The sequence below is a fragment of the Gymnodraco acuticeps genome, unplaced genomic scaffold (assembly GCF_902827175.1).
Source record: "Gymnodraco acuticeps unplaced genomic scaffold, fGymAcu1.1, whole genome shotgun sequence".
Taxonomy (NCBI): domain Eukaryota; kingdom Metazoa; phylum Chordata; class Actinopteri; order Perciformes; family Bathydraconidae; genus Gymnodraco; species Gymnodraco acuticeps.
In genome coordinates this window covers 802,543-874,631 of record NW_022989815.1, presented here as the reverse complement: position 1 = coordinate 874,631, position 72,089 = coordinate 802,543, and the positions used below count along the sequence as shown (strand labels likewise).

The 72,089-nt window shown below is 43.0% G+C and overlaps 3 protein-coding genes across 7 annotated transcripts; all 3 read right to left on the bottom strand.

Moving 5' to 3' along the window:
- Positions 1-36,199: 36,199 nt before the first annotated feature.
- smek1 (SMEK homolog 1, suppressor of mek1 (Dictyostelium)) lies at positions 36,200-49,486 on the bottom strand. 4 transcript variants are annotated; one of them, XM_034231188.1, is made up of 15 exons: positions 48,411-49,486; positions 47,755-47,810; positions 47,560-47,658; positions 46,808-47,425; positions 45,695-45,772; positions 45,482-45,598; positions 43,805-43,921; positions 43,563-43,694; positions 41,202-41,322; positions 40,930-41,088; positions 40,629-40,798; positions 40,082-40,224; positions 38,932-39,122; positions 38,493-38,704; positions 36,200-37,350 (listed from the first exon to the last, which is right to left on the bottom strand). In XM_034231188.1, the coding sequence occupies exons 1-15, from the start codon at positions 48,550-48,552 to the stop codon at positions 37,222-37,224; spliced, it is 2,484 nt and encodes an 827-aa protein (XP_034087079.1). In that variant the 5' UTR covers positions 48,553-49,486; the 3' UTR covers positions 36,200-37,221. The 4 variants fall into 4 exon arrangements, with proteins under 4 accessions (XP_034087079.1, XP_034087087.1, XP_034087095.1 ...); XM_034231196.1 differs by having other exon boundaries at positions 40,082-40,221; XM_034231204.1 differs by having other exon boundaries at positions 40,082-40,212.
- A 281-nt stretch (positions 49,487-49,767) lies between these two features.
- LOC117556036 (enhancer of rudimentary homolog) lies at positions 49,768-51,968 on the bottom strand. Its single transcript, XM_034231178.1, has 4 exons — positions 51,817-51,968; positions 51,285-51,372; positions 50,607-50,727; positions 49,768-50,511 (listed from the first exon to the last, which is right to left on the bottom strand). The coding sequence occupies exons 1-4, from the start codon at positions 51,817-51,819 to the stop codon at positions 50,409-50,411; spliced, it is 315 nt and encodes a 104-aa protein (XP_034087069.1). The 5' UTR covers positions 51,820-51,968; the 3' UTR covers positions 49,768-50,408.
- A 405-nt stretch (positions 51,969-52,373) lies between these two features.
- Positions 52,374-58,902, bottom strand: paplnb (papilin b, proteoglycan-like sulfated glycoprotein). 2 transcript variants are annotated; one of them, XM_034231715.1, is made up of 13 exons: positions 58,047-58,902; positions 57,200-57,279; positions 56,742-56,851; positions 56,410-56,470; positions 56,214-56,316; positions 55,895-56,025; positions 55,420-55,728; positions 54,601-54,777; positions 54,364-54,514; positions 54,200-54,280; positions 53,501-53,648; positions 53,325-53,403; positions 52,374-52,965 (listed from the first exon to the last, which is right to left on the bottom strand). In XM_034231715.1, exons 2-13 carry the CDS (start codon positions 57,254-57,256, stop codon positions 52,690-52,692), a joined length of 1,683 nt encoding a protein of 560 aa, XP_034087606.1. In that variant the 5' UTR covers positions 57,257-57,279; positions 58,047-58,902; the 3' UTR covers positions 52,374-52,689. The 2 variants fall into 2 exon arrangements, with proteins under 2 accessions (XP_034087606.1, XP_034087596.1); XM_034231705.1 differs by having other exon boundaries at positions 57,200-58,902.
- Positions 58,903-72,089: the final 13,187 nt, after the last annotated feature.

Sequence of the window (72,089 nt, the reverse complement as noted above, 5' to 3'; positions counted from 1 at the left end):
CTCCCTCTTTCTCCTTTTTTCCTCCTTCCTGTTGCTCTCTCTCCCTCTACTGCTTGTTTTTCTTGTTCACCCTCTGTCCACATTTTGTCACTTGTGGTTTATGATACCGGTTTGCCAGGCAATACTGAATTGGTGCCTCCAGTTAAAAGAAAAAAAGAAAATGATGATACACAGTCAAGCCCTGAGGCAAAAACTAAGCCATCTTGTCAATTACTCTACGTCACTTTTCATCAACTGTGTTTGAGACGAAACGTGTTCAAACAGCTCTGAGAAGGAATGGAAAGTAATGATAGATTAAGAGAAAGAGCGACTCTGTATTGACAGCGAGGGGCCACAGTGCTGAGCAGGTATTCAGATGTTTGATTTAATTAGTGTCATCGGCTTTGAACATATATTTCCCACAAACCAGTGCGAGGAGCTTGGAGAGCCTTGCGTTTATTTGAACAACTGTGTGAACATTCTTTTGCCATTTTTACAGCATTTGTTCCATTGCACAGCGTGTCGGGAAGCATCCAATTCTCCAGAACAAATATTAAGTGTTTGTTATTGACAGATGAACCAGATCAAAGTGTGGATATGTGTGGAAAACATGCATAACATAAACTGCAGCAAGTGATGTGTTTAAACATTGATAAACCTGTTACTTACATTACATTCATTTGGTCTAAATATACAAAGATATTGTTTTGCCCCATTAACAATCCAAAACTTAAATGAACGATAAAATGATCTGCAACCATGTGAAAAGCTATAACCAGCTAATTGTTGGCAGTTCTGCTTGATAAATGTTGAACTGACTTGAACTGAACTATTTAAAAAGTAGATTTTTCAAAGATGCAGATAGATATACACTATAACTTATAAATGAATGGTCAATGTTGTGTCCAGGTAGCACAGCAACTGTTATAGATGTTCTATATGCAAACTATTTGACTTTTTTTCCAATTATTTATTCCTCTTACAATAATGATTCCTTAATTAAAATATGTCCAAAGACAGTTAAAATGCCGATCATGGTTCCAAAGACCCATCTTCACACACTCCATTCATAATGGTGTACTGATGGCGAAAAATCTTCTGTAAACTTAGCAATTGATTTATCTTTCAGCACTATTAAATGACTTTACAACATGAGAGCATATATAGCATTGACTGACACTCCACTGGTGCTTGCCCTAATAGGGCCTTATTAGGATTGTGCTAATGAAGGAGACAGTTTACGGCCGTCTGGAGACGGGGGACCACTGGACAAGGCATCTCTGACCTCACATCCTTCAGTCGTAACCCCTGCTGACTCAGACGGCATCTTCTGCCCGGCGGCCAGATCCTTTGCCTGTGACCTCTGTCATGGCTCAATTCCACGGGCACAGACCTCCCCTCATGTCCCTCCTCTCATCAAACAACTTTTTTTGTTCTCATTGATTACCCAATCGGGCATTAGCAGCACTCCCAGGAAAGCTTTGTGTTTAACGCATCGTTAACTGACCGGGGAAATTAAGGTTATGATGCATCAACAAGTCACTGATGAGCTTTACTTCCCTCCGCTGTCTTCTCTTATTTATAATTGTCCCCTCACAACGACGGCTTGGATAGCCATCATGAGTGGAGGACTGAAAAATAAAAAGGAAGGAAGAAGGAATTGGTTTCGTCCCTTATATTCTAAGCACACACATAATGTCCTTGATTCTTTCTGACTTTATAACCCTTGAAAAACTTGCTCTGATTGATGACAGACGTGTCCACTTTGAGCAGATCCCACCCTTGCGTGAGAGCTGTAACCTTGGAGGGCTCTGTAGTGACCGTTGGTTCTGATCCCATTACACACTCATTGATCCTCCTCTGGCTCCAGTTGTGCCGTGTCAGCCATGTTATTGTATTGATTCCAGGTAGAATCAACAGAAGCGCTGACCAGCCATCATTGACTGTCTGGTAGGATAAATACTGGGCAGCGGTGATGCTGTCAGGTGGAGAAAAACTCAATAAAAGGGGGCAATTTCACACCAACACCAATAATATCATTAAGCAATCTTAAGGGGGTTGACAATGTTGGTAACTAAAACGGCGACTTTTTATGGAAAGTGTTCGTTAAATAATTAAGGATGAACATCTTGCATCATAACTCCACCCCCTTTAAAACGTTGCAAAGTTTAAATATACTTTTTATTTTGCGATCTTATTCCTCAAGCATGTTTACAGCCACTAAGTATACCTCAACCTTTAGATCACCCCTGAACTCCTACAGCCTTCCCACCTCTTCTCCTGAACATTCTCTCCTGCGCTCAAGGCAGCTGGCGAGACAACTAAGCTGGAGACTGGCACCCTGAGACAGATTAGAGGCGTGTAATTAGGGATTTCTAATCAACTAATTTACAGCGCAGTGCCTTGCACGCAAAAGACCTATGACCTGACCTAGAAAGCCTCAACATATTCTCTCTGACCTTGACCAGCATTACGTTGGCAGTGAAAAGGGGGGGCAGGGGGCAAAGATGGAATATGTTGGGGGAATTAAATGGCAAAGAATTAAATCAATTTTGGGAGCAGGATATTAGAGAAGAGGCTACAAGAACAAAAACTGGGCAGTACGTTGGGCACTAATGTGGGAAGGCGCTAACACATTAAGAACAAAAGAGGAAGTGGTAATTACTTAGATATGTTGGTAAACTACCGTGGAGGAGTGGGGGGTAGCAAGGCTTGGTTTGGTAATCCTACCAATGACCTGGTTTTATAAGGTCGACTAATGATGTTACGCCAGCTGACTGATTCCGCCGACACGCCCACCACAAACCCCCCCCTCGCTCCCCATTCCTAACCCCATCAGCTGACGACGCGATCCAGCCTCTGCTAAATCAGCTGACGGACGCTAAACCATTGCGGCTCTCAAGCCCCTGACAGCTGACTGTATAGCTCCCTCAACCCCCCTCCCCAACTGCTCACCTCTAATGAGTCATGCAATATTCTGTCGCTCCACCGATTACATATGCCTTACTCACAGCAGGGTTTCTGAAGACAGCAATATTGTTGACAGTAAAGTACAATTTCCCTTATGATCACAGAGTAATCAGCTGCTAGACCTCGACTTGAACCCCACCTTGCCCCACCTTGCCCCCCCCCCCCGAGACACTTAACCACCTTTTTTATCCCCGGCTCAGCCAGGTTCAAATCCGAATGGTCACTTGGCGTATCAGGTCCAGCATTCAATGTAGACATTCTTGCAGTGAAGACAGGATTAAAGAGAGAGAATCTGGGTTAAAGACACTACACAGACCATCTGTTGTTTTGTTTTTTCCCCACCAATGACCACAAGCAACGTTAACCCTCCCCCCTTTTAAATCATTCTTCGTTTCACCAAGATAAACAGGCAGGGTAAATACTGCAGCCGAGATGAGCGAAAGAGGCATGTGAGCTGATTATAGCACAGACAAACACAGACAAACATGACATAGTGACAAACTTTGGGAACATTTAAATAACGTGCATTTAGATCTAAATGCATTAAAGAAACAGTTGTAAGATTCAGCATATTTATCTCTCCACACCAGACAGAAGAATAATAGAGTTTGTGGCTAATGATGTTTTATCTCTTTTTCCTTCTCTCCCTTTCTGTACCCCTTTGTCTTTATCTGTCTTCAGTATATCTCAGTCTGTTTCTGTTTCCCAGGCTCCTAAAGCTGATAACCCAGTTTAGTGATTTCCACACAGCACAACACTGGACACACAACACTGGACACACACTCCTTACCCAGACACATGCATACAAATACACATATGCACACACTTAAGTACCATTTCTCTCCCTCTTCACACACTGACTTCATAACAACAAATACAGAGACACTTCTGGGGAAGACAGTAACGCTTCAAAGAGTCATTTAAACATACACTGCATGATATTTTTAAGAATCATTATTCCCTACCAGCATTTACATTTAATGCTAAATAATTCATCAGATTAGGATAAAACCCTCACAACTTTTGAATCACATTAACCAGTAATCGATGTAAGAATACCCTGATTAACACATCAGATGTCCATTTATTGGACTTATGTGCATGTAAACACATCATCTCATTTCACTTTATGCATGGACCACGTCGGTCAAACAGTATACCAGATGCAAAGCAGTGTTTCTATATATAACAGCAATGCAAGTGGTGGTGGAAAAATGTATCTCCTTAAATGTCAACATGTTTTTTTCCCGCAAAACTCTTTTTTCCACCCGTTTAGCCAAAGAAGCCAAAGTACTTAAAATAAGAATGATGTCTAAACACAAGAAACATTAAGAAAAAAAGAATAAAATGAAAATCGGCATTAAATTATATAGTTTAAATCAGATATTGTGATTAATAAAGTCAACGGTATTACAAATGTTAACCGATATTTGATGCTGGATTTGGTGCTTGACAGTTTTCAATACAGATATACTGTATTTCAATAATAATAATAATATCAATTTATATAGCGCCTTTCACGAAACCCAAGGACGCTTTACAATGGGAAGTAACACAACAAAAAGTAATAATAATCATACAGATACATAGGTTGAAGAAAACAAAACAGGAACAGGTTGCTGAGTACTGTATATTAGTTGAGGCCAAAGGCCTGAGTGAACAGATGGTGTTTGAGGTGTTTTTTGAAGGTGTCCAGAGTGTCTGCATTCCTGATTGCAGAGGGGAGAGAATTCCAGAGGGTGGGGGCTGCGATACTGAAGGCTCTGTTGCCAAATGTTTTCAGCTTGGAGCGCTGGATGGAGAGCAGCCCTTTGTCAGAGGACCGCAGGTGACGAGAGGGGGTGTAGGGCTGAAGGAGGTCAGAGATGTATGGAGGGGCTAGGGAGTGGAGAGATTTGTAAGTTAGCAGGAGGAGTTTGTACTGGATGCGTGACTTGACCGGGAGCCAGTGAAGGTGGATGAGGGTAGGGGTGATGTGTTGCCAGGGCTTAGTGCGGGTGAGGAGCCTGGCTGCAGAGTTCTGGACGTACTGGAGCCTGTCCACTGCTGGTGACCCCGAACAGAACTCCATTGCAGTAGTCCAGATGAGAGGAGATGAAGGTATGAATTAATGTTTCTGCAACGGGGTCGGGGAGAGAGGGCCGGAGTCTGGAGATGTTTCGTAGGTGAAAGAAAGCAGTTTTGACAGTAGACCTGATGTGGGAGTTGAAGGTGAGGCTAGAGTCCAGAGTGACGCCCAGGCTGCGAACCTCAGGGGAAGGGTGGATGGAGCCGCCATCGAAGGTGAGGAGCAGATCTCCAACCTTCCGGAGCAGTGTTTTTGGGGCCACAACCATGAGCTCTGTTTTGTTATTGTTGAGTTTAAGTAGATTTTTTGACATCCAGGCTTGGATGTCGCGGAGGCAGTTGACAAGTGACAGTGGGGGTAGCTGGGATGATGGATTGGTACTGATGTAGAGTTGGGTGTCGTCGGCATAGGAGTGGAAGTTGAGACCATGTCGGCGGATGATTTCACCGAGGGGGAGCATTAGATGTCGAAATATGGAGGTACCCAGATAGGACATTTATCACATGTATACACACTCCTTTATTAACCAACTATTACAGTGTATGATGAAAATATGCCCTTTCGGCTGTGGAAAAAGTGTATTCCCTATTGATAAGCCATGTTGCGTTATTGTCAAAGTTACACGTTGCATGTTGCAAACTAAGGAATACTAAAACTATGAACACTTTTTTCAAGAGCAATTGCTTCACTTGGAAGCATAAATCTGCTCTGACTGTAGGGATTGCAGTGCAATATACTGAGGACAACTCATTTCACAATATTCTTATTTTTTCACCTAGTGTGGATGCAAAAAGGACTATTTTTAAATGTAGGTGAAAGGTACAAATTCCCCCAAACAAAATCCACATTTCCCTCATCTCAAGATAATAATGTCAATGCAGGCAAGACAAGTATTTTAGAGGACTTGGCAATGTAATGTATAAATTGCTTGCATCTGTGTTGGGAGTATAAAAATGAATGTGTGTGCATATGGTCTTCCACAACAGAGCAATGTGGCCCTTTAGCAAACCCTACCATGTGTGTCTTCAGGGACCCTGGACCCAACAAAGAGGCAATCTTATACCACTGACAAAAAAAACAGAGGGAATGAAGGAGTGAGAGAAAGGAAGAAAGGATAAATCAAGCCCAAAGAGAGACAAAGGCAACTGGCCAAGGGGGCCCGAAGTGTCATCTTGCCTCCACTTGGGGTGAAAAGAAGGGAGGGGGAAAAAAAAAAGGAAGTCTAAAGTTTACCAGAGGAAAGTTCTCTTTCTTTTCCTGGACAGCTGAGTGTCTTATTATGGGATTAGATTTAACCAGTGCCCCTCTAGGAATGTGGAACAGAGGGATGGTGGTAATGGGTGGAAGAGTTTTGGGGGATGATGTGGGTCGGCCGCTGAGGCGTAGGGGTGGGCCTGGGTGTGGGGCGGGGTGCCGTTAGGTAGTGGTAGGCCGGGTCAGGGAGGCAGTATGCGGGAGGGCTTGGCAGCGTGCCCAGGGTGGGGGGAAGCCACAGCACTGGGGCCCTTGTGTGGACCCTTGCCAACAGTGCAATTACCCCTCATTCTGAACAGCTGGCACATAATGGGTATTCAGGCACTTGTAGTCCTTTCGATAGGACATGGAGCTCCCAGGTCGTCGTCCCTCGCGTGTCTCAATACAACCAGAGATCGCCCCACCAAGGTGCTGATGAGGATGCCAACATGCCGATACACACACAATAAGGCGTTCTGATGGATAACACCAGTTGAAAACTTTATTTAAAAAGACCCGGTTGCTACTTTGGAAGTGTGAACGCAAACTAAAAAGGCACACATAGGTGCAAACACAATACAAGCGCAGACACACACAAATGCATCAAAGTGCAAGGGTAGGCCTCGTCTGTGTTTGATCCACAGTAATACGCCAGCAGGCTGGGACCCGCGAGTTGAGAGTGGGGGAATTTTGTGTTTATAAGTTCAGTCTGTTTGAAACTCAGTCCAAGTTTATAATCCACCCACTGTGTGGCGGCTTTGTGCTTTCCCTCAAAGCGCTCACACAATGTAAACACAGCATTTAAAAAGGGTAGATCTTCTCTTTTTTTTAATCTTAGGTCTAAAACAAAGGAAGCACAGGAAATGGACTTGGTCTTGAAGACGAAAATAAACAAGACGGCCTGTCAGTCAAGCTCGCTGTGATGTCACAAGATGTGGGGCCGCGGGGTTCAGCGCGTGTGCACGGGCTGCCGGTATTGGACGTTGGGAGCACATGGCGAGGGCATGTGGGTCGATGATAATGATTGATGCCGTGGTGTTGGAGCGGTGAATCAGCTCCTGGGCAGCCTCGCCGCAACGACTCCAAGACGCGTTGTGACTTACAGAAAGCCTCATCCTCAATTCCTCCCTCAGAGGATCATACACAGGACATGTGCCGACCATCAAAGAGGCTGTGTAGGTTGAGAAGATCATATCAATACTATTGTGCGCACGCATGTACACACACACACACACATTACGCCTATACAACTGTGTGGGGCATAAAACAGATGAGAGCCTTATGCTGAACATTATAAAACACTCTGGCCATCTGAGAGAGTTTAACTGGCGTGTTCCACTTCACTTAAGGAGCAGCAAACAAGGGGATCTCTATGTGCTGCTAAGTCAACACAGACCTTCCTTTTCCTGCTCTTTAAATGTGATAAAATATTTGTTTGTAGTATATCTATCTGCATTTCATTAAAGTTGCTTTATATATCTCTATATCACTAGTCTAATAAACCTATCACACATTCTCATACAGGATGAACATGTGTTAATCGTTTTTTTCTTTGACAAATGTTTATACAGGGAAGGGTTTATTTGGCAAACATACTGGCCAACCGTTGAGAAGCACTTCTGCATCACCTGGAGATTAAGTGCCTAAGAAAGTCCCTTAAAGCCTGTGGCAGTTAGGAGGGAAACTTCTCCTTCGCTGGACAAATTGTCTCAGTTTGACCAAGGATTCAACTTGTGATGCCCACCCATGGACTTAAAAAGCAAATAGTACAAGGAACTACAATCAGGAACTCAAAAGGGAAGTTCGTTTACTGCATCTACGGTGCACAAACAGCGATGGCTTTGTTCAACATACACGTAATGTTGTGCAACGATAAGTGTTGAATAGGGACAAACAGTTAATGCCCATAACATTAGGTCTTATTAGCAGCTTGAGGGCTTTTTGAATAAATGACATTTGGAACTAAAACAATTACTGTGGGTCATTATTAATCATCAAGTCATTATAAGGTTTCGGCTTTTCAAATGAAGATGTCATGCTGTTCAATATTTATTTTGTCTAATTTCACCTTTTGCAACATAACACTTTCTGTCAGCTCGTGAAAAACACTTAACATTTCCAGGAGTGTTTGACTAGACAGCAATGTTCCGAATTAACATTAGCATTTTGGGGGATATCAGATTGCTCTACCTCACTAGCAAGCAGATGGGGTAGGAACAGCCCTGGAACAAAAGCTGGAGCAAAGTTCATGCTTTTCAAAGTAGAAAAAGTTCCTGGGGTCGAAAGACATGGCTTTGATTCAACGAAAAATAACTAATAAGTGACTGTGATGATGTCACAGAAGGTGTATATTTAAGCAATAGCTCACGACAGGCCGTGGTATATGCTCATTATATCACAGCTAAGGGGCGTGGTTCGGCCCGACACGAAGCCCAACTGTATACTGTTTTTCTCAGACGCGGAAGGATACTGACTTGTTGTGAAAAGTAACTTACTATTCTACCCGTGGTATACGCTCAGTATATCACGGCTAAGAACCAATCAGATTGCTTGATTTGACTTGTCCGTTTTATAAAGAAGAGCAACATGACATGGGTTATCTTTCAAACACATGCAATTAGAACAGTTTAATGAATCTAAATGGCACTATCACATCAGCAGTTGTTTATATTCAAATATCCCCAGCATTTCTCCGAGCATCCTTCCAGTGCAGACAGCTTGTGGTGCAGTGCTGAGGTTTGAGACTAACAGGCGTATTAGATGAGACCATGCCAACAACATCAGCTCACGGCTGACTATAATGTGATTAAACGCACTCAACATAAGGCGCCGCCTGCCTGGGAGCAAAACCATGACTTCCACGCTCATGGGAGGATTAAATAGATGCAAAGGCCATTTGTGAGTGTGTTTGTGTGATAAAGAGGGAAAGCAAGGGTGCCAGTATAAAAAGGCCCTCATTTTGACTGTTTTTCTTTACTGAACACTATTATTTTCCTACTCTCCCATCGTCTATTGTCTTCTCATGTCTCTCTGCCTTTCTCTCGCTTTTCCTTCCATATCAGGTGGCCGGGCCTCAGCATCTGCCCTGTTGGCAGAACCCCACATGTAGCAGCCAACAGAGGCTCAGCAGCCTGCCGATGTCAAAAAGAACCTCTTTCATCTAATCATGCTTCATTCAGCAACTCCACTTTTTGGTCTGGACTTTACTCTGAGCGCGCCTTTGTGTGCACTCGTGTGTGCGTTTACCTTGTGCATGTATTTTCTATGGGTGTATGTTTCCCCTAAGGGTGGTCTTGAGTTAAGACATACACCTGTTGTGAGCAGTAAAGGAGCATGGGCGACCTGTCTGGGTCAGAAAAGACGAGTTTAGAGAGAGCAGCTGCCAGGATGACAGAAACCAGTCTTTATAAAAGCAGCAGGAGCAGAAGTGATCATTGTTAACATTTAAAAAATACATTTAAATCTAGACCAGCACTTTTTTTCTTTAATTGCCAGAGTGTCCTTTAGTCGGTTTCTCTAAAACCTATGAAACTAAAATGTCACCTTTGTAATGTTAATGAAAGTGACATTACTGAAAGCCTTGTGATTCGGATCCAAAAGGAAATGGGTTCTTCATCGGCCCATGCCAGGCCTCTCTACCAAATGTAATGAAAACCGGGCCAGCAAACAAAGAAAGCATTTCGAAAATGTAACCTCCTCGAGGAGGTAGAGACAGACCTTCTTCAGAAGACAAATGTTCAATTGGTTAAAACTAACAGACATCAAGATGTGAACTAATATTTTGTCCAGTTACAAAACGTACAAAATGTAACCTAAACAAAAATACCCCAAAACATCTGTCTACATCCAGTAGTAGGCACACAAGGTTGTGTGAATCAAACTTCATTAACATTGGCAGAGGTTTGCAACGTTTAAGTGCCTTTGCTTTTTATGATTTAATTGAAAATTCAGAGTAAAGAGACCAGAATGAAACAAAGATGCAGCCAGAACAATGTAATTACATGGGATTAGTGCCAGGTTTGTCTGAGCCATCAGAATGCTTCAATTAGGGCAATATTTACATAAATCAATAATGAGTCAGGATAAAAAAAATGACTTATTTAAATTGTCATAGCTCAAGGACGTCTTCGCTCTCTTAGGTCATGGGGACTGGCAGATAAGGCCGACCTATGTGTGCACCCCCACCACATCATGCACCAAAACAGCTGCTCCTGTTCACACACTTCCTCAATGTCCTTGGAGTAAGAAATCAGCCTCTAAAAACAAAGCCACAGTGCTCTTTAAACACTCAACGTGACACAAACACAGACTGACCCCGGGAGCCGATTGACTAAAAATCTAACCACCCAGAGACGTCCACCCGGGGGTCAGCCGGCCGCACCTGACTGTGGCTCTCAGTGTCTGGGGACATTTATGACGTCTGGGTCCCTGAGCAGGGGTGGCTGCCATGACTTACAGCACTAATCTAAAAGGGTTATTCAACCCCTTGGAGCTTACAACCGTATAGGCTTTGATGTCGTATATTGTTATCGCATCTGACCGCATTCCATGGCTCCCAGACGTGATTGGATTGTGTTATTCGCTGCACATCTGTGTGTTTGCCAGGCAGGATTAATGGCTTGTTGACCGCGCCTCAGTCTGGGTGTTTTTTCCTATTTCCGAGCCCAGTGGATTTCAGATCATGAGAATCTCTGTCAATCAGGCTTGTAATCTATAGCAGTTTATATTTCAGCCTGTCTCAAAGCAAGCTTGGGTTGTAACAGTTCACACCGAGACTATTTCAGAACAGACACCCTGGCCGACTCGTCACCGCTGTCACAGGTCACGGGTTGCTTTCATCACATGTTCAATGTCAACTTGGTTGTGAAATGCCTCAGCTGTCATGACGACGTTTGGTTTTCCACTGGGTCTGTCGGACAATTGTTCACCTCGTTGATGTGCTGCTCTCCGCCTGGTGGCACAGAAACATGGGAACTAATTTCCATACCGCTCCCCAAGGATTTGTAATTAAATGTCATAATTACTTTGGGGATCTCAACTCAGCCCGAAACAGTGGAAAAGTAGGCTACTGTGTGTGTGTGTGTGTGTGGTGTGTGTGTGTGTGTGTGTGTGTGTGTGTGTGTGTGTGTGTGTGTGTGTGGTGTGTGTGTGTGTGTGTGTGGTGTGTGTGTGTGTGTGTGGTGTGTGTGTGTGTGTGTGTGTGTGTGTGTGTGTGTGAGAGACCGTGAGGGTGTGTGATACAACATCTACGCTTATTTTTCAACCGACACCATCTCTGATCCCACTTCCCTTTTTCTCTCATCCTTTTTTGGCTTCCTCTTGCGTCACCCCTCTTTCTCCCCGACCCATAAAGTCACTGACCTTGAGGAGTTCCACTACTTTACCATTTCCCTGGTGTTTCATTGCACCCCATTGTGCGTACACTCTGCAGGTCAAAGGTCACGGCAGTAGGTCACGGCAGTAGGTCACGGCAGTAGGTCACGGCGCAGTGAAAGTGTCCAGACAGCTCACTTTAAGGCTTTTTATTGGGGAACTCTTGAGTCTTTATGGGGGCTAGTGTCTGAAAATGATACGTATCATTTTGGGATCAAATGGCTTTATTGCCTCTACAGCTTCACAATATCTCCACGCCACTTCCAGAGCATAAAAATGATAAATGAACATGAACATTTAATGAAAGTTTAATAGTAGCACGTTAGGAAGAAAAGGCTTAAATGAATGAAATAACACTCTATCCTTATGACCAGCCCTTGAGGTGTACTTGAGCAAGGCGCTTAAGCTTCAACTGGCCAATAGTGTTGTTTAGTGACTACAGTTGAAGCTGTGTGTAAGCACTATCTGGACGTGAAACATGACGGTGATGGGAAATAGCATGTGTGCTCAGCAAACTCTCCTCAGGACGTAGATATTCTATTACTAACCAGCCTGAATCCCCGGTTGATGTGCAGCTGGCGGAGCGGAGGTGCCAGCGAGAGGAAGAGGAAGTGCTGGCGCAGTCGGGGCTCTACTAGATTTCCCTGTATTGAAGTAGAAAGCAACAGGGAAGTGATATAATCCTCCTCTGGACATCGGCCAACATCTTCCATCCTGCGAACAATACCTCCCCAACACCTTTTCCGCACTGTGCAGCGTGCGCATTGTGTGTATCTGTCGGTGTCTTCCTCTTGTGCCTGCGGATCATAGGGTTATATAAGAGAGATGAGGAATCATTAGGGGGATGGTGGGCAACATTGGAGGGGGGCAACCCCAAGGGACTGGGCTGCATTCCAGCACTTTTTCCTTCCTACCCTAAGTCCCCCCTCCACACCCACACACTCTCACACACACACAGTGACAGAAACTCCCCTGGGCCAGCACGCGACAGGTGCTGACTTAAGAGCCCCTCTCCTTCCTCTTCACACATCCACTCATGCCCCCTTTTACGCCCTGTACTGCCACCAGTCACCCCAGACCGGCTCCACTTCCAGACACACACATGCTTCACACACATACCTGTGCATGGTGTGTGTTTTCATTACCCAACCTCAACACACATCCTTGGCCAGCTGTCAGATTGGTAGATTTATGCTCTCTGCATTGCAGATGTATTTTGCCCAGATATATAAATACCAAACACTCAATTTCAGACACATCACTGTCACCTCCTTTACTTTCTCTGCCTTTCTTCTCTCTTCTTCTCTTGTTACCTTCCGATTGTATTCACACCTCATCTGTCAACATATCAGCCTCTTGTCTGTGTTTTTCTATATTTGTCTCTTTCTTTGTTTTTCCTTCTTCTTCCCTGTCCCATCCCTTTTCTTAAATAATTTTCCCTAATCCCTCAGAGTCCCAGAGCATCCTATTGTGTCTCTCTCTGTCTCCCTCACTTACTTCATCATTCTGTACATTACCTCCTGCTTCTCTCTGCATCAACATTTTCCCTCTCTCCTCTTTCTTTGTCCTTATTTTCTCCGCAGTCTCTCTCCTTCACCTCCCTCCCTCCCTCCATCCTTCTTTCTTCTTTCTTCCCTCTCTCTATATCTCTCTCTCTCCCTCCCTGGTGTCTATTGGTGTTGGCCAGTGCCAGACTGTTGTAGAGCGAAAAGGAAGAGAGAGAGAGAGCAGCAGACTCCAGGCGGTTGGTGTTCCCGCCAGCCGTTACACTTACACACACCCACACACCCACACACACAGACACACAGACACACACACACACACACACACATAGACACACAGACACACACAAGGACAATGTGTCTGGGCTTTAGGGGGGAAAAGGCATGGCTGGGCTGCCACCCTGAGGCGACTGGGGGTATTGCAGCAACAGGGGTCATCGAGGGGAGAATGATGATGAAATACTGGCAGCTTTTCAGTAACGGCTGAGCCCAGCAGCCGGGGCTGGGGGGGGGGGGGGCTGAGCTGCTGTGAGCTCATTGCTGCCACTACTAGCTCACAGCCACAGCAGCTATTATGCAAGGAAGGAAAAGAAGGAAAGGGAGGGAGAGAGGAGAGGGGTGCAATGCGAACAACAGCAGGTTCAGTGAGGATACTCGGTGAGATGATGTACAGAATGTCATCGGCGGCGGCGCCTTAAATCTCCCCGACACGTACACACAGACAGACAAGTTTTTCTTTTTTTACAGCTCCTTTGTCTCCAATAGCGGAGACCCATTTCCTTTCTTTAGACGGCATTCCAGTGAAGACGAGTAAGCTTTTCCTTTCTGCCCTGACCAGTAATCATCACAAAGACAAATGGTGATGTCCTCAGGCACAGCGAGGACCTTTAGTGGATAAATGGCTTTAATTAATCTTGTTGAACATGGCTCCGAGATATGTTAATGGTTGAAATATGATGAGACTATCTTCAGTTAAATAGATATGCAAATGTTCAACTGCGAGGCAAATTCATTCACATTTGTATTGTTTCTTAACATTGAGTGCAAGTTCAAAAGGGGGGCAATTTCTCGAGTGCAGGGGGACTCTTAGGAAAACACAAGGTGACCCAGACACGGTGGATCCCATCATTCAAAAGGCTGTGCTGAAACGGCAGGATTAACATGTTCCTCCGTCGCAGCTTCCCACTCAATATCCATTTTTTAAGCAGTGATGAGAGTGACAGTCAAGGGCGAGCCAACACTGAGGGTTGTGTTTCACAACTGAGGAAGACACTGATGGAGGCTGAATGTTATGCTGAAGGGTTCATGAGGGACGCTTTTTTCTCAAGTTCATCTATGTGTTTCTCTCTCAGGCACTCAGAGGAAAATGCTGGCTCTCAAGTCAATAACTTGACATTCAAGTGTTTTGAAATCAGATCAATAGGAATAAAAGCACAAGGTGATTTCAATCTCAAATAGGATGTATGGAAAATGTATTCGCCCTGACCCTGGAGCTCTTGCACTCCTGTCTTGTTTGCCTTTGTTTGTGCTTACTCTTCATTTCTATCCCACTCCACTTTGCTCTATTACACCCCCCCACTGCACACACACCTGCTCTCAGCATACATTACATGTTAAGGTGACCTTCAGGATACTGAAAGTCACACATGCATCCTTTTATTCCTATGTCCTTATTAACCTTTCTGTAGGCACACAAAGAAATGTAAGTGAGATTTTCCAGTTTCCACCTTTTTGTATTAACCAGATAAATAGCCACAGTTTTACAACAGGCACATTAAAAAGAATAAAGGATGTTAGTTGAACTCTGAATTGTGATTCTGTTTGTTTTCAGCTTTCACATCTTGTTACTTCTCACACAGGTGTCAGGTCGGCTTTGTGTTTATTTTTGTCAGCACCTTCCATAAGCCCTGTCCGCCCAATCAGCACACAGTCCATGAGGAGCATGGGAAAATCAGTGATGAATATGAACCTGAAAGCACCATCAATTAGAAGACAATCAAGTACTGCGAGGACAAAAGGGTAAAGACAAAAAAAGAGAAACATTTTTCTTTTCCCGGCCATCTATGAAGACGGTTTAGATGTGCAAAGTTTCATGGAATTGAGGCCGACAGGCTCCTTGGAGCCCAGTGGGGTACTTATAATTTGTTGGGGGAGTAAGGGAGGGAGGGAGTCGGAGAACAATGGCATTGTCCCTGTTGCACTGGAAGCCCGGGCCGCCGCTACTGCCGGCCTGGCTGCAGATTGTTAGCAGTAATTTGCTTTATGTTGAGTGGAAGCAGGATCAGAGATGAAGTGAGGCATGCGTTAATTCCTCTGCAGGGATCACATGCCCTTATCAGTCCCCAATCACAACTCCATCAGCGGGGGTTACATAACCCTTGGTACATTGTCACGGCGACCACCCAGGGCCAGCCTGCGCCTCTGCCAAGCCGGTGAGATTTCAAGCAACTGGCATCATAAACGGTAATCTTCCAGAAGCAGCGTTCATGCACGATCGGTACAGAGGATCAATATGTAATGCAGGAGCAGACGGGGTCAGACTGCTTCTTGGCCATTTCTTCTGCATTGCTCAGATTACTTAATCGTCCTTCCCGCAGAAGCAACACAACAAGGATTGATTATGCCTGGTTTTGATCAATAGCAGACAAACAATTGTCTCAGCGTGGCGTGAGCAAAGCAAAACCTTAAATCCAACATTCAGCTGGCCAGAGCTCACATGAAATATAAAATGAATTCACACACAGGATCAATAATTGACAGTTTGTCCACTCTGGTCAAGTTAACGGACATCCTCCGGCTTCATTCAGCATGACACCAGTAATGACAGCGGTGAGGGAAGAGGAGACAGAGAGACTGAGAGATGGAGAGAGCAAGAGAGATACAAATTCGACACAGCTAATGCAGCAGGACAGTAGCTTTGTACTAGTCATTGTGCTGTCCAGTGTGTGATAGCTTCCCTCAGGCCTCTGTGCCCTTCGTTGGCGGTAATTTTCTGTTGTCACATTTGGTTTATATCAAGACTGTTACACAGGCCACATCATACAAAAAGACTTCTACAGTTTCCCTATGCTTTCCCGTGGCTCCTGGTCGGAGGCCCAGCAGAGGGGCTCAATGGCTGAGGCGGCCCAGTATGACAGCTCTCCGTTTTTTGGGGAGGGCGGCTTGGTGGGGTCCCGGAGCCTCCGAAGGTTCTCAGCTGTGAGGGGGCCCGAGGACAAGAGGTGGAGGGTCGGTGGAGAGGAAGCGCATTTTTCATTGAAGGGTGTATTGTCACCACCCATCATCTCTCATTGCCCCGTTGAGAGTTGAGGGGCTCGACTCACATTTTTTCTTTTCAATCGCTTTCCCCTGTTCTCCTATATCACAGGAGAACTTCACAGAGTGCCTGAGAATCTGTGTTGTAGTCCTGAAGATAGCACAGTACACACAGCAGCTACTCAAACTCTAATGCTCACATCAACCGTGTCTATTAACCTCATCTTTGAGGAATTGGTCCACTTAGGATTTTTTTGGTCTCCAAACACTCAGCTTTGATCTTCCATTTTCTCCTCAGCCACGATTGATATTTACATTACATTACCAGTGAAACACACACGCATGAGAGACCATATGTGCATATACACACACCCCATCACAGAGTGGTACTGACACCTCCCAGTGGGGTCCTACTGGCAGAAGACATCCTGCATATCAAGACCACAGGGTCGTTATTAGTGCACTATATGGCCAAGAGCAGGCTCCATCACTCAACTAACTGCCGTGAGAGACAGGAAGAGGAGAGATGTGTGTGTGCCAAGGCGCAGAGGGATTAAGAGACCAAGGTGGGGGGGCATGGGGGGTTGAAAAAGAGAGGGATGGTGGGAAAAATTTAAGAGAGGAAGATGTGTGAGATTGAAAACAAAAGAAACAAAGGCAGAGATGGGGCAACAAAGAAAGGTAGGTTGCAAGACAAAGGCACAAAGAGGATTGGGGTTGAGATAGAAAGAGAGAGAGAGAGAGAGAGAGAGAGAGAGAGAGAGAGAGAGAGAGAGAGAGAGAGAGAGAGAGAGAGAGAGAGAGAGAGAGAGAGACAAAGGGAGATGAGACACTACCTATGCAGACTACAGCAGGAAAATTTGTCTGCCCCCCCTCCCCGAGCAGAGAACCAGGCTATTACAGTAATGAGTGCAACCGCCAGGGTGACGTCATGTATCTATAGCATTTCTGCTTTCACTGATGTATGGACAAAGAAGATGAGGAAGAAAAGCAAGGCGGGAGGCAGGGATAAAGAGACGGAGAAAAGCCGGAGAGAGTAAAGGGATGCAGGGGGGATAGGAGGGAGAGGAAGTGTGGTATAAATTAATGAGAAATATATGGGTTAAAGACAAAAGAAAACAGCGATATAAGGAAATCAATTTGCGTAGGCCCCCTCCCTTATTTGACTCGCCTAGCTTTGTTACTTCTGCAGGTGGAAAATTCACTTTATTAGATAACAGCTCTCCCCCCCTCCCTTATCCACTCTCTCTCCCTCATCACACAACAACATTAAATTCCCCTCCACAGTCCAGCTCACAAAAACAATAAAACGCTTATTGCACACATATGCATGTTGGTGGCTACTCCACCTGACATGATTAGGATAATGAACGCCGTGACAAAAGGAGACCACCAATTATCTGCTGCTTCAATCCTAATTGGCTGGAGATTACCATCACTCTCTAATCTGATGCACAATACTCCCGAGCACACAGTTAGAAGGAAATCTTGTACTTGTGCAGAAATGATGTGACAATCAAGCTTATCCTGTATTCATGTATGGAAAGTAATTGAGGCACGCTTGAGCACATTCCCACAGTTCCATGCATTGACGACTGGGAGCTGCCCAGTACTCCCAGTCTTCGTTTATTGGCCACTGAGCAACTCTGAGCAGCTGGTGGTTAAGTGCCTTGTTCAAGGGCACCTTGATGGTACACTGCAAAAAAATGTCACCCTAAAAAAAACAGCTAAATAAAAAGCAATGCAGAGAAAAGTAGTATTGAACAAATCATGCACATGGAGCAAGCAAAAATGTATTGAATTGAAATCAGGCGGCTACTCACACTGTCTGACCTTGACAATTATTTTTAAAAAACACTATATGAGCAATAAATGAATAATGAAAACGTTTTAAACCTGTTAGTGAGGAGCTTCACCACCACATAATGCAAACAACGTTTATCTTAACTATTTATTTTCTCTTAAAAGGTGTCAAGGTTTTAATTGTGACAACAACGCAACGCAAGAAAAAACTAAGTGGAATCATCCTTCATTGAGGTACCATGCGTTTCTTGAATTGCCCTTTTGTCAGTTTAAACCAGATCTTAGAGCACACTGTAATATGTAGGCTACTGCAATCAATTATCTATACTACATCTATACAATTATCTATACTCTGTATTTTAGGACTTCCAAAACATCGGTTTCTGATTTTTGAAAATAACAACATCTTAATTTTGTCCAAATAGATGCGTCTACCATTAAATGTTATGATCAATGTCCGTGTTGGCAGTTGAAACACAAGCTACTTGGCTGAAGTATATCATTGATGTTTCCAGAGCACAGAGACAGAGAGGCTCTTTATTTTCTGCAGGCATGGCAGGGGGCGACCTGAGGAGCTATGAAACAGGGGGCCTCTGGAGTGCGACCACCCCAAAGACAGCCCACTGCCGGGGCTGACACTGTGAGAACTGCACAGGAATTTACCGTGGACAGCGGAAACAGCCGCGCCGCAGGTGGACGGTTCAGAAAGACACACACACACACACACACACACACACACACACACACACACACACACACACACACACACACACACACACACACACACACCACACACACACACACACACACACACACACACACACACACACACACACACACACACACACACACACACACACACACACACACACACACACACACACACACACACACACACACACACACACACACACACACACACACACACACACACACACACACACACACACACACACACACACACACACACACACACACACACACACACACACACACACACACACACACACACACACACACACACACACCTTGGCAGTGAACCCTGCCAAAGCTCACCTCCCTGTAACCTTGGAGGTGGGATTCTAGGAAAATGTAAGCCTTTCCTCACCTTTTGATCCTTAAAATGTCTTGTACTGGGCCACCCTGTCAACACGGTGTCCGATTAACACTTGTATTATCATATTTCTCAAAGAGCAAACATGCACACTAACTATGAGGTCTGAAGTCTGCCTTCCTGTAACTTCCAGCATCTAAACAAGGCATTTCTAAGCTCAGTTCAATGTTTATGTATGAGCGCAATAGTTAATTCCAAGAAGCCTTGTTTCCCGGGGGCATAATTAGTGAGGGATAAACACTTCCTGTTACAAGAAAGTAAGAAAGTATTTCAAATGTAGTGGTATTGGGGCCTTCGTATATGCACAGAGACAGGGCTGTTTACATCATGGTACAGTGGCTTTGTTGAGAGTCCAACAAAACGTCATTTGGCAAAAATGAAACCACGGGAGCCATTATAACATCCAGTTGCTGTCGTCAAAGTAGAGATGGGGGTAAAAGCCGGGGCAGGCCTGTGCTTGATCAGCAGGGCCCCTTTAGCAGGCGTCCAACCAGAGCCTGCTGGTGGTGCATTAAGAACCAACTGGATCTACGGTACCTAAGGGCAGAACCATTCCGTTCCGATCCAGATCAATCAGAGGTGCGCCTGAGAAGAAAGTCTGAACTCTGGTGACCTGGCAGGATAAAACAAAATGCATCCTGGCTCCTACTTCCAGGTATTTCCGGAGTGCACCTTGGGCCTATTTTACAATGAACCCCCATATCGGTTTTCAAACTGAAAGTAAGTGAATTTGTGTGCAAAAGGGCACATGTATGTTGCCCACGTATGTACTATCCGCACATGTGTCGGTAACATGTGTTTCTGATGACTCAATATAGATCTGCATTTCAAATAAAGATAATGGGAAGCAGAGCCAGAGTGAATGAAAGGCAGAGGGGGTGGAGTATGGGTGTATCTATAGGTGGGGAGGGGAGGGGGGGGACATTCCTGGGGCCTGATGTCGGAGGTAAATTAAAAATATCCCCGGCTGCTTGGAGGGGGTCCAAGGCGGCTGACACACGCTGCTCAGTCAGGGAGCTCGCTGCTGATCCAGTAAGCGCTTACTCTCGGCCAATTATGCTTCCTGTGATGTGTGTTCAACACCCCGACTCCCTGCCTTTGCCCCTCTAGCAACACCAGCTAGAGAGAGAAAGCTGTCAAAGAGTCGGGATCAAACCTCCAATCAAACACTGGCTGTCACACACCCAGGTGATGATTAATGGCTTATATTCTCTGACCCAGAGAAGAAAGGAGAACAGCGAGCGAGCTACAGATGGGAGTTTTCAACTCATTACAAAGCACAGTAACATGTGTGGAGAAGACCAGGCATCCTCCGTGTGTTCATTTAGCCGGGCAACTGGTACTAACATGCAATTACCATGTTGAGAGTTGAAAGCTTCTCAGCATTAAGAGTGCAAGGTTGTCAAGGTTTTCCTCGCTTCTGAGCAAATTAACAAATTAGAAACAAGAGGTTTGCTATTCACCTGTGTCTAACTCTCTGGTACAGACGACCAGAGGTTCTCCATTCCCTTCTCACACACACACACTCGCAGTAAAGGTCTCGCCACTGGCGTCCAACCGTGTTCTGCGGTGGAAACCAAACACTGGGCTGTTTTGACTGGATGTGATCCTTGTTTCCGGGCGGAATGCTGCCAGAGGTGGATTGATGGCTCTCACCCAGAGGAGGACGTTTACAGGAAAATCCTCCTGGCTGGAATTCTCCTTCTTTTTTTTTTTATATTGGACTCGAAACAGAGTTGCAGTCATGGCTGAGCCAGGGAAAAGTGTTCCCCAAGTGATAATGAAGGGAATGTTGCTGTGCATATCGCCACACACACACAAACGATTGTACTCCTGTTCTTCTGGGGGCTGTCTTTGACATGATGCAGTCTCTAGCCCCTAACCTTAACTTTCACAACTACATACCTAACTTTAACACTTAACCTAACCTTGACCTGAACCTAATCTTAAAGGATAGTTCTGTTGCGAGCACTGTTTTTTTACTACTACACTCTCTACTAGCAGTTTTGGCAATCATAACTATTCAATATGATGACAGTGTTCAACAAAATAATAGCTTTAGCTCTGCAACACCACTTCAACACAGACAGGTCAAGACACGCAAGTAGTCTGAAGACCATGAAGGTTGTAAGCAAGCTAACAGTAAGCCATTCAGTCTCTAAACTACGTTAGCTGTAGTTGAACCAGTCAATTGTAATGGATGGTGGTTGTTTAATCCGACATCTTTTTAGCAAAATATCAGCAGTAAATTCAATGTTATTACAAATATGAATGATGGCAAAACAAATCGAATTAAGAAAAGTTGAGACAAATGTCCTCACTTTAAAAGGTAATGCCTCACTGGCACACTTCCAATGAATGGTTTGGCTCAAATCTATTCAACTTACTTTTCTATTATTTTCTCTATTTTGTCTTCTACTGCTGTTTGTGCCCAGTCAGTGTAAAGAGGACTCATCAGATCGCTTTAGAGGCAATGTGTGAAACATCATTTTAACCAAAACCAAACAGAAGTTGCCGATGTACACACAAACCCAAATTTACACACACACATTCAAGAACATACTTGTAAACATAATCCTACTCCTTCCTACCCTATTTACTGTACATGCATACATTCAGTATATGCATAGACGTGCACACAAACAACATTTAAAGTATGTGTTGCAGCGTGCTTCCTCGGTGAACCTCTTGTGTATCAGTAATTATGCCCACACACACACACACTAGTTGAATCCATATGGATTATAAAAGCTACCATGCCTCATTCCTCCTCAGCAGCAGGCAGACAGACCAGTTGCTTCCGCAGTGGATCGATAAAAGAGTCAGACGAACACTACACAGAGTAAAGTAGTAGAGGGGAAAATAGAGAAAGACAAGGATGCAGAGGGAGGGAGGGAAGAGGATGGGCAGGATGTGAGGAGGAGATAATGAAAGACTAAGGTTGGATGTGTGAATACATACTCATACAGGCAAGTAATCTGAAAAGGCATACATAAACACTTTAAAATATCACTGAATTGTTTTTGTGAATCCTATATCTTGGATGTGACTTGCTTGTGTTTGTTGTGTCACTGTTGGTGTAATCACATGCTTTGGCAACATATACTGAACAAAAATATAAATGCAACACTTTTGTTTTTGCTCCCATTTTTCATGAGATGAACTCAAAGATCTAAAACATTTTCTATATACCATTTATCTCAAATATTGTTCACAAATCTGAAAAAATCTGTGATAGTGAGCACTTCTCCTTTGCCGAGATAATCCATCCCACCTCACAGGTGTGGCATATCAAGATGCTGATTAGACAGCATGATTATTGCACAGGTGTGCCTTAGGCTGGCCACAATAAAAGGCCATTCTGAAACGTGCAGTTTTGCTTTATTGGGGGGGTCCGAAAACCAGTCAGTATCTGGTGTGACCACCATTTGCCTCACGCAGTGCAACACATCTCCTTCGCATAGAGTGGATCAGGTTGTTGATTGTGGCCTGTGGAATGTTGGTCCACTCCTCTTCAATGGCTGTGCCAAGTTGCTGGATATTGGCAGGAACTGGAACACGCTGTCGTATACGCCGATCCAGAGCATCCCAAACATGCTCAATGGGTGACATGTCCGGTGAGTATGCTGGCCATGCAAGAACTGGGATGTTTTCAGCCTCCAGGAATTGTGTACAGATCCTTGCAACATGGGGCCGTGCATTATCATGCTGCAACATGAGGTGATGGTCGTGGATGAATGGCACAACAATGGGCCTCAGGATCTCGTCACGGTATCTCTGTGCATTCACAATGCCATCAATAAAATGCACCTGTGTTCGTCGTCCATAACATACGCCTGCTGCCCATACCATAACCCCACCACCACCATGGGCCACTCGATTCACAACATTGACATCAGAAAACCGCTCACCCACACGACGCCACACACGCTGTCTGCCATCTGCCCTGAACAGTGAAAACCAGGATTCATCCGTGGAGAAACATCTCCAATGTGCCAGACGCCATCGAATGTGAGCATTTGCCCACTCAAGTCGGTTACGACGACGAACCGGAGTCAGGTCGAGACCCCGATGAGGACGACGAGCATGCAGATGAGCTTCCCTGAGACGGTTTCTGACAGTTTGTGCAGAAATTCTTTGGTTATGCAAACCGATTGTTGCAGCAGCTGTCCGAGTGGCTGGTCTCAGACGATCGTGGAGGTGAACATGCTGGATGTGGAGGTCCTGGGCTGGTGTGGTTACACGTGGTCTGCGGTTGTGAGGCCGGTTGGATGTACTGCCAAATTCTCTGAAACGCCTTTGGAGATGGCTTATGGTAGAGAAATGAACATTCAATTCACGGGCAACAGCTCTGGTGAACATTCCTGCTGTCAGCATGCCAATTGCACGCTCCCTCAAAACTTGCGACATCTGTGGCATTGTGCTGTGGGATAAAACTGAACATTTCAGAGTGGCCTTTTATTGTGGCCAGCCTATAATCTGTGCAATAATCATGCTGTCTAATCAGCATCTTGATATGCCACACCTGTGAGGTGGGATGGATTATCTCAGCAAAGGAGAAGTGCTCACTATCACAGATTTTTTCAGATTTATGAACAATATTTGAAAGAAATGGTTATTTTGTGTATATAGAAAATGTTTTAGATCTTTGAGTTCATCTCATGAAAAATGGGAGCAAAAACATGTACTGTTGATTCAGAGAGATCAAGGGAGGGGCAGGAAATAGAAGAAACGGATGAATTAAGAAGAAGAAGACAGAGAGACGGAGAGAGGAGAGCGGGAGGAAGGGAGAGAGACGGGGAGTGGTGACAGTGATAGAGAGGGAGCAGACTCCTGGGACAGCAGCAGAGGCGAGTCCATCGATCCAGGACAGTGAGCTGGCTCACATTTCACCTCCTCAGCAGTAACACCGGCGCTTTGCCATGGAACTGAGCCCTATATCCCGTCTGGACAGGGTCACCTCCACTCTATATGGGTCCGTCTTTGTGTGTACGTGGGTGTAAGAGAGACAGACACAGGAAAAGAGATCTGAAAAAGAGATATTTGAAGTCTTGCATTTTTTTAAATTGAACTCTTACAAGAAGTGGTGTACTCCACTTTCTTCAAATTATTTTTTTAGATCTTTCAAGGATCTTGATAAGATAAGATAATAAGTACTTTATGATCCCAATTTGGGTAATGTTTGTGTTGCAGCAGCATAAAAAGACATGGCATTGTACAATACAAATTCAAAGAAAAAGACTAGAAATAAACAAGAAAGTAGAAAATATACATATTGAATTACAAATGTAGTTACAAAATATAAAGCAAGTTATTATATATACAGTGGGGCAAAAAAGTATTTAGTCAGCCACTAATTATGCAAGTTCTCCCACTTAAAAAGATGAGAGAGGCCTGTAATTTTCATCCTAGGTATACCTCAACTATGAGAGACAAAATGAGAAAAACAAATCCAGAAAATCACATTGTCTGATTTTTAAAGAATTTATTTGCACATTATGGTGGAAAATAAGTATTTGGTCAATAACAAAAGTTCATCTCAATACTTTGTTACATACCCTTTGTTGGCAATGACAGAGGTCAAACGTTTTCTGTAAGTCTTCACAAGGTTTTCACACACTGTTGCTGGTATTTTGGCCCATTCCTCCATGCAGATCTCCTCTAGAGCAGTGATGTTTTGGGGCTGTCGCTGGGCAACACAGACTTTCAACTCCCTCCAAAGATTTTCTATGGGGTTGAGATCTGGAGACTGGCTAGGCCACTCCAGGACCTTGAAATGCTTCTTACGAAGCCACTCCTTCGTTGCCCGGGCAGTGTGTTTGGGATCATTGTCATGCTGAAAGACCCAGCCACGTTTCATCTTCAATGCCCTTGCTGATGGAAGGAGGTTGTCACTCAAAATCTCACGATACATGGCCCCATTCATTCTTTCCTTTACACGGATCAGTCGTCCTGGTCCCTTTGCAGAAAAACAGCCCCAAAGCATGATGTTTCCACCCCCATGTTTCACAGTAGGTATGGTGTTCTTTGAATGCAACTCAGCATTCTTTCTCCTCCAAACACGTCTAGTTGAGTTTTTACCAAAAAGTTCTATTTTGGTTTCATCTGACCATATGACATTCTCCCAATCCTCTTCTGGATCATCTAAATGCTCTCTAGCAAACTTCAGACGGGCCTGGACATGTACTGGCTTAAGCAGGGGGACACGTCTGGCACTGCAGGACTTGAGTCCCTGGCGGCGTAGTGTGTTACTGATGGTAGCCTTTGTTACTTTGGTCCCAGCTCTCTGCAGGTCATTGACTAGGTCCCCCCGTGTGGTTCTGGGATTTTTGCTCACCGTCCTTGTGATCATTTTGACCCCACGGGGTGAGATCTTGCGTGGAGCCCCAGATCGAGGGAGATTATCAGGTGTCTTGTATGTCTTCCATTTTCTAATAATTGCTCCCACAGGTGATTTCTTCACACCAAGCTGCTTACCTATTGCAGATTCAGTCTTCCCAGCCTGGTGCAGGTCTACAATTTTGTTTCTGGTGTCCTTTGACAGCTCTTTGGTCTTGGCCATAGTGGAGTTTGGAGTGTGACTGTTTGAGGTTGTGGACAGGTATCTGTTATACTGATAACGAGTTCAAACAGGTGCCATTAATACAGTTAACAAGTGGAGAACAGAGGAGGCTCTTAAAGAAGAAGTTACAGGTCTGTGAGACCCAGAAATCTTGTTTGTTTGTAGGTGACCAAATACTTATTTTACCGAGGAATTTACCAATTAATTCATTAAAAATCCTACAATGTGATTTCCTGGATTATTTCCCCCCATTCTGTCTCTCATAGTTGAAGTGTACCTAGGATGAAAATTGCAGGCCTCTCTCATCTTTTTAAGTGGGAGAACGTGCACAATTGGTGGCTGACTAAATACTTTTTTGCCTCACTGTATGTGAGGATAGATATGGTTTAAGAAAAAGCAAGGGAAAAGAAAACTTTAAAACAATAAAACCAAATCCTAGACTTAGTGATATTTCTATTATGATAAGCCATGATGTGATTCACAGCTCATTTACAATGAGGGGTATACCAGCGAAGGAAGTTTTATTGCCCTTCCGCACCACCACATGCTATCTAAACACTTTGTCCAATTTGGGTTGCTCGCTAAGTCACATGCCAGCCTCATCAGGGGGAACTAATAGCCTGAATGAATCGCATCCCTCCATAAGTGGTGGGCCGTAAGGGGGACAGGGCTCTCCTCTCAAAGCCATCCACTGTCATCTGAGACGGGCCGAGCCATGTGACAGACGACCGAGCATGTGGCATCTCGCTGACCCCTGACTCGGAAACCTTTCTCCTATCTACCCCTGCTGGGGCTAACGGATGGCCCAGAACCTCGGCGACCACAGGGGCTCTTTTGTGCCAGTGGTCAATCACATGAGAAAGGGTCGGGCCGGGGTCAGATCAGAAACAGGTGAACTTTGACCCCCTGGTAGGTTGTGGTATTTGGGTAGGGTGTGTAGGAGCATTGATAAGGTTGAGACTCATAGACAGATGACATATGATTGTTAGCAATGATAGTATATGAAAACAGACCGCACAGAGAAGTTAAAACACTGGAGGATATATTTCTTAGAGCTACCATACTGGAAAAAACGAGACATTCATTAGATATTGAGATATTGATATTCTTCTCCATAGATTTTACATTCAAGCTCAGATCCAGTTGCATTTCAGCACTAGTTTGCTTGAGCGACTCCAGGGTACTTTTTCCAGGCGAGATGTTTGAATTTATTCATCAACCACGTGTTTATTTTGGCACGCTGCCATTAACAACTGGCCACTTAGTGTCCAATCTTTTCTGTATTGAGCTGCTAAGAGTTTTTTTCTCTGTGGTACTAACAACTATTTTACAGTATTTCTTGTGTTAACCAAGCTTAATTTAAGACTTAGTAAGACATTTTTACTACAATAAAATGCAATTGGTTTCACGGTCACACTGACCAAACTATGAAAGGTTTTAGTGAAAACCAGAAAGTGAGCATTAAAATATTTGTTTAAAGTTCATGAACTTATTGACATCCATATCATATTTTAGGGTTAGACTCAGTACATTTTGCTGAAATGACATACAACGCACAGGCTACGAAAACCTTTATAAAATTAGATCTTTATAACATCAATGTAAAACTCTGAATACCTTCCTCTTTTTTAAGGAGTTGAAATTAGTGTTTATAGAAGCCATCTTAAATATTTAAAATGTTTATTGAGCTTTAAGGAATGTTTAAACTCTACTGACTGTATTACAATTATGAAAACTGCGACAAAATGAAAAAACAACAGTACAAGATTTTAAAAAACACCTATAAATAATTAGCCAAACTCTGCCACTAACATCAGTCCGCATTTGTTGTTCCATATGACAGGTTATAAGCAAGTTACCAAAGTACATTTATCCTTGCAAATATTTTCATATCTTTCCAGCAGGAGCCTGAGGGCCAGCTGAGGACGTTTTTCTGGACCAGGCCCAAAACCTTTTCAGCACCAGTTGGGTTTATAACCCCACCTGACAAACATGACCACCCAGCAGGCCAGTGACATTTACAGTGAGCCGTTTCAGCCCATTAGCCAGCATCAGATCCTCATGCTGCAGCACCTCGTGAGCGTCATGACCAGCGGGTCCAGGATTTAACTGAACCCCAACACCACCATCACCACCTCCTCTGATTCTGCTGGAACAATAAAAGCCTGGTGCTGTAACAAGAAAAGGAAATGCAGTTCCCCATGGATTCTTCCCCGCTGTTCCTGCTACTATTTCACATACATTCACACCCGATATCAAGGATGATGAAATGACAAAGGGAAACAGTGGCTAACAGCTCACATCCTCTTTATAAGAGGTTGTATTTGTGTTAAAGAAACACACGTCCGACCAGGAAGAGACACATTTAGTTCAACATATGCAAAGTATTTTTGGATATGAGTCATTGATTGATTTATAATAGAAAAAACAACTGGTCCTCAAATAGTTAAAATATACAATAACACATCAAACTTATATTTGAATCCTTGTGACTTTTCTTGGACAGCACTGTAGACAGTTTAATGGGTTCATTTCGTACACTTCACAGCCTGAACTTAAACTGATCCAAGGTCAGAGCTAAAAACCACAAAGGAGCCGTCACACAGGATCACTAAACTCACAGTGCTCTTGTCCCAGGTCGGCGTCAGAGCTCGAGGGACACATCTACAACGTTTCTAAACTAACATCCCCCTGGTCTCAGGTCGGAAATTAAACACAGGGGAAAAGAGGGGTTACGGTATGAGTTCTGCACTTTTCACTGGAAGTTTATTTTTGTTCAGAGCTGTACGACTCACAAGCAATCAAAACATCCTTGTACATATCTGCACATGCACACATAAACAAACTCACACACATTAGTGATTAGCAAGGAAACTCGCTGCGTCGTGCTAACGTCTTATACAATCTCGAATGTTTATTTATACGTTTTTTCCCCCCCTGAGTGGCAGACAAAATACCTTTCAGTGCCATGATCTGTACATACATGTTCCCTTCATATTAGCTCTACAACATGTCCACTGTTCTCTTACAGTAAGCGGAAACACTTTTAAAGGTAATAAGTTTTAAACGGAGTAAGTTTTAAAGAACACTTTAGCCCATTTTTAGGATATATAAGAAAATAAGCCCAAAAGGTCAAATCCCTCTCTCACTTTGACCATCTGGCTGGTCAAATGGATATTAGTCTCAAAGGTCAAGGGAGATCTGGTCCATCGTGACCCTGTCAATATCACTGCTGCACTTATCTGTAATGGAAGACACTTTGTGGGGGCCGATAGTCATGCAGGGGGGTCGCTATGCACAAGTATGAGTATGCATTTGTCTTTGCACATGGGAGCTGTGACTGTTCAAAAGATTGAAGCGTGATATGCGAGGATCACAGCCAGCACTGTGCCCTTCAAACACTCACCGGTCAAGGGTGCGTCGGCCAAATGTGTGTCGGCGTTTGAGTAACACAATAAAAGGACTAAGTAAGTGTGTCGTCTGGCTCTGGGAACTATTACACCCTGAAGTCCTCGACACACTGACTGCGTAATGCGATGTATGCAGGGGTAGCGGAGCCTATAAAAAGCCTTGCTGGATTGAAAGCGGAGCTCCCCTCCCTGTAGGAGCTGTGATAGCGTAGCCCTTCCTGCACTGGAGCCAGATAATAATGAAACGCTGGTGTCAGACAGGAGACAGGGGGAAAGAATCAGGCCTGTGGAACAGAGAGCTAATAATAGAAGCTGAAACTGTGTTATTCCCACCACATGGCTGAGGAACCATCATCACACTTCCACACACACTCACACAGAGGCTCAGACACACACACACACACACACACACACACACACACATACAGACACACACAGGCTTGGCACAAAGTTTGAACAGTAACCTGATCAAGCCACCGCAGAAACCAAAGCAATCAAGAATCAAAGCACATCCAGCATGTGTACAGTATGCGCATGAGCGTGCATGTGCCGCACAAATGTGAGCGTGTGCGGATGTGTGTGTGTGTGTGCAGGGAGTGAGGCGAGAGATAAATGGAAGCAGAGTTTGGTGGAAACCACTTTTCCTTCCATAAAGCGAGGAGCGCATGCCTCTGATGTGCCCTACCAGGGAGGAAAGGGAGGAGAGAGGGCCTTTCATTCAGCATGAGGAGATCTGTCTCTTCTCCTTTAGCCCCTCATTTCCCCCCGTGTCCTCACTCCTAGAGAGCATCTGAAGCCCATTCTCTTCCTCTCCATCACCCGCAAATATATAACAACGTCTCTCCGCGCGACAAGACGAAAGACTTTGTGCTCCTAATTGTACACAGACGTCACAGAGACTAAAGAGGTGAGCGGTATAGGAAGAGGAGGGGAGAAAAAGGAGAGGAGAGGAGAAAGGAGTGAGGCGGTGAGGAGGAGTCAAAGGAAGAGAGAAGAAAAGGAGAAATGAAAGATGTGTTTGTTCAGTACCACAGGCTGACACATCTCTCTTATCTCTTGCCCAGCCAAACCATATGCCCCCAGGCCACAAAAAGGGAGGGAGGGGCGCAGGGGGGATGAGGTGTAAGTGTGTGCGGGGGAGGGTGGGGGTCCATAAAAAGATGTCTTAGCAGGAAACAGAAAAAGTCTTAAAGGAGGCACATGCCATGCGTACAGTAGGTAAAAGTTATTTGAGGTCAGCCAGAAACAGAAATATGAATAGAAATGAAGGCGTGAAGAGCGGACACTGAGCAGATACATGGCGAGGCACTTACTTGAACCGAAGGGGGCTTCTGCCTTGACCCTCTCGCTCTCCCACCGCCTCCCAGACGCCCGTTGACCACACACGCCGCCTGGCACGGAGCGGTCGCCAACGCCACACGACGCAGAGCCGCCGTCAAAGCCTCAGACACTCCAGCAGCAGGAGCCATCAGACTGCATGGAAGGAGCAAATCAAACAGTTCGGATTATACAGACAGGCATTCACTCTCTGGAGTCTGAACACAGATTGTGAATGTCAAACAACATTTTTGACTGCTACTGTATTTGAGTAAAAGTTCTGTTTGGTTAGTTTTGCGTTACCTGCAAGAACCTGACGCCTGCCAAGACATTAACAAATAGCTAGAGGTTTGATTTGTTAAGTTGAATGTACACAGTAGTTTTCTGACTGGGGCCCTGCCTATGTGTGTGTGTATATGACTGGTCCCACATGTTCAACTCCTGCTGAACCATGCGTCCTATTCCCCCGTTTATTGCCTCGAAGTTGATACCTTTAAGGGTTTCATTCATGCTACATTACGTGAGGTAAATTCAATAGCCCAGGCATTATGGTTTGGTCATTCACCTTCTTGCCCTGGGTGATTTTGACATGTTGGATGTCTGCCTCTATTTTTCCCTTCACAGAAGCCATTCTGTTTCCAAGCGCTCTGCTGCACAGACTCATTTCAAAAAACACCTCACGCTCAGGCCAGTATATGCGCCCAGAGGGCTGGTGAAGTTAGTTTTATTTTATTCAGTGTGACTTTTACAGGCTTTTAATAGGCGCAGAAATTATATACGATTGGGATGTAGCAGATAAAATCCCCAATGTGTGAGTCCACATTACTTGAGCACCATTAAAAGGAAATTCCTGGAAAGTCCGCTGCTTCTAGGAATAGATCCAAGAGTGCATGTGTGCTCAATGCAATGTGTGACCAGCTATCTGCAGCTCATGGTGTAGATTTACAGCGTGCCTCCGGAGTGTACTTCCGACCCATCTCACACACACACACACATGCACACAATCCTGGGTGTGGAAGGTGCGCTCTTTATCGCTGTGACATTTCCATTTAGCATGCAGCCCAAGAGCTCCTACATTCACATCTATGTTTCCTGTGCCCCATGCTGAGGCACAATACCAACTACTTAACATTTAGCAATGGCAGATCAGCCTCAAATTCTTCCACTCCCAACGCGGCCATGGGAAAGCTCATTATTTGTATTTGATTTAGAGGGACAAGAGTTATGAAGGGACCGCTGCCTGCTACCGAGGAAGCACAGGCTTACTGCTGGTTTATGGGGCACATTTAGGAACAGTTGTATCTGCTCTTAACTTAAGTGTTGAGCTGCAGTGAATGCAAGTTATGAGCAGAACCAAAAGACATGTGTGCAGAGAGGGGTCCACAATGTGAGATTGAGACCCCTTCCCCCGCCAAAAAAAAGGCCTCACAAATTACTCTGAAGGGGTCAAAACATAAGGGATAATGAAGATAACAACTCTTTTAAGTTGCAAAAGCTTAAATAGTTGACTTTTGATACAAGACAAAAACGTTTTCACAACTCTGGTTTTCATTACTGAATACTTTTCTTTGCAAAATGTCAGGAAATCATGAAAAACAGCCATAACAAGTCTTCCTATGTCTTATTTTGTCCTCACAGTAGCTCCAAAATCAAAGATATGCAATTATCGATCACTCAAGAGTGAAGACAAACTTAAGTTGAAATATTTAGATTTGAAAGACTTAACCCAGCACATTTTATTTGACTATAACTTAAATGTGGTTATTATGGATTCATTTTCTGTTGATTAAGAGGGACATCGAACTTTATTAGGAGTCACACAACCCAGGAGGTTCAGGAATCCCTGACACTTACTAAAATGCATTTAAGAAGCAGATAACTTGGCAAAAAGGACAATTAGGCCTACACAATCAAAACAATTCAACATTAGATGGCCACAGTTAGGCCTACTTGTGGTTGGGGTCCACCTTGAGTGAGACATATCTTTATGTAGAAAAATGGGCCTACTGTACATCAAAACTTTTACGACTTATTGCACATTAGTAGCCTATGTCAGTTGGGAGACTTTTGACTGTAATTTATGAGCAGACATCAGTTCAGTCACCCAGCCAAAGGGAGCTCTGATGAAAACTATGTTGGACTTCACTGTATCTCACCTCGGCTTTAATGTAAACCAGATGTGACGGATGATGACTTTTCTCCACTCTTTCATTTGCTACCGACGGATGCTGACCCGGGGCCGGCCGGCTGCCCGGGTCCCTGTCGGCCTGCCGCCTCTCCCTGCTCCGCTGCAGAGTTTAACGCGGTGATTAATCACAGCAGCGGCGGACGTGCTGTGCTCAACACGGCCAATCAGCTCCGAGAGAGCGGGGGAGCTCCAGCGGACACAGAGAGCACTTTGTGCCGGGGAACACAGCTCATTGTCCGCTGCGACGCCAGGCCCGGTGGGCAGACATGAGGCTGGACTTTGTGCGGGTGTTTTGACAACCTAGGCTTCCGAAAACCGCATGTGTGCCACATTTCCCATTTCATATCCTGACTCGGTTACCAGGATTACACGGGATTGGGATAAACTGTTTTGTCATTTTACTGCTACTGTGATCAGTTAAAGTTACTCCACAAATAATAAGCAGCAGAAAAGTTTGACTTTTTTGACAGGTAACTTCTTCAGCGCAGGCCTGTGAGCGACAGTCTATGGAGCGAACAAGAATTTTCTTTTTTCTTTTGTTGTTTATCTCCTCAAATGGTCTCTACCGCCCCCTATAGATCAGCCTGCATGTTGCCAGTTGTGTGAGTGACATATACTCAAGATTGACAATCCAAATCTTGTTTTTATACTTAAAAACAGAGCTATAAACTATTATAAAATACACCCCTTATCAAGAACCAACCAACCCTCTGTTTTATTACACTATATGACTTGTCATATTTATTTTTGACAGCACAAAGTTAAAAACAGATTACCACCTGGCTTAAAGTAGTTGTAAAAGACACAACAAGTAGTACAAATCCTTAGTTTTAAAGTATTATTATTCAATTTGTCATTAGTTTTAGTCATTTTATATAAAGTTAAATAGTTATATCAAGGAACCTAACTGAAAATGAACCTGAAAAACATTTTACTAACATAATTACCATGGGCAAATTAGATTGTTGTAAAAGTGGTCAGATGCTTAAAAACAAGCAATAAAGTAGACATTGAGTGGAGATATCTTTGTTTACTACTGTTTACATGGTCAAGAATACAAATGTAAGCTCAAGTATTTTAAGATAGGATACAATAATATATAATTTATTTGTGCACTACATTTTAGCTTAGTATTTCGTATACAACCTAATAAAATACATTTCTTCCGAGAATCACTTTAAACTAGAAGGGCCCCTCAGAGAGCACATGGTCAATACACTCCAACGTTTGAGGGGTCCTGCCTTTGCTACACCATTCCACCAAGTTTTATGCAAATAGGCTCAGTAGTTTTTCTGTAAACCTGCTAACAAACAAAGAAAACACTGAACACATAGCAAGTGTTTAAAACCACTCAGTGTAGTCATGGTAATGATGAGTATGAAATATTTGAAGGTGTGTTTGAGTGTTTGGGAGGGCTGCAGCAGGATAATTCCTAGTTTCTCCCTTTTGCTTGCAATATGCAATTATGGTTTTGTCATATAAGAATGCATACAACTTATCCACAACACAGTACGCTGTGGTATGCAGTGCATCACATGCTTCTGTAGGAACATTTGCATGGATAACTCCTGATGTGATCAATCCAGAGAGTTATAACTGGCAGCCTGGATGCTTAGGGAGCTATAGCCAATCAAGAGAGCTGTCAAAGAGGCTTTTCATTGGCCCCGCAGGAAGCTGGACAGCAGTGTCACCGATGGGGACTCTTCAGTCTGGCAGACATACAGGCGGGCAGCGCCGGGTGAGCGCCTTGGCATTGAGAGTGGAGCCGGCATTCTGGTGGAGCAGTGGCTGGCACCGGCAGCTCACACACACACACACACTCTGCCACACTCCTGCTGAGGAGCAAACGGAGGCTGGCAGGGAGGGCTGATCCTGAAAAGCTGCCGTTGTCTGTTGATAGCTTTCATGTGAATGGGAGCCTTAATAGGCGTTGTGTGACGGCTCTCGCTGCACGCTGAGTACACAGTGATCCTCTTCTGTTGGCATATTTAATTAATAAGCAATGTTTGAAGGCCACAATGCACTTGGAGGGACAACACAGGGACTCCTTGGTGGCCTTGATGCTGTTTGTTTTTCAATCATACTCTAACTCCCACTGAGGTGACCACATGAGCTGGGAGGTGCTGACATTTTTCATAAACTATTTTCTCTCATTGTACAAAAAACCTTTTAGTTCTACCAGCGTGCTGTGGCTTTCAGTTATGATACTGAGAGGGCACGTTGACCTCTACCTCTAGTCCAACTCAATAACAGTTATTATGGGCAAAGAATGTTAGACAGATAAACATGAAGATGCAATTAATCATGCAGAGATTGAATTCAACTGTCAACAAGTGTCTAAATAAAGAGCACACTTGTTATTATAATGTTTAAATTCAACATAATCTTGTTATTCCCTACAGGCTTTGGAGTGACTGAGTGAGTCAGCTTGGGAACATTGTAAATGTATGGGTATATATATTCAAATAAAGCATGATGATTTAAGATGCTGGTCCTTTCTTTGTGCATTTCTCATGATAAAGAGAGACAAGCTAAGAGGAACAGTCGGCAACTGCATATTACACTCATATATATATATATATATATACTCATTGTCCTAAGTGTTTTAGTTGTTATAGTTAGGCCTAGATTTACATTTGGTGTAAATATTTGTCCTCTTTTAATGCTAAATTGTTTATTAAAAATACTTGTTTATTATCCATATATTTATTTTGTTAGCTACTTTGCAACTTATTTTTTTTAGATTGTTTATGTTCGCACCATCAGATACCAAAGCAAACTGGCAACACACTTGATTCTGACACAAACACAATCTTGCAGCTTTGTTTAAAGAAGTACAACAATGACTGATATAGTTTAGTAAGGACATCAAACTCACATGCTTCTGGAAATAGATGCATGAAATGCTGTGTTTACAGAGGCTGTGCTCCAATGCCCCTATGGTACTAACCATTGAGTGCAGGCAACGCATATCTTTATATTCTGTTATGGACCCAGGGTGCCGCCTGGTGGACATTACAGACATAGCTGCTGAGGTGTGTCCACACAATAAAGAACTCAATGTAGAAGTTAATGTGCATTTTTTACAAAAGCATGGATTACCTTTACCACCGAAAAACTGCAAGATAGATAAATGTCTGAGCTAGCGCAATTACAATTTTTAACCAAATAGACAACCAATTGTTCTACGGAAATCTGCCTAGTTGGAAATTATTAAAAGACACACCAAAATGTGACTATTTAAAAGATTCAGTGTGGGATTTGTATTTGTTATCCTTTGTAGTGTGAAGTTGAGTTGCTTGATAATAGTTTGTAGAATGATGTCGAACCCTTCGGAGCTAAAATGACCTAATTCTTGTGCCAAGGAGACCTGTGATCAGAAACAGCACGATGCAGCAAGGAAACACCTGAGTTCTCAGGACATCTTACAGCAAAGAACATTTTAATGGTCCCAAATATTCTGAACAACTAAGTGTACACTCATGTAAAATGAAAAATAAATGAAAAGATATGACAAAATTCATCACATCTAGAATTCCACTCAATCTTTAATCAAGACGGGATTACAAACTCTCCAAAAAATCTGCAGTTTCAAAGGGCAAAAAGGGTAAAACTAGCTCACCTACTGAGGTCTTTAAAAACCTGTTCAAGTGTGACTGAAAACGTCCTGAACATTTAAAGGCAGGCCTTTTTTGTCGTCATTTACAAAAAACAGGAGAAAGATTGAGAGACAAATAGAGAACAAAAACAAAGTAATGAACAAACTGCTGGCTTTTTTTCTCTTCAGAGAAAGAACGTCCGCTGAGGAACGACGACGACACTGATGACATCATCAAACGACAACAAGGACAGCTCGTTGCCACGTGCCGCCTCCCGTCTGGTCCTATACACTAACTTAAAAAAAGAGGAGGGGACGAAAAGCAACGGACAAAGAAAGGGAGAAGAAAGAGCAGAGGAGAAAAGGAAGTTGAAAGTAAAGGAGGAAGGTTCTGAGGAGGCGTGTGGGGGGGGGGGGGGGGGGTTCTGGGTCTGAATTGGCTGACCCGTTTGGGCCGCTGTGTCCTTCCCTGAGTGGGGGGCGAGCAGTGGGTTATGGTCCGAGCTCTCTGGGATTTCAGTCTGCGTGTACATGTGAGTTTTTGTATGTGGTCTTTTCCTCAAGCTGCTGAATGAACCAAACCCTCCGCTGATCCTTTCTCCCCCAGCTTCCACACGTCTGCTCCACGTTTCAGACGCCTTTTCGCTCCTGGTTTCCTGATTGGCACTTGTATGAAGTGGACTAGTCTTGAGGAGGCTTCGTTTCCGTTCACAGTCTGCCCCTCCTTGGGCCACCCGCTGAAGGTGAGGGGTGGCTCTCACTCATTCCATTTGTTTACAAGTTTGATGGTTCCCGTGTCAAGGCTGTGCGCTGAAACTGTCCGAGCAGAGCGGAGACAGCGGAGCTTCTTTAGGAACTCAGCTTGGACTTCTTCGAAGGTGGCAGAGGGTCCTCTTTACTCTCCACGTCTTCCTCTTCTTCTTCCTCGTCCTCGTCGTCATCATCGTCAGGATAGTCCACTAGTCCCACCAAACCTCCCTGAAGAAGACAAAAGACGCATCAGAAAGTGAAACATGAAAGGGTTTCTGGGTAATGGTCCTCCTGGTAGACTTTTGATTGGGAGGACATACTAGCTGAAAATCTAGCCCTCTGAAAAAGTGCATGGGACCGTATAGCCAGGGTTCGAGTTATGTGGGAGCCAATGGGAGTTGAGCTCCCTTAAGGAGGGCTCTGAGCTCCCTTAAGGAGGGCTCTGAGCTCCCTTAAGGAGGGCTCTGAGCTCCCTTAAGGAGGGCTCTGAGCTCCCACGGACGCAGTGAAATCATACATCTGTGGGGGTCGCTAATACATTACCAACAACCATTATTTTAATCACAAATAATGCATGTGTCAATGTAATGAGTATTATTTACGTTAACGAGGTGAATAGGCTAAAAGAAAAACATGTTTTCCAAAAGAACTACGCATCTCTTGAAGGACAATATGCCTGCGCTGCACCTCCAAAGTGCGCAATACATTATTAGGCAATCTATGCCTGTGAGCGTGCTGCGCGAGCAGAGAAGGTGTGTGTGCGTAGTTGAACCTTTTCATATTTAAGTGTGTAGCAAGTAGAGGGCTGCTGCTGTGTGCGTGCGACCCCCATAGAGCTCAGTTTATAACTCGAATCCTGCTTATAGCATTTCCTCTTGCAGAAACGCCCTGGCATTCTGCAGCTCTGTCATTTTAGTCTCTCTTGTGCATCTTTCTTATTTGATGTTAGTAAAATAAGAAAGTCCTTGGTAAATACGCCGATTTTAAAACTGACTTGATGGTAAATGATGTGGATTTCTTCCAAGTGCCATTTTTCTTCTCCCTCCCTCTATTTTCCTCCCGTCTAAATTGAGCTAATCACTTGTACAGTCAAATTGCACACGGGTGGTGATGACCAGTCTTTGTGATACATAACAAGGACGGTGGTGGGAGTTGTGTGAACATTGACAGTCTAAGTGTGAACATTCATAGTTAAAGCTTTATTTTAACCACATTTGTTGTTCCTTTAGTTAAGTAGTGTTTGATACAAACAGACATTGTGCAAATATTTGTTTGCCTCGCCTTTAGAACATCAGTTATTTGTCCACAGATCTTTAGTGTTAACAGTTTAAGACCCACACCTCTACATAACTTGATATGCTGGCAGGTACCTTTGTGGTTACAGCTGTGGTGGAGGGGGAGCTCCGTGCCCCTGGGCCCGGAGACCCTGGTGAGCCCGGAGAGCCTGGGTTCAGCGAGGCGGAGGAGGGGGGGCTGGAGAGGCTGGTCTTAGTGGAGCCGGAGAAGGACAGCTTGAAGCTGGGGTTCTGCCGGCCCGATAAGCTCGACTTCCCCAGTACTTCCTTATCGTCTGAGTCTTTCACTGAGGGGAGGGAGTGGAGGACAAGAAATGGTCATTATCCCCATTTCGATGTTTGAACCATTTGATTGGCCAACAAAATGCATCCTCTATAACCATAACATGCCTTTACATGAGGACACTTCTCTTTATTATGGTTACATTTGGCTTTCAAAATGGCAAGTTGCTTAATTGCGTCAGACCCCAGTTTAACCCCAAAGTATCTGTTAAGGCTGTAAAACAATACATACTTTTTTTCCTCTCCATGAACTTGCTTATAGGTTCCATGAGGTCTTCCTCGCTCTTCATCTTGTCAGAGGGAGGGACCACTGCTTCACCGTCCTCGAGGTCATCCTCATCCGTGTTGAACCACATCTCCTCTTCATCCTCCAGCGTCCGTGCATCGCGGCGGAAGCGGTGGTTTCTCAGGATGGAGCGCATGCTGGAGAGGGGGGGGGGGGGGGGGGGGGGGGGGGCATTGCTTAGTTTAAAGACAAAATACTTGCCCTAAAGAGCATTCTGCACTTCACTGTGAGTGACATGTCTCACTACTTTATTAGGTGGATACCAATTCATTCTGTAAGCATGTCTCCCATCGCTAAGTAAGGCATTACCAGTGTGCCCGGCACCAAAGGTTCCAAAGATACGGTTCAAAATGTCATCAAATGCAATATGCGTTTGTTTTCAGTCAAGTCCTTGGCCTTCATATTATATTCTTGTGTATAACGAAATGTACAGTCGTCGTCAAAGGTGTTTCTTGGTCTTTGCCTTTCATAGAGTGCAAACATACAGTATCTACACACATGTATTTAAAAAACATTCAGTCCGCTCTCACTTTTATTCTCACCCATCAGGACAGTATGATATAATGCCACTGTTAGTGCTGTAAAAATCTGTTTAAAAAAATGTGGTGCAAACCCTTCCATTGATAAGAAAGGAGCTAACCAATGAGCATGAAGCATTCCTGCTGACTGCAGAGTGACTGGGAAGTGGTCCAATAACAAAACAAAACAACAGGAGCAAAAAGAAACACCTGTTGGCAAGCATGCAAGTTTACGTTGCGGCAACATAATAAGTGACCCGAGTGTGAACTTCAGTCAGTCATATATGAGTAACTGCTCCGTTGCACAATCACAGCCAGTCACACACTCATTGTTAGCACATGCTAAATGTTATGATGGTATAAATCAAACAGGCTCTATTCAAAAAGGAGGAGACTTGATTTAAAAAAACAAAAAACATAGTGCACACAACAAACAATGTATCGGTCATTTCAACAGCCTGTACATGCTGACTTTCACCCTGGCATTGTTCTTTGTTCCCATGTGAGACACACTGACAGACAAAGGATTGCCTAACTCAATAAATCACGAGTGATGGTGTAATATTTGAATTTCTCACCTATCCAGTTTGGGGTTGTCCTGCCTCTCTCTCTGCTGCTCGTAGCGCAGCTTCAGGCCTTTGAACGTTTGGACGTAGTTGACATCCTCCAGAGCTTTCCAGTAGTTCTCTACTATGTGAGCTGTGAGAGACTTCACGTCCTCCTAGGGGAAATGGGAGTAGCGAGAGAGAGGAGTGTAGACACACAGTATTGGGGGAAAGTATGGAAAGGTAAGAGGGCAGAGGCCGAGAAGAGGAGGAATGCAGTGGAGAGAAAATGAGAAAGGGAGAGAAAGAGAGGGAGAGAACACCAAACTAATTAAAATTAAATAAATAAATATACATTTTTGCCAGCCTACAAACATTAGTTGCTTATACAAGCTGATCTGGAAATTGCATCCAAAATATATTGAAAACTTCAAAGTCCATGTCACAATTATATGCAGTGCAAAAATATCAAATATTTAAAAGAAAACTCTTTTTCGGTGAATAGAATGGCTAGCTCACCTTATCACTTGGCTAAAACAAAACATTTGAAACAGTTATAAACTTTGGATGAGTTACTCACCACACGGACATACTCGAACATCTCTATGATGGCGGAGTTCATGAGATTGTAGCGAGAGCCGTTGTTGAGGAAAGCCTTGATGACGGGCTCGAAGAGGAAGTTCCTCATGATGTAGCGATTGTAGAACTCATCCTTCAGACCAATGATCCTCCGCATGAAGCGCAGAGCACCTGGTTACAAAAAGATAAAGAAGAATATTCAGCTCAAAACAAAGTTAAACACAAAATGTAGTTGAAAAACCATGTAGAAATGTGTCCGAATGAACAGGGATTAAGATCTGAAGGGATTGTATGTGACTCACAGAGGGCCAGGAAGGCGTGCTGAGAGGCGGTGAGCACCAGGACCCTCCTCAGGATGTCCTTGTTGATGATGTAGTTCTTTATGTGGTAGGTGTGGTGCTCCACACAGAAAGTCAGCAGCTCCAAAATCAAGGCCAGCAACTGGGATGTTTGAAAGTCATCTAATAGAGGAATGAGTTTAGTTAGCAAGCAACATCAAAAAAAACATGCATTACAAAACATGCATTCATCTTAAAATGTTATTTACAAAACCGACAAGTGTACACACACACACCTCGCAGGTATTCTATACCTTTGCTTGGCTTTTCCTCTGTGGTGTTGGCCAGCAGGGGAGCGGAGAGGACGTGCATACAGTGCTTGTAGAAGAAGCTCAGGAACTCTGTCTTTTCTGTTTTCTGGAAAGGATTAAAAGGAAAACCGCATTCTTTAGTAGCAACATGACTTGAAAAGTGCAACAATGACTTTGTATTACAGCATGCCACACTAAAAACTAGGCTGAATGTGCAGAGCTCTATTTAGCTGGATATTTGAGAATAGAACAAATGTGTCTGTACTCTGTTCTAACAGCCAATATCTATAATAGAAGGGAATTTGACCCTAACCCGGGGGGGGGGGGGGGGGGGGGCTGTGGACCTCTGTCGCCTGTCAGCGCAACTAACATGATGCCGCTTCAACACATTTAAATAAATAAAGGGCGGTGCTGGCCGTCAGCGAACCGAGCCCGGTTGTCAAGGGCGTGATGGCGACCGGCTCGGTTCGCTGGCGACCGGACGTACTGTGATTCTCCAGAACACACAGTTGGCAAGTCCGCCCCTGTGTAGCATATTATTTTCGATGACGGATGAGCAGGTCGCTACTGGGCTTTCAACTAAAGACACAGCCACGCAAAAATTGCGGCATGTACAGCTCCTTCTACTGCAATGTGGGAAGTGCGCTAACCCCTGATCGTTTCACCATGGAGGAAAGCAGCAGTTCAAGAGAGCGGGGCCTAGAAGTTATCCTTCTGCGCTTCGTTGCGTGCATGGCTTCCTTCTGCAGGGGGAGACGCGCTCTGCAGGGGGAGACGCGCTCTGCAGGGGGAGACGCGCTCTGCAGGGGGAGACGCGCTCTGCAGGGGGAGACGCGCTCTGCCGGGGGAGACGCGCTCTGCAGGGGGAGACGCGCTCTGCAGGGGGAGACGCGCTCTGACGCGCTCTGCAGGGGAGACGCGCTCTGCAGGGGGCGACCGCGCTCTGCAGGGGGAGACGCGCTCTGCAGGGTGGAGCGCGCTCTGCAGGGGGAGACGCGCTCTGCAGGGGGAGACGCGCTCTGCAGGGGGAGACGCGCTCTGCAGGGGGAGACGCGCTCTGCCAGGGGGAAGACGCGCTCTGCAGGGGGAGACCGCTCTGCAGGGGGAGACGCGCTCTGCAGGGGGAGACGCGCTCTGCAGGGGGAGACGCGCTCTGCAGGGGGAGACGCGCTCTGCACGGGGAGACGCGCTCTGCAGGGGGAGACGCGCTCTGCAGGGGGAGACGCGCTCTGCAGGGGGAGACGCGCTATGCAGGGGGGAGACGCGCTCTGCAGGGGGAGACGCGCTCTGCCAGGGGAGACGCGCTCTGCAGGGGGAGACGCGCTCTGCGGGGAGACGCGCTCTGCAGGGGGAGACGCGCTCTGCAGGGGGAGACGCGCTCTGCAGGGGGAGACGCGCTCTGCAGGGGGAGACGCGCTCTGCAGGGGGAGACGCGCTCTGCAGGGGGAGACGCGCTCTGCAGGGGGAGACGCGCTCTGCAGGGGGGAGACGCGCTCTGCAGGGGGAGACGCGCTCTGCAGGGGGAGACGCGCTCTGCAGGGGGAGACGCGCTCTGCAGGGGGAGACGCGCTCTGCAGGGGGAGACGCGCTCTGCAGGGGGAGACGCGCTCTGCAGGGGGAGACGCGCTCTGCAGGGGGAGACGCGCTCTGCAGGGGAGACGCGCTCTGCAGGGGAGACGCGCTCTGCAGGGGGAGACGCGCTCTGCAGGGGGAGACGCGCTCTGCAGGGGGAGACGCGCTCTGCAGGGGGAGACGCGCTCTGCAGGGGGAGACGCGCTCTGCAGGGGGAGACGCGCTCTGCAGGGGAAGACGCGCTCTGCAGGGGGAGACGCGCTCTGCAGGGGAGACGCGCTCTGCAGGGGAGACGCGCTCTGCAGGGGAGACGCGCTCTGCAGGGGGAGACGCGCTCTGCAGGGGGAGACGCGCTCTGCAGGGGGAGACGCGCTCTGCAGGGGGAGACGCGCTCTGCAGGGGGAGACGCGCTCTGCAGGGGAGACGCGCTCTGCAGGGGGAGACGCGCTCTGCAGGGGAAGACGCGCTCTGCAGGGGGAGACGCGCTCTGCAGGGGAGACGCGCTCTGCAGGGGGAGACGCGCTCTGCAGGGGGAGACGCGCCCTGCAGGGGGAGACGCGCTCTGCAGGGGGAGACGCGCTCTGCAGGGGGAGACGCGCTCTGCAGGGGGAGACGCGCTCTGCAGGGGGAGACGCGCTCTGCAGGGGGAGACGCGCTCTGCCGGGGGAGACGCGCTCTGCAGGGGGAGACGCGCTCTGCAGGGGGAGACGCGCTCTGCAGGGGGAGACGCGCTCTGCCGGGGGAGACGCGTATAAGAATATCAGGTGAACTCACATTTGCCGTAGCCAGCATGTTTTCAGGGTCCACCAGGGTCCGCAGCAGACCCATCAGCTGCACCGCTCCACCCAGCTCTGGGTCTGTGTCACAGATCATGTGTTCTATGATCAGGTTGATCAGCAGGATGTCCTGGAAGGCCAATGACTAATTATTAGTAATACACTTGTTTATATCCACCCGTAGTGTGGAACAATGAATACCATTTCCTGATATTTCTGACTGACTGTTCATATACTCACGTCATCGTTCTGCTGAGACTCCTGCATGACGAACTCTCGTACCATGGAGGGGTTGTACTCCACCAGATAAGAGAAAATATCTGTGGCGGCCCCACGCACCTGAACATCATCCATTCCCTGTTTCATGAACATTAATTATATCAGTCAGCGGATCAACAAAGTATTCGAGTATCATAAATTCAAAAGGTGATCATGAAAATACTGCATGTAATTTTCCCCACACATGTATTTGTAGTTCCAATGAAGATTGTATGTTGAACAATAGGGAACACAAACAAGAAAATAACCTATTGCATGAGAGTATTGTTTGTTGTGTTTCAGAACATGGTACATTTGGTTGTCTAACCGCTCCTCTTGCATCAGATTCTAAATCTTTTCTGCAGCTAACCGTGTTGTTGTAAAAGAAGAGGCTCTGCTATAGCCACTAGAACTGTGCTGCAGGGTGGTTTTATGTTGCACACAGCAGCACAGGCGGTGACGTCGCAGCCGAGCATACACACTCTACACACAGCGGCGGCAGCAGCACACTGTCATCTGGCCATACGTACGTACATAGAGCTTATTCTCCTGACAGATAACGCAACCAGGTATAATTAGATCCACCAGTTCAATGACTGTTTGATTTGGGAGGAGACGTCTGACGTTACAACTATTCTGAACCAGTAGAAGCTCCTCTCTAAATTGTCATCTTCAGACCAGATACCATCATGCCAACCTGCAGAAGCCGAGCTGCCGATTGCTTTATTATTTGTGTGTGCTCGACTGCGTATGTTCAACGTAGCAAGCCTTAAGATTGAACAATATTTGGTTTGTTTTATTGCAGTGCGGTACTTGTGTTTGCTTGCACAAGAAACAAAAAGGCTGTGTCATAGTCATAATGAACATTGCTTTAACTGATGATGAACAATCTCTAGTGTCCTTCACTTTAAACAATCATAAAACCGGCCCCTCAGTTACAAGAAAGGTTATTTTAATACAGCAGTTTAAATCAACGAGGTGTTCTTGTGTTATGCACTATGCCTTGTAACCAAAAAGCATTGAATGGAACCGATAATCAGCTCGAACAACATACTGCCATCGCTCTAATACCAACATCACTGATAATATTGACATGGTTCTTGTTGTGCTTCATATTTTTCTTCTAGGAGTATGTAACTTCTTGATCTTAAAGGTAGGGTAAGTAAGAATGGAGAACCCAGCTCGAGTGCGCTAGAATTTGAAAGTACGCAGCCGAAACAATCTGCCCCTTCCTTCAGACTTCCTTACAGAGCCCCTCCACCAACACACACGAACGCGCACATGACCAATGAGGGCATGAGATAAGTTTGTGCACAGATGGAAGGCTGACAGGCAGGTAGGCCATCCAGTTACTTTAGCCGGGCCGGCTCAAATGATTGGTCGTGCTTTTTACAGCGCCACGGCTTCCACAGATGACTTTTTGTTATGGATTTATTGTCAAAGCATTTCATGTATTCATTGCTATCGGGACGTTAAGAGCATTCCATGGAATATAACAAAAAGTGTTTCTGAAGTGAATGACCTACCCCACCTTTAAATGATCGTAACGCAAAAAGGCTTATCTCAACACCAAAGCTCAAAAGCCAACATTCTTAAATGTCAAAGAAAACATTGCCCTATTGACTTCCCTCTGATTGACGTTAAGGTTGCTGCACTCACCAGTATGACCTCTAGCGCCGGTAGAATGCCCATGTTTGACAATGTCTTGAAGAAGGCGTCTCTGTTTTGAGGTTGTAACGTTTGCGAGAATGCACAGAATTCCTTTAGGAAGTTCACCTATGAGAAAGAAACAAACCACAACTCTATCAAAACAAGGATGGACATGAGAACAGTTTGTTATGAATAATACCTTTGATGAAAGGTCTGGCATACCAGTTCATGTCTTTTATCGTCATCTGTAGCCTCGTCTGTTAGCTGTGCAAAGAGGTCTGTCAGGAACTTCTCATCGTCCTGACATCAAAAAGGAAGGGAAGATGAGAAGGGGAGAATCACACAAAGGATCAACAAATCAGAATAAGAAAAAAAACACTGTGGACAAAGTAGTTATTGATCAAGAGGAGGAGTCAGATATCAATAACCAGGAAACTAAATTAACTGGAAGGATTTAAGCCACATTTCCATCTTGGTGGACGAATCAAATCTATTTTGATCTAGCACCCACCAAATGTACCAGAGACAGAACTAAAGTTATAGTGTGACATGTTTTATGTTATGAACATTGTTTCAGGTTCAAGTTACAACCATAAATCAAAAACATATTTTGTTTACTGGTATTTACATTAAAGAAAATCTACTGTATATTACAAATAAAAGTCTTAAAAAGTGTGGATGATAGGTTATGCATTTGACTGTTTTACACTAAAGAATCAGTGCCATTCAATAATATATGCATTCCAGTTTCGTGTTTAAATGAATATTCTAGGTAAATGCACACAAATAAAACACTTGGTCTGCTCTTCTAACGAGACTGCTTCATGGTAGAAGAAGGTCACTATCAGTAATGTTTGTCTCTAGAACCTCACACGGTGCACGGTGTACCAGAGGCAACAGAGTGCCAGTTTCAGTTTTCCTCTAGCGCAGCATAACTGATTTACACAACACTTCTCCATCTCCATGGAGACAACCATACATAAACACTGCTGAGTTGACACAGTACAAAAACACAAAGGTCACATGACCATAAAAAGACTAGCAGACAAACTCAGACAGGGTAAAGCAGATTCAGACAGAAATAAAACTTTGCACAATCCTACAATTATCGTAATTTCCAGTCCTCACGATATAAACACTATTTCAAAGAAACGATCTTATGTGTGCCTTTTGAGGTGAAAGCAGGATGTCTTTAGAATATACATGAGTATCATCAGCTTTAGCAATGAGAACATTTTAAAAGTGAAAATATGGTGCACAAAAAAACAAATCTTATTTGAAAGTTAAAACGGATATCTTTCACTGGCAAACCTTATAATTGACTCCCCATCTCACCTGTAGCATGCCCACGATCTCCACCTTGTTGAAGAAGATGAAGGAGTGCAGGGTGGACAGCATGTTTTCCTCAAAAACAGAGGGCGTTGGCAGAACCATATCCTGAATGTACTGCACCCGGTAAGTCTGGTGTATTTTCTGACGCAGTTCAGGATCAGAGATGGGGATCACCTCCTTAAAGCGGGCTGTCTTAGTCAGAAACTCCCGATGCCGCCGTGGCTGCGAGAGCGCTGGATCAAACTCCAAACAACCAATAACGTCCATGATGCACTCTTCAGAGAACATAACCTCAAAGAGTGCAGTACGATTGAGCAGGAAGATGCCTTTTATGATTTCGTACAGGTGGTGCAGTCCCTCTCTGTTCTCCAAATCCTCACACACACGGAACATTTCCAGGAGCTTGCGGATGTAGCCCTCGTTCTCCACAGCCAGTGCCAGTTTCTCGCGCCGCAGTGGTGACGGGAGTGAGGATGCCACCAGCTCGGCCAGGTCCTCCAAGCGGTTCAGTTCACATGGAGGTAACTCCAGACCTGGCGAGGACATGTCGTCGAAGCGTTCCTCCTCAGACTCGTCCACCACATCCTGGGTGATGTCAACGGATGGGTCCTTTCCCTGCACCTAAACAATGACACAAGCAGAGGAAAGATGTCAGATGTAACAGTCACATAAGGAACACCCAAACACACTTGCTATTAAATGAATACACAATCGGAGCAGACAACACACACCCACACAAAGCTAAGTGTAGTTACCTGGCATATTTTCTCCCAGATTTCATCACAGCCAGCCTTCTCTTGGAAGCTGAGTGCCAGATCATAATTCTCCGCCTCTGACCATACTATCAATGTGTCCTTTCCAAAAGAAAAACAATGCAATATACAAATCAGTGCACAGAGATAGAAAATCCATATTATAGATGAGATAACTGCCCCATGCTATATACTGACCTGTTGTTTCTGGTAGGCTGTGTTTGGATTGATTTTGGACTCCAGCAGAAGGGAACCTGTGAGGTTAAAAACTAAGTCAGCCCATTATTGTCATCAAAGGAAGTTAGGTAAGGAATACTGGCTACATACATGTGGGCTTACATGCATGGTTACAGTTGACACAGCTGGTCAAAAATCGTGGTGAATAGTATTGTTTACATATAGAGCAACTAAAACAGTGGCTAATAGACAGCAAGTGATCTCTCAGTTGGCTCGAGACCCAGCGGCCAAATCAGGCCCCTTGCAAATTCTGATCCAGATCCCACATCAATTAAGGCTCTCAATACATTTTGAGAGGTATGTACTACACATCTCCCGTTGGTTTAAGGTACCACTGACTTACATATGCATGCCTGTGTAACAGATTGTGTGGGTTGGCTCTATGTTCGTTGTTACTTGTCAAAATGTAATCAGAAAGCATTGTTTTTGCTTGACTTAATGCTAAGCAGAACTTTTAGTTAACTCAAGCATAATGTGAAAAGACAATTGGAGAAGCATTCACAACAAATCCAAGATTGTGTATAGAAAACATTCAACCACATGTCTTGCCCTTGATGTCATTCTCATGTCCTGATGTGGCCACTACACACAGGCTTTGTATATTTTATTTTGCTTACCATCACTCTCTGCTCGCACCAGCAGCGACGTGCCTTTCAAACGCTCCACATATCCCGAGGAGACGTGTCCAGTCCCACGGTCATCCCACTGTCTGTCCTCATTCAGGGTATAGACTTTGACTCGTCGACGAGTGTCCGTCATCTTGGCAGGTAGTTGTGACCGGTTTCCCCCTTCCGGACCTTCTTTGACTTTACAGGGTGTCTGCTTCACCTAGTAACGCCACAACTTTAATTCACTTATTTTAGACCCGATCACTTCTACAATCCAGGACTAACTTAACTAGTGTCAGGGGTCAACCGGGCTGACAGCTATTTGAATGATACTACTATCCAGGAAGACGACGATTCAAACTACAATATCTGATTATTTTAACGAGCTGCCTTCAAACTTATATCACCAGTGTTGTAGCGCCATATAAAAACAGCCATTGTGTCAAGCTAACGACAATCTAATTTACAGTGCGGAGGACATTGGCGTTAGCTAACGTGTTAATTCACAAAAACAAGCCCTGATAAATATTTGAAAGTCCGACCACACAGAGGAAACGTAGAATAAGCCCCACCGTTACGACCTCTGGTCCCAAAACAATCCGCCTGTTTGTTAGTACAGTGTGTACGTTAGCCTGTTAGCTAGAAAACCGAACGAGTTAACTAGCTAGTACGCTAACAGCCTACGCTACACATATTAAACAACCATTTGAAGCAAAATGACAAAAACGGAACACCGATAACATTATTTGACACTTGTCGACCGCATACGTGTTTACCCTGGATCAATGTTTCTAATTGTGTCTGAATATTGCGCCAGCTAGCTAGCGTTAGCTGCTATTTCTTCCCCAAGTGTTCCGCCATGTTCTGGCTCGGGGCCGCGGAGAGACCACCCTCCCCTTACTGGTATTCATGCGTCCCAAAACATTTGCAAACCAACCAACTGTAGTCGTATAATTACTGAAATGTTGCGCTTTACATTACAAGGCTATTTGCCATTCATTCCCGACGTTTTTGTTCAGATAATTGCTAACTGCCCCCCCCGTGAGTAATCAGCCATCTTGGGTCCCTTCAGAGTAGGTACGGGGTTTCCAGCACAGCAACAACAGGGCAGCCGCCACATTTAAAGAAACAGTGACATAGCAGCTCAGTTCAATATCACAATAAATAATGTTTCCATTCTTTCTTTTATGATTTATCATCCAGCAATTCTGCATTTAATTAAACAGATAATCCAACCATTAAACACATACACAAATCCATATGTAGATCCTTGTCAACCAGCAATTTCTATACTGAGATTCTGAATGAACAGGACATGTTTTTTCTTCATTGTGATATCTGTTGTATAGTAGCGAGTGGAGACCAGTCAGAAAACAATACTTTATTTTTGTTTAAATCAAAGAAAACTCAAACTGCGTTATTATAAATCAACATGTTTACAACACAAATATTTCCCCCATGATGGTAGGATACAGTGACAGAAATTATAGATGGAATATGTAAAGTAAATCTTCTGGAGTCAGTTATGCAGATTATTTATTTTATTTAAAAGTAAAATAACCGGCATTCACAGTGAACAGAATGTCGAAATCCAACTGCTCAGTAAATGTATAAGAAAATGTAACCACTTCTAGGGAAACAAAAACACTACTAAAACAACAAAAACAGTTTTTACCTAGTCCAGGAACATTTCTTCAAGCACAGATCACACTCCATCAATACGTTAGTCGTGGCAGTCATTCTCCCCACCAAGACCTTAGTGTAACTAATAACAAACATACGTAGGCGGCAGAGCACGACTTCCTTTCTATATAAAGCCCCACATTTTGGAAATGTCCCCAGTTTTCAAACCCTTTCCTTTCCCAATGTATGGTGTAGTATGTAAACCCTTCCCTTTGTCAAACTGACAATGTTGTCCTTATACACAGATCTTCAAGACACTGTAGAAAAATAGTGCAGCATAAACTCCTTCCAAGTGTTTAGCAGGACAACTCCTTACTGATGTGTTCACTTTGCTGCCTGCTGAGCCTGACGCCGCAGCAGGACATATATCTTCTCCTTGATCCAGTCTTTGTTGTATGGTTGGTATGTTTGAGTGTCCGCTCTGTATCTGTATGCAAAACAAATTATACTTTCAATGGAAGTGACCAACACATTTCATGCAAGGTTGATTTTGATTCAAATGGATAGGCAGATCATACTTACACCAGACAGCTCAGGTCTGCCAAGTCGTCAATGAAGTCAAACAACTGACTTATGTCGTATGTTATGGAGGGACTGCTTGGATTCATCCTCTTAAGATGCTCTTCATACATTTTGCAAACACCTGGAAGAAGGGTGCAGGACATGCTGAATAATAACAAAACTATTTGTGTTTAATAAACATCATCAAAATATCAATAATAATTAATTCTATTTAGAGGCGCCTTTCAAAGCACCCATGGACACCTTAGCTTAAATGGCACAGATAGCACTAAATAATATCAAATACATCTAATATCTGCACAGCTTTCCACCTTTCCAACCAAAACTGCACATATTTTTTACGAGTATTTAGTCATATTATTGTGTACATATTTGTTTTGGTATATCTATATTTCATGTAAATATTGCTCTATATTTTAATGTTATTATAGTTTTATTTGTTGTTCCTTTTCTTACAACTTATCTTCTTTGACTGTTTATGTAAGCATCATATACACTAGGAACAATTCCTAGTATGCGTTATCCTACTTGGCAATAAATATGTTTCTGATGCTGATATATGTTCAAATTAATAATTATTACAATGGTGAGGAATGTTGTTTAATTAAAAATGTAATGTTGCTAGTTCCAGAGTATTGGTTAAGTTAACTATTTAAAAAACAGCTGAAGAAGACTTACCCTCCATACATTCATTCACTGACTCATAGTCAGCATATGTGCGGCCCTCTGGTCTCTTGGTTGGTTGAACAAGCAAAATTGTGTGCGACTGTAAAGATGATTTATAATATTAAATACACAAATTAATGCAATCACATTACGTTAAATCACATCATATATTAATGCCCAGTTGTATCCGTTACTGTGAAAAACCAAGCATTTAGAGTACATTTCTCCATGAATCACACGAGATAAATGCACATTATTTTTTAATCAAATGACTTACTGTGGCTTTAACGTATTACTATTTTACAATAGGTCCCACATAAGTAACTGATTCCACATTAAGAAGTCAAATAAAAATGAGTTAATTATTACATTTTATCGTGAGATGTTCATAGCAACGAAGAAACTGGAAAAGACACCATTGACAGAGAAATATTAGCATCGTAGCTTGTTAGCTTAGCTTTAGCTGTGATGGATTAACAGGAGCTAATATAGCTGATACTGCGTGCGTTTTAACATATCAAAACGTAAAACCAAACACTCTTACCATGGTTATGCTGACTGCAGACACTGTCTGATTGTTAGGAAAGAAAAACTGACAAAAATAACTCGGTGTTTATTGCTTTTCAATTCCCCGTGCGATGAATGTAGCCAGCTGTTTGCAGAAAAATACTCAGAGGAAATGAAATGCGTTTATTTCCGGTTGTAAAGTGAGGTCCCTTCAAAATATAAAAAATATGTTTCAAAGTAAAAGTCTGGTCGTGAAAATACAAGATCAGTATTTTCTAAACATCATTTTTGTTCTGTGGTGAGACAGATAGATTTTTTCCTAATCAAAATCTGGCTAATAATGTTTTATGCTAACATTGACACATGTTTTTAAACTCTAACTTGCCAACAAAACTAGGAAGCCACAGTGTTTGCTCCTGAAATCCAGGCCATACATCATTTAGAAAATAGGAATCCATAGTAAAAGTAAATAAACCATATTTTACTATCTCAGTAAATGTAGAATTTGATATTACACCACTGTATTTTGTTTTGTAAAAACCGAAAAATTGAGGAATAAAATAAAATTGAGGAATAAAATAAAACGGTATTGGAAACATTGCAAAAATAGACCACACTCGGGTTTTATTACCGGATATTTGAACATTTATTGATTTGGTTAATGATTTATCTTGGGTTATCACATTGACATCATTGAATTGTATATGATCTAAAAGGCAAAATGTGTGAAAGTGAATATTTTGAACATCACAAACAAAATACCAAAGATCAAACTGCAAACAAAATCAGAACCCTGAGCTGGGATTGTGTCAGTTATAATGTGATCTAAATAATTTATAATCCAAAGTCTGATGTTAAAATAAACGCTGTGTTGACAGTACTGATTATGAGGTATTAATTGTGTGGATGGTTATGCCCCGCTGGGGGATCCTCTCCTTGGGGTCCCTCTGCGAGGTGGAGTTGGGGGATCCCTCATCACTACACCACCACACTCTCTCTGGCATGCTCCCAGGGACATAAAGTTATTGGCATTGCCCTGGCAGCTTCCATACCAGAACTCAGTACATCTGCCAGTGCCAGAGTCAAAGAAGAAGCGCACCGCCCATCTGTCGCAGGAGCCTTCATCGCGAGGCATGGAGCACACATTGCCACTGGCTGGAGGGGCAGTAGGAGGTGGTGTGTGTTGCTTAGAAAAAAAGAAAGACAAAAGAAAGATGGTCAATTGTCCTGTATAGCCAGTACATCTAGAACATATATATATGCAGGGTTTAGTTAGAGGATGTTCATAAACAATTTAGTTGGTAAAATGGGTCAATCTTTTTTTTTAAACTGGGGAATACCCATTTTGTGGTAAAAAAAGACAACCTATTACCACAAACATCCTTATGATTATTTTCTCAGACTTGCCAAAGCTTCACAAGAGCCAAAAAGACCCTATACTTATATACATATATATATGGCACATTCCATAAAGAATAAATACATTTTGAGTAACCTCAGTATCCTGTTTATTGAATCATAAGGAGAAACAGATGTTATTCTTACCACAGCTGTCCGGTATTCAGGACATCCAGCCCTTGCAAATCCTTGAGCTGGAGTCACTCCATCCAAACAACAGCCAAATCTGCAGAAAAGAGATTATTAGAAGTTCTTCGATGTTATATAATATGCTATTTATTAACAGATGTATGTGATTTAATGGGTTAAGGGAGCAGTGTTACCTGGTGTGAATACAGTCATTTAGGGAGCAGCCCTCATTCCTGGGCCCGGCGGCGGAGGTATGGCCGTCAGGACAGCAGCCATAGTGTGACTGTGCGCATTGAGGACCAGTCACAGGAGGGTAGACACTGTTTGTTTGTGGCCTGGAAGCTATCGCAAGTAAACACAGACGCAGACATGGTCAAACAAGCATACTGTACATTCCATAGACCTGTAAATATGTGTTTATATATGTCTTTTTGAAGGGTTGGGATTTTATTTAGTAGTAGTTATGTTCAGCTGGATATGTTTTATATATATGTAGAGTGTGTGGCTCGGATGTGGTAATTGGGGGTGAGTGTGGTGGTGGAGGAAGGGATGGGCTGATCTGCCATCTATGTGATTATATTGCTGTACATGATTGCATAATTGCCCAGGGGTTATTTTAAAAACCCATTAAAGAAATTGTCAAAAGTGATGTAAGTTTGACTTTTAAAAATGACAACATAAGTGCAACATTTCTTTACAGCCTGAGGAGGAATTGACTTGAAAATAATCTGAGTAATGCCTGTGCTAAAATAACTTGTCGTGTGTCATATAAAATATGTATTACCACATTTTCTTAACCACTGCTTAATCTACACATTCAAAAATAATTTCATTTGAAATGCGTAGAAAGAGAATAACATTTTAATAAAACATCCTCCACATGCTGTACATACCTGAAGGGTCTTCTGGAACATGGGGCACAAATCCTCTTGTGGTGGTTTCATGTGCCCTTGGGTCCTGCACACTTGGGACCACTAAATATAAGGTACATTAGTTAAATACAAACATGCAAAAACAATAAAACCAAAAGAGTTTGACTGGTTCAGATTTGGCTCACTTTGTGCTGCGTGGCATGGCTGTGAGTTACATGTTTCCACAGAGACGGGTCTGCTAGCTGTTCCACACCGGGCCTCTGGGTAGGGGTTCAAATCTGTATCAAAACAGCCCACTCTCCTCTCCCTCACACCACCACCACAGCTCATGGTGCACTGCAGAGACAGGAGAGGAGAGGGTGAATAATGTGGGGAGAGGCAAAGGTTCCTTCCCAGTCCACAACACTCTGCATGTTACCTACCAGGCCGTAGTCGGTCACATGCCAGGTGATGTGTGTGTAACAGGCGGGTCTACGACAGGCCTGGACAGAAGAGGGTCTTGCCAGTCCGTTGCAGGCGTGGTCAGCCAGGCGTTCACCCCCAGGCCCCACGCAGAACACCTCCCTCGTCTGCTGGCCTTCCCCACAAGTCACCGAGCACTGAGCATCATGACAAGATAGTTTAAAATGTCAGTCCCACAGCAAACCATCATTACCAAATAAATCATGGTGCATATCATTTTGTTTCCAGGATTGTCTTTATTGTCCTTGTATTTTCATTTTCCTAAGGGTTTTTCCATATAAAAATATATCCCTTGATGGTGGTAAGTTTAACTTATTCTGGATCTATGGTCAAAAATGACAAATGGTAGTGTATGCTACACCGTACAGAATGTAAGTCCCCTGAGAAATGTGTGATTTGTGATATTGTTTGGGTTACAAATAAAAGTGACCTGACTTGACTAATTACAATATGAGACTATAATCAAGACAGTTGATCGGCTCTATATCATTTACAATTATTTTAAATTGGTATCACATTTAACTTAAATCTCAATGTTTCCAATGACAAAGATATCGATGTGTCTTTCCACTCTTGGACTGTGCAAAAACATAGGAAAAGTGATAATGAAATGGTACTCTTAGCCACTTTGCTTTACATTCTGTACGGTGTAAGTATTGGATTCTATCTTTCTATTCTCATTAATGCTTTAACTTATTTTCATTTAATTGCAAGCAACAATATGCCATTGCCTGTCTGTTATATATATATAACTATAAAGTTCTCTGTGAGGTACACACCACGCTGAAGCTGGAGACGCTGTACTCGGCACAGGGATGCATGTTGCAGGCCTGCTGGCTCTGTGGCCTCTGCAGGCGCTGGTTGATGCAGTGAGACTCCTCCACCACACGGGGGTTTGCTGTGTCCTGAACCCAGCATTTCACACTGCGGTACTGCATGCCTCCATTGCAAGAGGCAGAGCACTGGCCATAGACACCAGTTTTGTAGTGGTATGTAAGTGTCTCCCTTGGGCGAGTAGCAACGATGTTAGCAGAGTTAACAGAATTAGTGTCTTCATCCAAGCCCATAAACTCTCCATGGACCAGAACCTGAAAAGACACATTTTTTTCATTACACCACTGTGCTTGTGCACTTGTAAATGCAAATAAAAGCTACTTATTTAGGAGAATAGGCAATGATATTCTATAGATAAACAGTACATTATGAAGCACTGAAAGTCTGTCATTGCATTATGGATCTAATTATTGTTCCCACCCTGCAGACTCCATCCACACAGATATCAGTGCGGCCCACATAGCACGGTGTCCCATCAACCACTGATGGTCTGTGTCTGTAGAAGAAGTTCTGCCCTCTTGGGACACAGCTCAGCTCACATGGATTGGCGGCTACAGAACAAATAATAGATCGGTAAATACATCAAACAGCAGCACTAACTTTTAGATCGTTTGCCAGGGTGTCAGTGAGGACTTAATCAACACCAACACCTCTGGTAATCCAATAATGTTAAATACATCTCATAATAAATCCTAAACACTTAAGAAAATGTACAGTACATAACAGGTATTTTACATACATCCATAAAAAGGCACCCATGTATGGTGTTTGCTCTGAAAGTCCGTTCTGTCAAACTGGGAGCACTGCTTCTGCCTGTAGTCCCTGGTTCCATCTGCACATGCCTGTTGTGACACAATGTTGGATTATTGGCATGTTTTAGGATACATTAATGAAGGTTGTGGGTGGATCTCATTAATAAAGAGGCCTCAAATTACCTGTGTGTTGCAGGTTTGGAAGGACTTAGAGGATCCTAGGCAGTTATGCCCTCCATCAGTCCTATAAGAGAAAAGAAAAATAATATTAATAACATAAAAGCCAGATAACTCTCTTTATTGTTAAATGTATTTGGCTTTATTGGTCATGCAGATCAGGTGCACTTCAATAATATGATTATGATCATTTATATAGAATATAGTAGTAACTGGAAAAAAAGACAGTGCAACATTTTTAAAAAGAGGATTTCAAACAAATAATTACTGTCCTACTTTTGAGTATTGTAAAATCTTTAGTACAGTATTATGTTCCATCCTGTCACTCTATTTCTAACCTGGAGGTGACACATTTCCTGGTTCTCATTGCCACGCCTGTGCCACAGGTGCGGCTGCAGGGCCCGTAGGCTGTAAACTCTCCCCAGTAGTCATGGCTTGGCGGTATCAGCTGAAAAAAGAAAAACACTAGTCACTCCTCCAGCCTCTGGAACACATACATGCTCTCACACATCACCATATCCCACACCACCAACCACTAACACACATTATGAGCATCCTGGAGACACTGAAATAGAAACTGGAACATTTAGCCACAAACCATCCCCAACACTTGCATAAACTCTCTTTGTGGCACATAAACACCACATGTGTCAGAAATAACATAGTGTGCCTTTGCCTGTTGAGATTTTGGACGTACTGTACAAAGTGTTCTTTGCTATTTATATCTGTATTAAATCACTTGTTATGGACATGCAATTGGAACGATATTATAGATATTGTTAATACTGAGACTTACAGTGAAAGCAGGTACAGCCAGCAGCTGTAGGAGACCCAGGACTTGTACAATATTCATTTTCACTAGAAGCTTCTACAGAACTGTTGGTGAGAATAGCAATGAGAAGAAAAACAATGGTGGAGTAGTATTCAGATATTTTTCTCATACCAAAGTGTACGAAGTTACAGTTCTATCATCAGTATAATCAGGAAAATTAACTACTATTATGTTAATATATAATTGTTTTATTATTGCACATGCATTCATCGTCACAATGCTTGTTGTGTCAAACAGCAAACAATGATGAAAGGCTTGATTGTTGAATACAAATGTGAAAATGACTTCTTTTTTTAAGAACGCAGCTGGAACCATTTCATGTTCACATAAAGAATGTCAATAGATTAAAGAAAACAGTTTCCAATCAATTTTTTACAAATCATTATTAATTGAGTTAACATTCAAGCTGTATTAAAGAAAATGTTGGGCATTTCAATTTACAACAAAACATCCTGTTTTAAAGCATTATATGTTTTGTGTGTAAAAATACCCACTTCTAAAGTTGTCAGATTAATTCACTGTAGGGTAGAAAATACAATATTTCCCCACTCTTCCAATATGTGGAAGAGCAGAAATTTAAAGTGGCATGGAAGGAAAATACTCATATACAAAACGTAATGACCTTTGTTACATGCCACCACTGAAAACACCTTAAATTGTAATACTCAATATAAAGGATAATTCCATATGGGATGAAAGCTACATTTCTTGATGTCTCTAGAGATTTATTTGCTAATATCTTAGACATGAATGTGCAAAAAGTTTAAACCTGGATAAATGAAACCGTGAATGCCATCAGATCATGTCTTACCTTCTTGAAGTGACTCCGGCTGGTAGTGAGCAGCAGAGAGATGAACACCTCAGTGATGAAGGTAGGCACGGCTGCACAGCTTCTCCTCACCCTCTCTGCTCACCAAGCCCTCAGCCTATATAGTGTCAGGTTTCAGCCACACGTAAACAGAATCCCTCAAAAAAGATTCGTACTTCTTTTTTTAACGTTTAACATAAGCTATAATTTCTTCTTAAAGCACTTTGATTTGCCTTGTGTTGAAAGTGCTATATAAATAAACTTGCCTTGCCTTGCCTTGCCTTGCCTTCTTAAGACCCTCAGGCTGTGGGTCTACTCAAGATGATATTTATATCAAGTATTTTCAATACCAGCCACATGTTTTACTTTGAGACATTTAGAAAACAAATATGGGCGTTTGCGTAACATTTGCATTAAGTTTGTTCCAACACAGAAGAGGAAGAGAATATTTTGGTACACATAATGAAGTGGTTGCATAACCTGTGTACATGACATAAGAACCCACTAAAATTACATTTAAGGTGGAGGGATCTTGAAGGTCCTTGGTTTCTTTTCAGGTTGCTGGCCACTGATTGTCCCCTTCACACATCCCCTGACCACTAAATACAAACCAGTGGGTAGCAGCAGGGGTGCTGGTGGGAAGTAAACATCACATTTAGGGTTATTTTAGCACGAAACCACAGTGGAGCTTGGATGGGGAGAGCATATGGAAGATGTACCAAAAGAAGAGAAGCATTCCTGTGCCAGAAATTCATCAAAGAAGAAGCTGGAGGAGCCATCCAGGCTGAAGAGAGTAACATACTTAAATCATATCTGTCAACATAAAATACCTTGGTACTGGGAAATGATAGCTGTGAAGTGTGTGTGTTTGTTTCTGGGTGGCATATAAATCATGTGTTCACATGCAGCGCAGGATTATGGTCTTGTCATCGCTTGCGTTAAAGTCAGTGGCACGTGGCAATCTAGAAAGTAAGCTATGCAACAAATTGTACCCTTGTAAAGCTCATGATGTTTTATTAAAAGTATACGACAGAGAGGTATTCATTCCATTTTATGGTTGTTTTTCTTAAAGTTGTATGCACTGTGATATATTTACTGAACTGAAAACGAATCATGCATATTAGAAACTCTTTTTCAGTGGACAGATTTTCAGATATAGACCTAAAAGAACTATTTGCTCAACAAAATGTCGTAAAATGTAATTTAAAAATGTATCTTTTTCAAAAACTCAGCTTCTCACACAACTTACAAACGCATGCCATCCAGATTTTGACCCGTGCATCCAGATTCACAACCTCACACATCACAGTTTTATCTCCTAAGAAACCTTAAAGTCTGTCAGTCACTCTCCGTCTCTTTGGGCTCTCTCTGCTGCTCAGCTAATTCTTCCTTCTCTGAGGGTTGGAAGTCACACTTGGTGCTCAAAAAGCTTTGCACTGTGTCGAGGAGCTCCTGCATCTCCCTGGACAACTCAGAGTAATCCTCCTTTATCTCTTCCTGCTCCGTCCTCAGGTCCAGCGCTGCACTTATCAGCTCAGCAGTCTGTTGGCTGCAGTCGCTCCGTAACTCCTCCATGTCTGTCAGCAGCGTCTCCATGCCGTTCATCATCTCCTGCAGCCGGTCGACGGTTCCCTCGATCCCAGAGGAGTCCGGAGAGGAAGGCCCAGCCTGGCTGTTGTCTGGAACCCAGGACTCAGACTCCCGCTCTGCCTCTGGCTCCATCCTCTCAGGCACCAGATACTCAAACAGGACTTCAGTGATATCTGGAAGAAAAGGGAATCCTTAAGCTATAGCCAATGTACAATTTCTAGTCAACTCTCTCAGCTGTAATGACTTTAAAGGTCAGCTATGGTGCAAAATCCACTTTTTCATGTATTTTACACATAAACATGTGTCCCCTCTGTGTAAAGAGATTCTGAAAGTTCCAGGGACAAAGATTCTCTCTCTTTTTGTTCTGATCCATTTATATAAAATCCTGTCTGAAAATGAGCTGATCAGATGTCGGCCACTTCGTGATGTCATAATGTTTTTTTGGCTTGTGTAACCATTAGCCAATCACCAACCAAGGTACTCCCCCCCCCCCCCCCCACCTTATCACCTGAATCTCCTCCTAGAGCACCTTTTTGTTTTATTTGAACCAAATATCTCTCAGAGGGGCGTGGGAAGTGGCTCCTTATTTTCATCTAAAGTAACAGACACAGAATCAGCACTTTTGAAACAGGGCTGAAACAGAGGGGTTTATGGGATGCTACCATGCATGATCTGTTTGGTATTTGGAGCCAAACACTTCAGAGACATGTTTTGTATATATCTGAGACCTATAATATATTGATGAAAAATAGTATAATAGGGGACCTTTAACTCCTAGCAGGGGCTGAAAAATGCAACCTGACTACTCTTGTGGTGTAGAGTGTGTTTAGATGTTTGTCTATCCTTTAACTTTACTTAACCTTTACTTTAACTATATATTTATCTGTTGTTCCTTTCTTTTCTTTTCTCTTCACTATATCTGTAAAGCGTCTTTGAGCACCTGTAAAAACGCTAACAAATTAAATCTATTATTATTATTATTATTATTTATCCAGGTGCCCTTTCACTGACATGTGCTATCATATAATCCTATAGGGAAGCTATCCTGAGCATCACCCTTCACTGCTGGCTGCAGTGAGCGGCAGGCGGGACAGATTACGAGGTTTTCCCTCCTCACAGTCTGCTCCCTGCCATGTCTGAGGAGACAGATTATGGTGAAATTATTTATGGGCTTTTTTCAATACTGTGTCACCCTAATGTCTTTCTGTATCCATTTCCCTCATGTTTTTCACCAAAAATGAACAACTCACTGTATGTTTTGGCCACACTCCTGTGAATGGTTTGAGTGTTGCATTATAATTAGTTGGTGTCAGACAGGGAGACACAACGCTAAAGGAAAGCACAGCCGCAATGAAACAGATCTATCACTAACTTGTAGTAAACAATTAATATAACTAATCCACAGTCCTGCTGTGTATACAGTATTCCATCAAAACCCCAGTTTAGAAAAAGGTCCACTATGTAAAAGTTAATAATGTACTGCAGACAATGGTTCTATTTAGATATTTTCTCTGAACTCTCAATGTGGCATGGATGTGAGAAAGAAGATTGTGAGATGTCGCCCTCTGATGGCACATTTTGGTAAATGATGCCGCACTCAGAAGAAGTGAAGTAGTATTTCCTGATATAAATGTTTTTAAATGTGTGAGTGTGTCTGTCTGTGTGCGTTTTATCCGTCTTTTTTGTAATGGACTGAAGTTAAAATAAAGTAGTTTAGCCAATGTAAGAGCTAAGCAAATATGTGGAGTATCAGAATCAGAAATGGGTTTATCACCAGGTAGGTGAGGAATTTGACTTGGTGTCGTGGTGTATACATAAAAGTAATACAAACATTTAAAAACACAGATAGCTATTTTAAGAACACTATAATAACATAACAAAATAAATAAGAAAAATATAGGAAAAAATAAAATAAAGCAGTATTTACATTGAAATAGAATGGAATAAAATATAACATTACATTTTACATTTAGTTAAATCAAAGAGAAATAAGTGCTAGTTAGTCAAAGTGTGTAAATTAACCAAAAATCAACCCCTTGTAAAAAGCAAGTGTTTGGAAGAAATATTTTACAGTTACTTGAATGAGATATGCCAAGAGTGCCTTAAAGTTACTTAGGCTCTTCTGACTGAATTTAAGAAACGTCTTTATTTGATTACTTAAAATCTAACAACATTTTCAAAAAGTTCAGTCACAACCTTTATATATACAGTCTATGGTGAATTGAGAAAGCGATGACGAAAATCCACGTGTTTAAAAACAAGTTAAATAGCCCCGAGAAGCACCAGCCCTGGCTGTGAAGATAAGCAGTCGAATGGTGACCTCACCGCCTTCAGTCTCTTATCAAAGCCAGCCAACTGGCTGCGGGGGGGCCAGAGAGAGGGGAGCACTACACTCCTACTGAGAGGTAAATACAGCAGTGTTCACATTAGCTGTAGTTTCAGGAAGGCTGTAAAGAAATATATATAATCTTGGGAATGATGTTTGCATCATTAACCATAAAAACACTCAACAAATTAGATGGAACAATCATTTTAAATAATGCACTCGAAATATATAAACCAGAGTACACAGTAAAGTGTTAGAAGACAAGAACAAGAATACTGCAGTTGTGTAAAACTTTAGATAAATGTGAGACATCTTGCAAAGCAGAGGAGCTTATATGTGTCTTATAATGTATGTACAAAATAGAAAAGCAATAGCTTTAATATGGAAATAAATCTCTGATCTCTTGGATATTTGCATCAAAGCTTCAGCTTGACAATTACAAATAATAATACATTAATATAGCAAAACAAATATTGTTATTAACAAGGCTGTCTCAGTTATTCATAACACACAATCAACAGAGCAAAATAAAGAAAGAATTGCACATTTTTGGATTAACAAACAGTGTAGACCCACTATTGAACAATGTATTTTTAGCCAATGTAATTGCCAATAGGTTCAAGTTAGAAAATAAACTCTTACTTGTTCCTGTGGTTATTCTCTGTGAGCATCTGCTATTTTTCAACACGCAGGCTGAAGATCAGATAATGTGAAGCGTGGATCATGTCCAGAACAAAGCGGCCCAGCCCATCTCAAAGTAACCATATTCACCCACTGTGACGACGTTGTGATGTTTCTATTTTAGACCGGACACTGAAAGCTGCTTATCAGGTATTCACACAGAAACTAGACGTATGAATTGGGTTACAGGCCACATCTGTATAACTACTCCATTCAAAGGCATATCTAAACATTCAATGATTCACTTTTTATCCAATGATATTTTTTTCTTATGTTTTTACTTTTTAAATAAATAATAAAAACCTGGAAAATACCATTGTTTACTCTCTCAATGATATCCTTATTTTTAGTCTTGTAAGTTTAAAGTTTGTTTTACAGCTGCTCTTATAGTCCTTGTACACTGGGTGCCTGTGAATGAATGGGCTATAGTTTGTAATACTTTTGTGTTGTATGTATTCAAGCCAAATGGATTGTAAGAAATGGTATGAAATAAAAGGGTTTGTGTTGTAACACAACTCAGTATTATGCATAATAATAGCATAACTGTTCCAAGTGAAAGGTTAAGTTAAGAGTAAACCCATAGGAAGTATCTGTTTACAGTTTAATACAGTGGACAATTGGTCACATTATTTAGAGTTAGATTGATTTCCTGTCCTGAGTTTAAAGAGTTGTATATCCAAATGTGGATCAACTTTGATCAAAATAAGACTGATAAACCCAAGAGTGGACACTGTTTTGATATTTCTTTTTAATTTATATTGAAGAGGAAATTAAAATAAAAGTATTTCTTCAATCACTCCACATGAGGGCAGTGTTGTATTTATGAGTTTTCTGATTCTGAGTTGCTCTCTTGTGGATGTTCAAGTGTTCCAGCATGTATAGTGTGCCTGTTTTATTTAGTGCTCTGAGTGAATACAAGTTGATCATGTGTAGGTGTTTACTTAAAGGGGACCTATCACGCAAAATGCACTTTTTGAGGTCTTTTATACATAAATATGTGTCCCCGGTGTGTCAGGGAACTCACGCAGCATCAGAAAATAAAACCCTTTCTCTTTTCCCGTACCCAAATCTTTTAAAAACGGGGGTACAATGAGCGGATACAGATTTGCTGCAGATATGACGTAATATCGGCGGTGGACACACAGAAAGTTGCCATCAGAAACAATGCCTGACGTGTTTTGGGTAATCTCGTTTTTGCTTACATTAGCAAGCCTCGCTAACACTCAGAGCTAACCTGTACTGTAGAGCACATGTGTTTAAAAAGCAGGGAGGGGGGAAAGGAACTCACCTTGTGATAAACCCGCAAGAGAAAAGGCATTTGAGCTCCATACTGTTTCAGAAATAATCCTTGATGTTGTTTTGAATAGGATGGCGTTTTATCACAGCAGAATGTAACTTTATCTCCGGTAGCATTCTGATCAGGCATTAGCTCCGCCTTCTCCTCTTTTTTTTTTAAGCTAATGACCCAAAATCCCCGTTTCTCTAACAGATGCTGCAAAAGAGGTGTATGAGCAGTATGAGCCATGGCTACAATGGGTGATCTGTTTGGTATTTTAAGCAAAAAACTTCGCAGACATGTTTTGTATAGGTTTGGCCCTACAATATATTTCCCCAATATAGCATGATAGGTCCACTTTAAGCTAAAACTTTTAGGGGTGTGTTGGTAGATCCTACAAGAAGTGACACTTACATTTCCAGTGAGACAAAACACATGCGACCATTTAAGTGCCAACATGTGTATTCATGTGTGTTTCTACGTATGTGAGTGCTGTGTGGGGGTTCAGGGGTATGGATTATTTGGCCCTGGGTTGTATTCAGAGAAGCCAGCCAAGCGTGAGGCGGAGAGGAGAAAGGGGGCATTGTTGTGGTCCAGATGAGTGTCATAGGTGCCTCAGAAAATAGATTCAGTCATGGGGGTTTAACAGAAACACACTTGCAACAAGCGCCCGACCCCTCAGACGATGGCCATGCTTAAACCCCCTTTATAAAAGTGAGGGGATTAAATGTATCAATTCTCATGGTCTGGCATCTGTGTGGTTAAAGATGGCTGTAACTGATTGGTGATACAGTGCGCTGATTAGCAAGGAAGTGTTGAAGGAGAAGGGCATGAAAATGTTTGAAAAGTGTATTTAGTCTGGTGTGAAATTAAACTTTAAGGGGAAATCCAGGGGGTTGTTTCTATTTACAAACGCATCACATCACATATAATTTGTCTAACCAAGGTGTTACTCATATTCTGAAGATGATAACAAATCTTGATGTTACTCTCTTACTGAAGGTAATGTAATAATAGGCTACTAGTGTATCAAACAAACAATATGAGTATAGGTCCTTCATTCAAACATTTTCGTAAAAATAATAAAACCGTACACCCCAGCACGTGCACTCCGCTCTGCATCAACCAAACAGTTCGCTGCACCCTCGCTGCGAAGGGGACCCAAGTTCCCATCAGCAAAAACACGTGGGTTTGCTATCCTGGCTCCAAAATGGTGGAATGAGCTCCCCATTGACATCAGGACAGCAGATAGCTTACACACCTTCCGGCGCAGACTGAAAACTCATCTCTTTCGACTCCACTTTGAGCGATAGAATTACTAACAAAGCACTTATATACTAATAAAGGGCTGGCTTATCTAAAGCCAGTTGAGTAGCACTTGAAATGTTTTTGCTCTATGAAACCTGATGTACTTATATGATTCTGTTTTCTTCAAGTTTGTATTTTGTTGGTCGAACGCACTTATTGTAAGTCGCTTTGGATAAAAGCGTCAGCTAAATGCAATGTAATGTAATGTAATGTAAAAGCACTCGTTATGCACAATGGTCTACGTCAGAATTATATCTACACTGTATTATAATTATAGATGCATGCATTCGGATAATGTTGCAGATGTTAGGGTTAGACTAATGTCAATAACTTTCATAACTGTTTGGTAGCTTAATCAAAAAGTACATCAGCGTTAGTTCTTCAAAGTCATAGTTTATAGTTTTATACACAGTTATAATCTGAATCTTGAAAGTAACTACTAACACATGTTGTCACATACATTTGATGGGGTAAAAAGTACAAAAATTGCTTGGAAAATGCCGAGTAAAAGTATAAAGTAGAGCAGCAAATGGAAATATTCGTGAAGTAGGCTACCTTAAAAATCGCACTTAAAGATGGGGTATGTAATTTATTTCAGAAACACTTTTTGTTATATTCCACGGAATTCTCTTAATAGCAATAGCAATGAATATATTAAATGCTTTGAAAATAAATACATAAAAAAATGTAATCTGTGGAAGCCGTAGCGCGTAAAAAGCACGACCAGCCGGCCCGGCTAAAATAACTGGATGGCCTACCTGCCTGTCAGCCTTCCATCTGTGCACAAACTTATCTCGTGCCCTCATTGGTCACGTGCGCGTTTGTGTGTGTTGGAGGAGGGGCTCTGTAAGGAAGTGGCATTTTTTTCGGTTGTGTATTTTCAGATTCTAGCGCACTCGAGCTGGTTTCTCCAAAATTACCTACTACCCCACCTTTAAGAATGAGTATTGTGTTTAGTTTCACCATGCACTTGAAAGACTTGAATTAGTTGGTTCTCGTTTCATTAAACTTGATACTTTCAGGTCCTTATACCATCATACTGTCTGTCTGTCATAATTTGCCCTCTTATTTTGGTAAAAACCATCATATGGGTAACTTTGAAATAGTCTCAACCTCCCTGTCCCTGTCTTTTTCCTTATATCTGTCTCTCTTTGTCTCACACAGTCTCCACCCAAACATCTGGTTCTTCTCTGCAGAACGCTTCCAGACAACCCTCCATCATTGCTGGTGGAAAACGAAGAATAAGAGCATGGCAGTGTTTCCCCTCTATGATTTATTCACAAGTAAATGAGAGCATGAAAAGTCTTTCTGTCACTGGAAGAATGGGAGAGTTATGGGACGGTGGCTCGCATGCTGCCTCAGCCTGCAGGACCCTCGGGGAGACCGGGGACTCACCACCATGTCTTTACCCTCATAACTGTAACACTATTTATGGACTCTCCTGGGTGTGTATGTGGTTGTGATTTATGGCTGTCCATCTGATGCTGCGGGGGCATTGTTGTTGTTGATCTGAACATGGAGTTAAAGATGGAGTCTCTCTGGTGGGAGGTTTATGGCTGAAATTGTGGGGGCTTTGACTGGGGATTGGATGGTGGGTAATAAAGAGTGCATTTATGGATGTGAAGTTAAGCTGTTAAAAGCAAGGCTGGAGATAGAGAAAATGAAAAAAAACATGTATTTACATTTACTGTGAATTAAATATTGCCATCATGTTAATAACACCCAGTAATATTGTGTAAATACTCCTGTGTACCTTAAAGACGTGGAAATGGAACAAACTCCACATACACCAGAGGCAAAACATTTCAAAATATTAAAAAAGAAAAAAATCATTGGAAAAAAGGACCAGAGGAGTTCAGCATTATACTAAAGTACACTGTGAACATCATCCATCTTCACCACAATACGTCACTTTTTAGTAAAGGGACAACATTTGTATCTAGATGTTAAGATTCCTGATCAGAAACACATGATGTGATGTTTGTGAGTCCAGGCTCTACTCTGTTTGGATTCTGGTTCTGGATCAAGTATTGTTGCTGGTATATGGTCTATAATATGTGGAATATGCCGTGAGAAGCAATTTGAGAAATGCTTTGTGGATGAAAGTGATGGAGCAAAGACAGGTTGACCTTCAGAAGGGGGCCCTTTTTACCCTCAAGATTTGAGAAGTATTTCAAATAGCCCCTTGCAGTTTCTTTCAAATGTCAGTCATTCTGTAAAAGAGTGACAGTTAAATCTCCTCAAAAGACAGATAATGCCTTTTCAGAAAGTGAAAAGCAACATTTTGTTATTGAGAGTGAAGAAAAAACAGCTAAGCAGCGCTCCACCCTGATCTCTCAGATCTGGATCAGTTTCCTTAAGACGTTGCGTTTCTCGTAAATGGGTGGGATTCCTGATCCCGTCCCTCCAGGGGAATACAAGTGCATGAATAGCTAATGTTCCAACGAGACCTCCCCCCCTTTAATTTGGTGCCAGAGCATTTCTTCTCCACTGTCGGACGAATAACAATGTGCAGAAACCTAATTCTTACAAAACTGTTGTCTGAGTCAGAGGGGAAGTTTAAATATTTTCCTCCAGATTCGCCTCAAAGAACAGGCCAATATCGTGGAAAACATGTGATTTATGTTCCTGTGGCACTTGATGAAAGATACTCTAAAGGACTCAACTTACTGGTTCAGTTTCGGATGTATTATTGGATGCTTTAACGTTAGTCGATCCTATAAAACTGTCCCACCTAATCATTAGACGATGCCAAAAAAAATCAGTAGTGATCCTAAGATAAGCAGGAGTATGCTTTTCAGGGAAGTCATTTAATATTAGTGTATACATTTTACCCTATTATGACATGCGTCTATTATAAATGTTAAATGTGTCCAATCAAGTAAAGTATTTGGCAACGTTCATGATAAACGTCACGTATCACATTGATCTGCTCACCAGCCCTTCACACTCCATTGTTGGGTTTCTGTTGCACCTGCCTGTCAGCGCCGCACTTCCTTAACAGAGCTTTAATTGTTTTATATCCCTTCCTCCACATTATTTGGCTTGGTAGTTCACCTCCACACACACACACACACACACACACACACACACACACACACACACACACACACACACACACACACACACACACACACACACACACACACACACACACACACACACACACACACGCGTTCCTACACACAGATTAAAGTAACACTCATCAGACATTATTTTCACTTTCCAATGAAGTGCTATGCTTGGCTAGCAGTACCAACAAATACAAGCATGTGGGAATGTGGCCTTCTCAGGAATCGCTGCTCTTAAAGTGAAACCACATTTTATCCAAGCAGAGCTGAGTTCAGTATGAGAGGCAGGCAGTGGAATTAAATCAATATACCCATTTACCAGAATAAGTATTCTACAAAGCAATACATTATGTACTGTGGGTGTATTTCGGGTTTATATATGGTAGTTTGAGATAAACCATTTGTAATAAACCTTTTGCTCTTCACAGCTGTTTCCAAAATATGTGTGATCCAGAAGGAAACTGCACTCATTTAACACATAATAGCTTGTTTACAGGTTTTTATACTGCATATGTGACAAAAAACTGTAAGTCAGAATGATGATAAATTGCCTCAAGGGATAGAAAGACGTTCTGAAGCTCTTTTAGTTGAATTATGTTAAACATTTGTCCTTGAAAATGTCCATTCCCATTCCCCATAACTAAACCACTAAATCAACTGTTGGGTGAAAAATGATGTATCACAGGAGCTGCCATGTTTTTCTTTTTTGGATATTTCCTGCTGCTACTGCCAGGACCTCATTTACTGTTATTCAGGGATGGGAAACGGGTTTTAGACACCTGGGAAATCTGATGCGCCTCTGCTCCGCGCTCAGCTAATTAGTGTGTGAACTAATTGCACTGCTAACTTTAGCAGAGCAGCCTACTTCCATCTGTCCGCTATCTATAAAGAGAGACGGAGCGGAGCCTTCTGGTGACATCCTGGCTCCTTTTGGAATATTCTAGTGAGAACTTTTACATTGGAACCCTGTAAGCTGGTCCAGTCTGGTTCAAATGATCGTTTGATAGTTTGGAAATACACTAAAAGAGACTTAGACCTTTGGCAATTAAATGAAATCATGCTTAGTTTTCTGAGACTAAACATCAAGTCTCCAAATATGGAAAATGAACAAACTCAATCCATTTGAAACATTAGTGCAGCTGCTCTGGGCATCCATCAGTGTCAGATCCATCAGTGTCTAATGTATGAAAGACGCTGTCATTTTGGGAAATAAGCTTGTTTAATTTCTCCCTAGCTTAGCATAAAGCCTAAAAGCAGGGACAAACAGGTATCCGGCTATATGTCAACATCATGAGGACGAATTGGTCATGCTTTTTACAGCGCCACGGCTTCCACAGATGACATTTTGTTATGTATTTATTGTCAAAGCATTTAATGTATTCATTGCTATCAGGATGTTAAGAGTATTCCATGGAATATAACAAAAAGTGTTTCTGAAGTGAATTACCTACCCCACCTTTAATTGCTCCCATCCAAAAAACGCTTTCCCCCTTATTTTATGTCCACCTTTATGCTAAACTAAGCTAATTGCTTTCTGGTTACAGCTTGACATTTGCTTTAAAGCATCTAATCTTACTGTACGTAGTGTGACAGTTTAATTTTGTGACACCTGAAGGGGTCTGTCCATATTACAAAAGTGGAATCTTCTAACTTACCCTTTAGTGGGAAGCAATGCAAGACATTTTGGGTTTATGTGTCAAAGTATATCTCTGATAATTTCTTTTGGAACTTCTTTCTAGGGAAATAGTCTCTATACAGCTAACAAATGTTTTCTTTCTTATTTTGAGGGAAGCATTTCTCCCAAAAAAATTCTGAAGATCTGCTCTCAAAATCATGCCAAGGCTCAGTTGTTTTATAATGTTTGGAGTATTACCTTCTAACTTTGTGTACTAACACACATGGCAATTGCTACTTTTTTACAATCATATAAAAACATTGTATGCTCTATCACCAAGTCTCTAGATTGAAAGATTTCACACACTTTCACAGCTTGATAATAATGTCCCTTGTTTCAAGCTTTAAACAAAGCTTCCTTTGTGAGAGATGAAACCTGTCTGAGGTGAACCAGAGGTTTGATGACTTGGACTCTCACTGTTGAAGAAAACAGATGCCCACTTCCTTCAGACCCCCCACATGATATCACCTTCCTGAAGTTCAGGTTGGGGGTGTGGATGATACTCAAATATGATCTGTAATGCAACCAACATGCAATGGATGAAAGACGGAGCAAGATTATGAGCGATGGATTTAAAGTCAAGGTTTGTAGGTAGCAGTAGATCAGGTTTCTGTGAAACTGAGCTGTGGGTTGAGCAGGGGGTCGATACAGAGGAGAATAAGTACAGTGGGACTTCACGTCTAACTTACTTGTTAAAGTGAACATGTAAACGAATCAGTCACAAGAGATGGTGGTAAAGTGGCACCTGGTTTAGAAATATCCATACCAGATGCAAATTCAAATGCTCTTGAAAGGTATTAATGTGAGATCAGAGGTCAGGCTGTGGCTTACTGCTGCTGTACAGTTAGGAAAGGAGAGAAATTATAACCATAATATTTAATTTGTTTCCGTGTTTTCTTACCTTCATGGGATGTGAAAGCCCAGTTATGAGCAAAATAAAGGATGACTACTTCAACACTTCTCTATTTACTGTAAAATAGGTTGCATTGGTTGCAAAATGTATTATCGTTATAACATTTAAAGCAGTTTGAGCCTGTAGGACCTCTTACAGTAAGAAAATAAAGCCAATGCTAACTATTCATAAATGGATGTGAGACGAAGTAAACTGAGAAAAGAAAGGTATTTTGTCCCAAAAGGTTGTGTTTGTTGTGATGAAATCTGAGATTAAATGAGTCATGGTTTTGGTTCTTTGCTGACATATCTACAGGTAAAACTAGTTTCAGATAGGATCTTATCACTCATCATTATAGGTAGAACCTATTTATTCTTTGATCATTATTTCACTCGATGAGCTGATTTGACAACACATTTTAGTGTCATTTGGGCATGAGAACCAGGGATGTGCAGCCACCCAGATGACATGACACCAGATAGTACTGTAACATATAACATGTCAAAAATAGAAGAAAAAAACAGCCATGACGATAAAAAAGTGCTTTTGAGGTCAAACACTAAAGGATTGTGTGACTTTTACACTGATGTCTCTTACATAACACCTCATGACATACTTCTTCATGGGAATTTGTATTTAATCTTCCAATCTCCTGCCATTGTTGACTATGCATAACGTACATGCGGGCATTACTGGCCCATAAAGAAGGAAAAACTGTCCAAAGTATATTTATAAAATATGTCCTGAAGATTATCTGATGCCCTCCTGATGCCATAACACTCGTTTTATCAGCGAATGCAGTTCATGCTGCCACCTGCCAACCAGCTGCTTCTGTGTCATCATTGTGATTCTTTCATGACTGCTGAGCCACAAAGAAAATAGTAATATTGTTAATCAGTGAACTCAGGAAAATAACAAAGTGTGAACTAATGTTTCCCGAGGATGTTGTATAAGCCCGAGGACAGTGATGACAGTTTCTTCCTGCGCTGATTAGATACCAACGCTGTCTCTGACAGGGCGAGACTGCTCAGGGCCCCTGAGATATAACAACTTTTGTAACATGGATTGAATAGTGTCTAAGTCTAGTGTACAAATAACTCAAGACATTGCAAATAACAATACACAAATTATATAAAATAGTAAATTGATTTCTGTCAGAGGTACATTTTAATAAATACTTTTGATGAGGCTCTTATTTAGACAGACGGAAGACTTGTTGCAGAGTTA

Bases quoted from the DNA above. Each gene is read 5' to 3' on its own strand.
- smek1 (XM_034231188.1), bottom strand. From the start codon at position 48,552: ATGACGGACACTCGTCGACGAGTCAAAGTCTATACCCTGAATGAGGAC. The intron at 45,599-45,694 runs GTATGCCAGACC...TCTTTCTCATAG, and splicing joins ACGATAAAAGACATGAACTG to GTGAACTTCCTAAAGGAATT. The intron at 40,225-40,628 runs GTGAGTAACTCA...CATTTCCCCTAG, and splicing joins TGTTCGAGTATGTCCGTGTG to GAGGACGTGAAGTCTCTCAC.
- paplnb (XM_034231705.1), bottom strand. From the start codon at position 57,256: ATGAATATTGTACAAGTCCTGGGTCTCCTACAGCTGCTGGCTGTACCT. The intron at 54,778-55,419 runs GTGTGTACCTCA...CATGATGCTCAG, and splicing joins GCGTCTCCAGCTTCAGCGTG to TGCTCGGTGACTTGTGGGGA. The intron at 54,515-54,600 runs GTAGGTAACATG...CTGTCTCTGCAG, and splicing joins ATGTGACCGACTACGGCCTG to TGCACCATGAGCTGTGGTGG.
- LOC117556036 (XM_034231178.1), bottom strand. The intron at 50,728-51,284 runs GTAAGTCTTCTT...CCCTTCTTCCAG, and splicing joins AGTGAATGAATGTATGGAGG to GTGTTTGCAAAATGTATGAA. The intron at 50,512-50,606 runs GTAAGTATGATC...TTTTGCATACAG, and splicing joins GCAGACCTGAGCTGTCTGGT to ATACAGAGCGGACACTCAAA.